Raw genomic sequence first — 70959 nt, 5'->3', positions numbered from 1 at the left:
GGAAGGAACTGAGCTCTGTTTCCTAGAGAGGCAGGATGTTGTCATGACAATGGGAGGGACGGAGGGAGAGAGACAAGAGTGAAGCAAGGAAGCAAACAGGCTTGATTGATTTCCGAGGAGGAGGAGGAAGGAGGCTGGATCGTGGCGAGGACGGAAGACCAAGAGAGAGGTGCAGCAGTGGGGGGGGGGCGAAAGGGTCAGGAGTTTGCCTTTGGGGGTGTAAAAAGGGGGAGATCCTCCCCCCACCTCTCCCCCGGAATCAGGGGCGTCACTATGGGGCTTCTTCGCACTCCCTCGAGCTAGATTTGCTCTCAATTGAGTGACAAATGCGAGAGCGAGCGGATCCTCCGGTGGAGGAAAAGGTCAACCGAACGCTAATGGTTAATGGGCCAAAGGGGTAGGGTGGTCCTTAGACTCCGGAACACTTCCGGTTCCCAAACGAGAGCAGCAATGCGGAAGGGTGCCAGTCCAAAGAAACACAAGGAGGGGGGATAAAGAGGTATGACGGCAATGAAACCAGTTCCAGCCTCCGAATGAGGACCGGAAGGCTGCATGTCTTCCTCCGCTTTTCTGAGTCTCTGGATGGTCGTTGCACTTCCCTGCTCCAGCCTGGTCAGTTTCCTTCGCAAAGAAGGTGGGGAAAGCGGGGACGGAGGAGGGGGGAATAAACTCCCAGGCTCCACCCCTTTGAAGAACCTGAGGGCTTCTCCATGCAATCAACTCCAATCCAAAGTCATGCAAAAAGAGCCCAAACTCCACTGCTTCCATTGCCTGGTTTTCTTGCAACCTCCAGATTTTTTGGAGGGGGGAGCTGTACTGGTGTAGAGTAAGATGCATTGCATGCGGAGGGTGGGTACAGCGGCTACACTTTGGGATGTCAAAGAGGGTTGGACTTGATGGCCTTATAGGTCCCTTCCAACTCTACTATTCGACGATTCTATGCCCGCCAACTTGGATGGCTTTCAAAGCGGGTTGCACACGTTTCTAGAGGCTCAATGGCTGCTGACCACGATGGCTCTGTTGCTCCCTCCGCTGTCAGAGGCAGGAAATGTCTCTGAATAGTAGTTGCTGGGAATGTCATTTGGGGGTGAGTGTTGCTGTTGCCTTCGAGGCCTGCTTTCAGGCTTCCCAGTGGGGCCTCTGTTTGGCCACTGAGGGCACGATGCTGGGCTCTTGGCCTGACCCAGCAGCCAGGCTCCTCTGATGTTATGAGAGGGGTTGGTCTAGGGCTGGCAACAGACTTTTGGGGGGCTGGGAGCCCAGGGCCAGTAATGGGCCCCACGAACACCTGCCTCCAACAAGGCCAAGGTCTGCCCTTTCTCTGCCCCTGCTTTGACATCGAGGCTGCTCACCACCTTCCACCCCCTGGATACACTTCAGCAGCGGACAGGTGGTGGCTCTTTTGAGTGGGGGCTCACCATTTGGGAACGAAACGAAGCTCATTAGAAGAGAACCTCCTTGGATGCAGAAGGGCCCAGGTTCGATCGCCGACATTTCTGGGAAAGAGCCCCTGCCTGGAATCTTGGAGAGCTGCTGCCAATCAGGGCAGACAATACTGAACTAGATGAACCAATGATCCCCAGTCTAAAGCAGCTTCCTGTGTTTCAAGGTTTCTGTTGTTATGTGCCTTCAAGTCGATTATGACTTATGTCAACCCTATGAATAAAGAGCATCCAGTAGCATCTGTTGTAAACCGCCCTGTTCAGACCTTGTAAGTTCAGGTCTGCGACTTCCTTTATGGAATCAATCCACCTCTTGCTTGTTCTTCCTCTTTTTCTACTCCCTTCTGTTTTTCCCAGCATTATTGTCTTTTCTAGTGAATCATGTCTTCTCATGATGTGTCCAAAGTATGACAGCCTCAGTTTCATCATTTTAGCTTCTGGTGATAGTTCTGGTTTAATTTGTTCTAACACCCAATTATTTGTCTTTTTCACAGTCCATGGTATGCGCAAAGTTCTCCAACATCACATTTCAAATAAGCTGATTTTTCTCTTATCCATTTTTTTCACTGTTCAACTTTCACATCCATGCATAGAGATGGGGAATACCATGGTCTGAATGATCCTGACTTTAGTCTTCAGTGATACAGATTTGCATGTGAGTTCTCCAATAGCTGCCCTCCCCAGTGCTAGCCTAATTTCTTGACTATTGTCTCCATTTTGGTTAATGACTGTGCCAAGGTATTGATAATCCTTGACAAGTTCAGTGTCCTCATTGTCAACTTTAAAGTAGGGAAGGGCTAAGCTGGGGTTGAGGGAGGGGGGATTTGCTGCTCCCCCCACCTTGCAATCCTGTGCATGTTTACTCAGAAGTAAATCCCACCCTGTTGAATGGGGTTTACCCACTAGGACTGGCATCAGTTTTGCTGAGACGGCACCTCGCATTGCACCTGCACCCTTTGCCCACTCACTTCTCCCTGCCTCCCATCACATCTATGGTTCCCACTGGCCCTCAGAATTCTCCCCAGGCCAGCAGAACAGTGAGTGCTTTTCTACCCTATATCTCAGTGGTGGGCTGAGCATGTGCTTTGCGTGCAGAAGGTCCTGGGTTCAATCTTTTGCATGTCCTTGTGAAAGGGAAAAATGTTCTAGGTTGTTTGTGTGACGATCCTACAGCTGCAGCGGTTCCATTGCATGATCCTCTTTGAAGCTCCCTCTCACCCAGGATTGGGGGTGTGAAGAGACGCCCTGGTGCAGAGGAGACACTTGGGTGTCGGGGCTAAGAAAGCCGGCCTACCTTGCTGGGCTGCTGTGTGAGGACAAAAGGGGAGCAAGGGCCGGTGTCCCCCTCCCCAAACGCCTTGGCCAAGAAAGCAGACCAAAAAGTAAGCAATATTTTCCCCACGTACAAGTGGGGCCTGTTTTATTGTTCGTTCTGTCCACAGTGTGTTTCTGTGAGTCCGTTTCTGCACTGCTGTAGTTCCTGGGAGGAAACATGCTTTTTGTAGAATCATAGAGTTGGGAGGGGCCTGTAAGACCATCCAGTCGAACCCCCAGCTCAGTGCTTACCCTCTCCCCCAAATGCACTTGGCCTCTTCTTCTGGTCTCCTCAATCCTCCCCCCCATTGTAGATTCTCTCCCTCCCCCCCCCCCCTCTCTCTCTCAATCAATCAATCACTCTCTCTCTCTCTCTCTCTCACACACACACACACACACACGTTAGGACTATCATCTCCTTGCCTTCCTGACCTTACAACATCATTGCTGCTGCTGAAGGTTGGGGACTGGGAAATCAGCCTCCATTTCCCACTCTGTGGCCTTCGGAGGATGGTCTGAATAAAGATGTGTGGCCAGCAAATAAACTCATCTCAGTCGTCCAAACTGTAGCCCTGCAAGGTAGGCAAGAGTGGTGTCAGCCTCCCGCTTTGCACCCCAGCTGCTCACTTTAGAGAAGAGGCCAGTTTCATTTCTTTCATTATAAATTAATGATCAGGAAGTCGTTTACTTGAGGAACTGGGAAGAGTGGCCATGGATGATATTATAGAAAATTGCCTGCATTTGTGTGAGCTTCGTGGAAACATAGGAAGGTGCCTTATATTGACTTGGTCCACCTAGCTCAGTATTGTCTGCACTAGTGCTGTCCTGGGTTTCAAGCAGGGAGCCCTTCCCAGTCCTGCCTGGAGATGCTGCTGAGATTTGAACCCAGTTCTTTTTGCAGGCAAGGCAGATGCCCTTCACCTAAATGGCCGTGTTGAGAAGTTCTGGATTGGATCCTAAACTTTTGCTCTTTTGGGGAATGGGCCAAGGTAGATGCCCTTTCTGCTTATGGCATTCACAGCCCTCCAGTTTCAAAACCAGCCGTGGGAACCCTTTCTGGCTTTGCGGGCCAGATCCCTACTGGACCCTTGCCTCAGGATCCAACTCTGACAGGTGGGCAGAGCCCTTTCAAGCTGGAGGGAATGGTCAGTGTGGAAGAGGCCATCTCATGAGTAGACGGCATTTTCTTCTTTCAGGGTCCGGTGACCTTTGAGGAGGAGGAGGAGGCAGTAGCTGTGCATTTCACGGAGGAGGAGTGGGTCTCCTGGATCCGGGCCGAAGTGTTCCGCACAGGGAAGCCATGGAGGAGAATTATGAGATTGGAGCCTCTTTCAGTAAGGAAACACGTTTTCATGACTGATAGATGTTGAAGACCATTTGTGCCAATGATGCGTTTAGTGGAAAGTCAGTTTCTCACTAGGGTTTCTGGGAGCTATAGTCCAAACTCTACAGTGGGAATTGGTGCTCCGTTGGCGCTTGGGAGCGTCTTCCCCTCTCTCCCCCATCCTTCTTTCATCCAGTTTATGCCTTTGGGGCCTAGGAAGCGGCGGAGGTGGCAGCTTGCAGAATCAAGGTGGGCACCCCTGTGCTTGCACCAGTCTGTGAGCAGGACTGGTATCTGCCTGGATCCTGCCCTCATGCATTGGAGTTGAAGTCCTTGCCAGTTCTCAAGACAGCCCTAGTGCAGTTTCTGCAAGAATGTTCCTGCATTCCACATATTGTTGTGCCTTTCGGTTGAGGAAGATTCTCTGGAGAAGCTCTCCAAATAGATGCCATTGAAGAAGACTTGTTTCAAGTCGAAACGTGTTTGGCAAATTATTTGAGATATGTTGTGCATTTTATCTTTGCATTTTATATTTCTGTATTAGCACACCTCTGCCGTTTATTGCTGTGTTGTCATTGGGAGTGTATGTACATCTCATATACAAAGCTAGTAGTTCACATCACACTCTGTGTGGTAAATTGCAGGTGCATTAGAAATTGGACATTATTGTGTACTCAGCCATAGAATATATTTTCCATCATTCATTTCTACATATATTTTTCAGAATCATACTATGACTTAGACCTTCACTTTATGTGCTTTTGCCTATTTTGTCTAATTCACCATTTGCATGGTTGTTACCAGAGATGGATTATAGGGAGAAGGGGGTGGGGGGAGAAACACTCTCTCTGACAAATTTCTCACTCCCCCACCCACCACTCCTATTGCTGGAGCCCTTTCGATATGCAAATTATACCTGAATCATAAACTGGAAGTTAAAATTAAGCTGCCATCCCGAACTGCTCGCGTCAAAGTTGACTCCATCAAAATCAATAGGACGTTTTTCAGAGGAAATGCATTTAGGAAGGGAGCATTTATTTATACGCAACACACCATCATTTCCCTTTCAGAGATCCAAACCATATACTCTGGCCCTTTTCTGTCTCTTCCCGATGCCAGCATTGATATTTGCATATACATTCTCAAGCTACGACACTGAAAAGCTTATGGGAGCATTTCTGGCGACACGAATATCTTGCGGTGGCTTCACTCTTAATCTCCACGGAGAAAGGTTTCCTCGGAAGTGTAAATGTGATGTGCAGCCCTGCTCCCTTTTGGAGGAGGAGGAGGGTGAAGCTCTCAGGGCTGGTTTTCACTCTCTTTGTGACGAGATGATGTCCAAATGAAAACAGCTGGGTTGGCTGAGTTCCACTGTGCCCTCCCCAACAGGCAGTTCAGGTTGAGTGTCATATGCAGTGAGCGCATGTTCCCAAGTGCCAGGCTGACCCTGCTGGGGCCACACGGCCCTGTCCTCTTCAGGGGGTGCAGGAGTTAAAGTGTTCCAAACAATCCCTCCTGTTAACTACAAATGGCTTGACTTGGAATGGCTGAATATCTTGTGGTCAAAAGTAACAAGTCTTGTCTGTTTCCTTGGAAGAATTAGACCTCAATTCCTGTTTGGAAGATGGAGAGGATCTTCTTATGCAGGTTCCCAAAGAGGAGGAGACCTCAGCAGGTTGGTGCTTAGCTGTGCTGTGGGGGCCCTTTTGGTCTGGGAATTGAAGCATTTTTCCGTTCCTGAGTAATATCATCCAGGGGAGAGTCGCCCATCAGGCTGTGAGTTCTCCTGGTGGACATCTGAGATGGTTTTAAAAGGGGCTAGAAAAATAGCTTCATGCCCAGTCTGTGTCTGTTGGAATTACTTTTTAAGATCTTTTTGTTTTAATATATTTTAAACCCTGTTTTTAATGATGTGTTTGAGAGTGTTCTTAGTGTTTTTGTTTGCCACCCTGGGCTCCTACCGGGAGGAAGGGTGGGCTATAAGTCTAAATGAATAAATAAATGCATGGAAGAGAAGGCTCTCAAGGGCCATCAGTCCTGATGTTTATGGGCCACCTCCGGAATCGGGGACAGCAGCAGGAGATGAGCTCTTGCCTTTCTTAGCTTTGAGGTTGTAGCAATTGTTTGACATGGAATCCCTGACTTTTTATGTTGTGGTTAAAAGTAACTCCTCTTGTCTGTTTCCTTGAAAGAACGAGACCTCGCTTCCTGTAAGGAAGAAGGAGAAAGTCTGTTTATCCAGGTCATCAAAGAAGAGGAGGAGACCTCAGCAGGTTGGTGCTTAGCTGTGTTATGGAGCCCCTTTTGGTCTGGGAATGGAAGCATTTTTCCATTCCTGAGTAATGTCATCCAGGGGAGAGTCGCCCATCAGGTGGTGGACATCCTGGATGGCTTAAAAAAGGGAGCTGGAGAAATGCATGGAAGAGAAGACACTCAAGGGCCACCAGTCCTGATGTTTATGGGCCACCTCCGGAATTGGGGGAAGAGAAGCAGGAGATGTGCTCTTTCTCTTTGGCTTGAAGGCCTCCCATGTGTGTCTTGTTGGCCCCTGTGGGCCAGGCTGGCTCCAGGCTTTTTTTGGGGGGGGAGTCTTGAGAACAGGATATCAATGAGGCCCTTATTTCCTCTCTTTCCTCCTCAGACCTCCTCCCTCTTGGCCTCAGCCCTTTAATATAAAATAATTTGGTGACCCCCTAAAAAGAGGAGGGGAAACTTTGGCCCTTCAGATGTTGGTGAACTGCAAATTCCATCAGCTCCTGCAAGGATGGCCAATGATTAGGGGTGATGGGAGTTCAACAACATCTGGCGGGCCACAGGGTCCCCACACCTGCTATAATTTAATCTGCAAACCCAGGGAGAGTGTCCCATTGGACTCGGTGGGGCTTACTTCTGAATGGGTGTGGCATTTATTGGGGTTATTTACATCCACAGTGGCAATGCATCTGATCCCTTTACCTTGATTCTAAATGGAGTGCAAGCCCACTTCTCCCTGTCCCGTTCCCAGAATTAAAAATCAAAATGTTCCAACTCAAAATTATTCCTCCTCTTAGCTTCGAGGTCATAGAAATGGCTTGATATGGAATGCCTATGTTGTGGTTAAAAGTAATTTCTCTTGACTGTTTCCTTGAAAGAACGAGACCTCGCTTCCTGTAAGGAAGAAGGAGCAAGTCTGTTTATCCAGGTCCCCAAAGAAGAGGAGGAGACCTCAGCAGGTTGGTGCTTAGCTGTGCTGTGGAGTCTCTTTTGGTCTGGGGATGGAAGCATTTTTCTGTTCCTGAGTAATGTCATCCAGGGGAGAGTCGCCCATCAGGCAGTGAGTTCTCCTGGTGGACATCTTGGATGGCTTGAATGGGAGCTGGAGAAATGCATGGAAGAGAAGGCTGTCAAGGGCTAAATGTCTTGATGGTTGTGGCCTTCTGTCCTCCTTGTTTTTTTAAGATGTTTTGTTTTAAAAGTGATTTTGGTCCTTCATCATTTATTTGCCCCCCTGGATTCCCTTTGGAAGGAAGCGCAGGATATAAATTGTATTAGTATTATTAGGACTGATTGTGGGATTCCCATACACATCGATTCAGGCCAAGTGGAGATGCTGGACTAGATAGGCCTGATTTCCTTTTTTTTAAAGAGCCAGACCTCATTTCCTGTTGGGAAGAAGGAGAAGATCCGGTGATGCAGGAACCCAAAGAAGAGGAGGAGACCTCAGCAGGTAGATTTACTTATTTATTATTTAATTTACATCCCACCCTTCCTCCCAGCAGGAGCCCACATGCTTAGCTGTGTGTTGGGGCCCTTTGAGGAGCTGAAGCTTCGCTCCCCTCGCCCGCCCCGTTCCTGTGTAATGTCATCCGGAACAGACGGACCCATCAGGGCACAATTTCCTTCCCTTCATCCAACATCTCACAATATTCCCTCCTCGGAAAATAGCTCAGGTTTTGCACAGGTTTTTATATGAACCCTTTTTTAACCCAAGACTCATTCTACAGCATATTTACTGGTTTATTAAAAAAAATATAGCTCCCTTTTCGAGGAGCTTTTTCCCAGAACAACTTACCATTTCCAATAAAAGCCAAACTTCACTGGAAAAATAAAATATATATATAAAAAATATATAACTGAATTATAAACCAGCAGTTATATGTATAAAAAAACAATATAAGACCTAAAAAGGATCATAAAAACAGTAATTAAGAATTCTTTGTTGAGGGGGGGACAAAAACCTTTCAACAAACTTGGAAAGCGTAATAATGTCTGGGGTTGTTTCACTTCAAAGGGAAGAAAACTCCACAGAACTGGCTCCACAGCGCTCAAAGCACGTTTAATAGAGAGGCTCTTCTTTCAATGCCTTCATTCTGCCAGCCCTCCCCAGTTCCCTATTCTGTTAGTGACGACCTCGCCTCAGTTGTTCATGCTCTGGTAACTTCTAGACTGGACTACTGCAATGCGCTCTACGTTGGGCTGCCCTTGAAGACTGTTCGGAAACTACAACTAGTCCAGAATGCAGCGGCCAGATTGTTGACGCAGACCAGAAGGTCCGCTCATATAACACCTGTTCTGGCCCATCTGCACTGGCTTCCTGTTTGTTTCCGGGCTAGATTCAAAGTGCTGGTTTTGACCTATAAAGCCCTACACGGCATGGGACCGCAATACCTGGTGGACTGCCTCTCCCAATATGAACCTACCCGGACACTGCGCTCAACATCTAAGGCCCTCCTCCGAGTGCCATCCCATCGAGAAGCTCGGAGGGTGCTGACTAGAACCAGGGCCTTTTCTGTGGTGGCCCCCAAACTGTGGAACAGCCTTCCTGATGAGGTGCGCCTGGCGCCGACGCTACTATCTTTTCGGCACCAGGTGAAAACCTTTTTATACTCCCAGGCATTTTAATGTGTGTTTTAATGGTATTTTCATCATTATTTGTATTTTTGGATGTTGTTTGGTTCTTTTATTGTTTGTTTGTTTTGTTTTCTTGATTTATTGTATTTATTGTATTTATATATTGCTTGTTTTTTATCTTTTTGTACACCGCCCAGAGAGCCTTCGGGGTTAGGGCGGTATATAAATAAAATAAAATAAATAAATAAATAAGGTCACCGTTTAATTCAGGAAAGCCGAAACGTGGCCCTCCCCTTCTTGTTTTAGGGTAGCCTGGCAGACAAACTGTCTAGCGAGTGATGTGTCTCCTGCAACGGGTGCAAATTGGTGGGAGCTACTTCCACTCCCTCTTCGTACACCAGGTTTAAGTTCCCTGCTAAATCAGAGGGTATCATCCAGCTTCTCCACACCACACACCTTTATGGCACATCCACAGTGTACATTGAAAGCATGTGGCTTCCTCCAAAGAGTCCTGGGAGTTGTAGTTTATGAAGGGTGCTGGGAATGTAGCGCAGAGAGGAAAAACTATTCTCCAGGATTTGTTGGGGGAAGCCGTGTGCTTTAGATTTGTGCTGAGTGTGCTTTAAAGGTCTGGTGTGATCATAGACTTCTATCATGTCTCCTCTTTCCTTTTTTTCTATGAGAAAAATCCCCAAATGTTGCGACCCTTGATCATTTTGATTGCTCATTTCTCTACCGCTTCCGCAACTCGAATGCTATTTTTGCGGTCAGGCAACCAGAACTGAAGACAGCATTCCAAGTAGGATCACATCTTAAATATGTATAATAGCGTTATGATACTGGCAGTTTTATTTTCACTCTGTGTCTTAATGATCCCTCACATGCAAATCACCAATAACATCAGTACCTTAATTGGGGCATCTGCTATGACCTCAAGGTCTCTCTCCTGTCAGTCACCACCAGTTCAGTTAGGATTTTTCACTTCTGTGCATCACTTTACGCTTGCTTACATTTAATTGCATTTTCTCTTTAATACCCAAGCCTGCTTGGAGAGTTCCTTTTGGAGTCCCTCACAATCGCTCTTTATTTTAATCACCCTGACAGGTCCTGATCCTGATGACTGGGGGGCACTTCTTACATCCCTCAATTAGGAGAACTCTTCATTTATTCCTGCTTTCTCCTTCCTGATCTTGAAACACTTACTGATGCATGAGAGCGCATTTCCTCATATCCCATGATTGCTATATTCCACTCCATGTTTAGTAATTCTGTATTTCATAATATTTTCCACTACTTTTCCCGGAACAGGTAATAGGCCTCGGATTTCCCGGATACCTTCTGTGTCCTTTTGACTTGCATCTTGTAATACATTTGCCAGTCCATATGGTAGCAAGTCTTTGGGAGAAGGTACATATTTTTCTTAGAAGATCAGCAATGTCACATTTGGGTTCTTTTAAGACCTCTCAGGTAGATGCCATCTGGACTTGGCATGATTTGTGAAAGATCCCGCTTGTCCCATCTCTCTTCAGAGTGTGAGTGGAGGGCAGATGATGTCCACTCCTTGCCTGGGAGTATTAATGTGGAAGGCAATGGTTTCTTCTTCCAGGGACTGGTGACCTTTAAGGAAGGGTCCTTGCACTTCACCCAGGAGGAACGGGCTCAGCTGGATCCAGCCTAGAGAGCTCTGTACAAGGAGATCATGCAGGAGATTCCTGAGATGGTGACCTGTTCTGTTAGAATTAGGAGAGGTTAAGGATAGCCTTCTTACTCCCTTCCTGGCACCCCTGCTTCGCAAACCTGACCCACTATGCATTTCAGATTATCCGGTAGAGCTGCCATCATTTCCTACACCCCCTTTTCCCAAACAGGAGGACTCTGGGGGGGCCAATTTAGTACTGATAATTCTGGGATCCTAGGACAGCACCCCCTCCGCTTCCCAGCCAGAGCCCTCTTTAACTTCCTGTAAGGCCTACAACCAACACTCTCCCTCTGTTGCTGCCACCAGTCTGAAGAGTCAGCTTTTCCTTTGCACCTCAAAATCCTTTTACTCGGAAGTGGGGAACCCAAGTTTTAGCTCAAGTATCTACCTGATCCTAAGTCACTACTTACCTCCAGGATATTGGTCCTGTCAGGTGTAAAGCTGTTTGGCTGGTCCACTGCAGGCTTTTTCCTGATGGTGGATGAGGCACAAAGGCTGCATATCTCAGCCCACCTTTGAAGGATATTTCCAAATAGCTTTGTGGGGCACTGGGCTCTCTTGGATCAATTAAAACGGAACTCACATAGTGCAGGTGTGTGTGTGTTATGTGTCTTCTTGTCGACTACGACTTATGGCGACCCTCAGAATCAGTGACCTCCAAGAGCATATGTTGTAAACCACCCTGTTCAGATCTTTTAAGTTCAGGTCTGTGGCTTCCTTTATGGAATCAGTTGATCTCTTTTTTGACCTTCCTCTTTTTCTACTCCCTTCTGTTTTTCCCAGCATTATTGTCTTTTCTAATGAATCCTGTCTTCTCATGATGTCTCCAAAGTATGAGAACCTCAGTTTCATCATTTTAGGTTCTAGTGATAGTTCTGGTTTAATTTGTTCCAACACCCAAGTATTTGTCTTTTTCGCAGTCCATGGTATGCACAAAGCTCTCCTCCAACACCACATTTCAAAGGAGTTGATCTTTCTCTTTTCTCCTTTTTCACTGTCCAACTTTTACATCCATACATAGAGATTGGGAATAGCATTTTCTGAAAGATCTTGACTTTGGTGTTCGGTGATCCATCTTTGCATTTGAGGATCTTTTCTCATAGCTGCCCACCCCAGTCCTAGCCTTCTTCTGATTTCCTGACTATTGTTTCCAGTTTGGTTAATGATTGTGCCAAAGTATTGATAATCCTTGACAAGTTCAGTGTCCTTGTTGCCAAATTTAAAATTACATAACTCTTCTGTTGTCATTACTTTAGTCTTGTTAGCATTAAGCTGTAGTCCTGCTTTTGTGCTTTCCTCTTTAACTGTCCTGTCCAGAGTTGATACCAGGAGACTGAGACACTGGTGCAAGTAAATCTCATTTTATTAGAGTAATGGATACATCAAAAGCAATCCCTAACTACACTCTAGACGTGCTCTGCGACGTAAGAAGAAAGTTGACTCAACACTCTCACTCCTTCGCACACCCGCCCTCTGCCCGGTACGCTTTTCCCACCGTCGAGAGTGAGGTGAGGGGGGGTGAGCCTCCATGGGCTCATCAGACGAACAGGGTCCTTATCAACAGACAAGGAAGTAGAGGGCTGAGAAGCATCAGGCATCTCTAAGTTTCTGCGGGATGAAGGGGGGTTAGTGCTAATTCATGGCTCGGTGAAGGAGGAGTTGCTGCTCTTTCGGAATCCTCCCCTAACTGATCCGTTGGGAGGGTTGAAGGCTGAGCCCTGTCCCCAAGGGGGGCTGGGCCACCTGTGGGAATTGGCGGAGCATCTCCCACACTCCTTTCCCCAATGTCTGGAATAGACACAACAACAGCTGGATCTTCCGTGCCTTCTGGCAGTTGAGGCGTCTGCAACTCATGCCTTTCCTCTCCCTGGCCTTCGAGAGAGAGCTGGGGCTCGACATGAACTTTCATCAGCATTTGTTTTAAGTGATTACTGGTTTCTGCTAGTAGTATGATATCATCTGCGTATCTTCAATGATTGATATTTCTCCCTCAGGTCTCACACCTCCTTCATCTTGCTCCAATCCCACGTTTTGTATGATATGTTCTATGTATAAATTAAGTAAGTGGGTGATAAAATATAGCCCTAGAGCCGCATTATGACTTTTGTGGGCCCTAGGCACTTTTGCCTTCGTGGGCCCCTTCCTCCATAATAATATCAATATGAAAAATTATTTTTGATATAACTTTAAATACTTCGAAATTTTATTTTTTTTCTGTTCTCGGCTAAATTCAATAGATTTTTGTGGGCCCTAAAAGTTTCATTTTTTTCTGATGTGAGAAAAAAATTAAAACATTTTCTTTGATCCTACAAATTCATTTTTTCCTTCTGATTTTAAAAGAAATTAAAACATTTTCATGGGCCCCTAAAAGTATTGTGGGCCCTGGCACTGTGCCATAAGTCGGCCCTGCTAACACCCCCTTATCCGTAGAAGCCGGGCTCCATCAAGGTCATGAAGTGTGGGAAGTTTTCGGGAGGATGTTCCATTTGGCCACTGATTGGTGAGCCCTTATTCCATGAAGAAATTCCCTGATTGGTTAATTGGATCCGGCCTGTTGCTAGGCAGTTTGCCATAAGTCGGCCCTGCTAACACCCCCTTATCCGTAGAAGCCAGGCTCCATCATCAGCAGATTTGGGTTTCAGTGTCACCAATACGTGGATGACACTCAGCTCTATCTCTCGTTTAAGTCCTCACCAGAGCTGGCTGTGGATACCATTTCCAAGTGCCTGAAGTCCGTAAGTGAATGGATGGGAGGAAATGGGCTGAAGCTGAACCCCGACAAGACCGAGGTGCTGCTCGTGGGAGACAAGAGAAGGTTGGGAAATATAGACCTGGTGCTTAATGGGGTAAGATTGCCCCTGAAGGACCAGGTCCGCAGCCTCTGGGTCATTCTTGACTCCCAGCTGTCCATGGAGGCTCAGGTTTTGGCAGTGAGCTGGGCAGCTTGGTATCAATTGCATCTAATACAGAGGCTGCGACCCTACCTTCCTGTCCATCTGCTCCCATGGGTGGTACATGCCCTGGTCTCCTCTCGCTTAGAATACTGTAATGCGCTCTACGTGGGGTTACCTTTGAAAACGGTCTGGAAATTGCAGCTGGTACAAAATGTGGCGGCACGCCTGATAAAGCAGAGCCGTTGCTGGGATCATATCACCCCAGTGTTGATTGATCGAGCTTTGACAGTTAAACTCTGATATCAACAGAGCTCCCAAAAATACATTTTCAAAATACAAATCATAATATATTCACAGGAATTCTCCACAGCATTTTATCTCCTTTCTTTTTCATTCCCTCAGGATACATCTGGGGGGTGAAAGCTGACAGAGAAGTATCTGAAGTATCACTGGAAAAAGCTGAGGAGCACATGCAGGAGCATAAACTGAGGAGTCAAGATGGAGCAAAGAGACAAGAGGAAAGACAAACTCACACAGGGGAGAAACCTTATAAATGCTTGGAGTGTGGAAAGAGCTTCAGTCAGAGTAGCAGCCTTACTTTGCACCAAAGAACTCACACAGGAGACAAACCTTATAAATGCTTTCAGTGTGGAAAGAGCTTCAGTCAGAGTGGCCACCTTACTTCGCATCACAGAACTCACACAGGAGACAAACCTTATAAATGCTTGGAGTGTGGAAAAAGCTTCAGTCAGAGTGGCCACCTTACTTCGCATCACAAAACTCATACAGGGAACAAACCTTATCAATGCTTTGAGTGTGGAAAAAGCTTCAGTTGGAGTAGCAACCTTACTTCGCATCAAAGAACTCACACAGGAGACAAACCTTATAAATGTTTGGAGTGTGGAAAGAGCTTCAGGTGGAATAGCCACCTTACTTCGCATCACAAAACTCATACAGGGAACAAACCTTATCAATGCTTGGAGTGTGGAAAAAGCTTCAGTTGGAGTAGCGCCCTTAATTTGCATCACAGAACTCACACAGGGGACAAACCTTATAAATGCTTGGAGTGTGGAAAGTGCTTCAGTTGGAGTAGTGCCCTTACTTTGCATCACAGAACTCACACAGGGGACAAACCTTATCAATGCTTGGAGTGTGGAAAGAGCTTCAGTCAGAGTGACAAACTTAGTATACATGAAAGAACTCACACAGGGGACAAACCTTATCAATGTTTGGAGTGTGGAAAGAGCTTCAGTCAGAGTGTTAACCTTACTTCGCATCACAAAACTCATACAGGGAACAAACCTTATAAATGCTTGGAGTGTGGAAAGAGCTTCATTAGGAGTAGAGCCTTGAGTTCTCATCAAAGAACTCACACTGGGGACAAACCTTATAAATGCTTGGAGTGTGGAAAGAGCTTCAGTCAGAGTAGCAACCTTACTTCGCATCACAAAACTCATACAGGGAACAAACCTTATCAATGCTTTGAGTGTGGAAAAAGCTTCAGTTGGAGTAGCAACCTTACTTCGCATCAAAGAACTCACACAGGAGACAAACCTTATAAATGTTTGGAGTGTGCAAAGAGCTTCAGGTGGAATAGCCACCTTACTTCGCATCAGAAAACTCATACAGGGAACAAACCTTATCAATGCTTGGAGTGTGGAAAAAGCTTCAGTTGGAGTAGCGCCCTTAATTTGCATCACAGAATTCACACAGGGGACAAACCTTATAAATGCTTGGCGTGTGGAAAAAGCTTCAGTTGTAGTAGCCACCTTACTTTGCATCACAGAACTCACACAGGGGACAAACCTTATAAATGCTTGGAGTGTGGAAAGACCTTCAGTCAGAGTAGCCACCTTACTTTGCATCACAGAACTCACACAGGGGACAAACCTTATAAATGCCTGGAGTGTGGAAAGAGCTTCAGGTGGAGTGGCCAACTTATTTCGCATCACAAAACTCATACAGGGAACAAACCTTATCAATGCTTGGAGTGTGGAAAGAGCTTCAGGTGGAGTAGCCACCTTACTTCGCATCACAAAACTCATACAGGGAACAACCCTTATCAATGCTTGGAGTGTGGAAAGTGTTTCAGTCGGAGTGACACCCTTAGTAAACATGAAAGAACTCACAGGAGACAAACCTTATAAATGCTTGGAGTGTGGAAAGAGCTTTAGTTCTCTAAATCCCTAACCAATCCCTAGGTCTCGACAGGCTCCTATGAAGTTGGTCCCACAGTTGGACCTCAACTGCTTGGTTGGGCCTCGTATGGCAAGGAACCTATGGAGGGCATTTATGAAACTCAAAGTGTCCATGGACTCGATCACTTCGATGTGAATGCTGAAGCAGGTAAAGGCTTTACTACCTGAGGCTGCCTTTGAAGACGGTTCAGAAACTGCAGGTTGTGCAAAATGCAACGCCCTGATTGGTAACAGGGACCAGATGGTTCAAACGTATAAAACCAATTCTGGCCCACTTGCATTGGCTGCCTCTATGTTTCCGAGCTCAATTCAAGGTGCTGGATTTGACCTATTATACAGCCACAAGAGTGTCTGTATAGTATAGCCAGCGGGGATTTTTCACATTCCGCCATGTTAAATTGAAAATACCCCCCATGCCATTCTGATGCTTCCCATAAGCTCATTTCAAAACAAAAGCTTCCATAACTTATAGTCCTGAACTCAGAAACACTTGCTTAACAGCCCTGTCAATCTTCATGGCGATACACAAAACAGTCAGAGAGAATAGACAGTTCAAAGTGTAAAAAGAGAGAGAAACCTCAGAACCCTTTTGGACTTTTTTCTCTGAGAGTTATAATCTGTTGAGATTAATTAAAAATCAGCCATGTTCACAGAGTACCTGTAATCCTAATACTGACCTTGCCCCATACTCTGACCTTCATCTGCTGCAGTTTAAAAGTTTAAAAAATGCCGGGCTGATTTTTAATTAATTTAATAAATTTTGGTTGGGACCCAATGATAGCGCGAAGCATGCTCAGTAAGGACCAACTGTCAGAGTTCTAAAAGCCAGACTCACAGCTGCTGGGCTTGGCTAATCAGAGGGCCACACCTACACCAGACTTGATTTCACTTGAGACAATCATGGCTTCTCTCAAAGAATCCTGGGAAGTGTAGTTTGTGAAGGGTGCTAAGAGACTCCTATTCCCCTGAGAGAATGGTTTAACAGCCAGCCACTCTGATTGAAGGACTGTGAGGGGAACAGGGCGTCTCCTAGCAACTCTCAGCACCCTTCACTAACTACACTTCCCAGGATTCTTTGAGAGAAGCCATGACTGGCCAATGGGAAATAAAGGGCTGGTGTGGATGTGGCCAGGGACAGCTTTGGTTTAAATTTGGGTGGGAGGCTACATGTGTCTGCTGTAGAATAAAAAGGTGGGGGAAAGGCTGAAAAAGAATGATTCTGTTTACAATGTTTTCCTTTTGGAAAGGAAAATGTGTTCCCTTCTGCCCAGTGCCCACCCACCCAATCTCCTCCCCTCCCACTCCCTGCCCCTTCCCTGGGTCAGTGTTGGACTATGACCTGGGAGACCAGGGTTCGAATCCCCACACAGCCATGAAGCTCACTGGATGACCTGGGGCCAGTCACAGCCTCTTGGCCTCAGAGGAAGACAATGGTGAAATCACCTCTGAATACCGTTTACCATGAAAACCCTATTCAAAGGGTCGCAATAGGTGGGGATTGACTTGAAGGCAGTCTATTTTCATTTTCAAACATGATTGCATAGAAATAGATCCCACTTGGATTTGGAGGGCCATAACCTGAAGTCGGGATGGCATGGATATCTATGGTATGACAAAGTAAAAGTTAATGTGGACTTTAATAATCATTTTATAAGACGTCCTTTGTTGAAAATATGGAATAGATATAAACCAAGGTTTTGTTCTAAAATACCATTATGTGTCTCAAGTCAAGAAGCGTTCTATAGAAGAGAAATGGCTGGAAAAGAGAAATGGTTAACTTATCAAGAACTATTAGAAAATGTGCATGGAGAATATATAATGAAAGAGAGAGAACAACTAATAATGGAAGGATATAGTTCTCAATGGTTTGCCTATTTACAATTGTTAGAAAGATATAAAATGGATAAGAAAATGTATGGGTTTGAAATAAATAAATCTGATTTTGAAATATGTCTGTACAAATGATGAATGTATACTCGCGAAAATGTATAAACTTTTATTAAAAATGGAAATGGAAGAAGAACAAGTAAAAGAGTGTATGGTAAAATGGGCAAAAATTTTGGTTATAACATACAAATGGATCAATGGGAAAATATGTGGAAAAAAGGATTGAAATTTACACTGTGTTATAATCTTAAAGAAAATTTCTATAAAATGATGTATCATTGGTACATGACTCCAGAAAAGTTGTCAAAAATGTATAACAATGTTTCTAATGTTTGTTGGAAATGTAAACACCAAGAAGGATCATTTTATCATATGTGGTGGCTGTGTAAACAAGCGAAATCATTTTGGGCACAGATAGGTAGGATGATGCAAAAATTTTTAAAGATAAATATTCAATTAAAGCCAGAATTTTTTTTATTGGGTTTTTATGGATAAACAAATAGAAAAGAAATATGGAAGAATAATATTATATATGATTACGGCAGCAAGATTATTATATGCACAAAAGTGGAAAATGGAATCAACACCAACAACGGAAGAATGGCTATTGAAATTAATGGACTTAGTTGAGATGGACAAATTGACATGCCTTCTCAGAGAAAAAACGACAGATACATTTCTTAAGGAATGGAAGCCTCTTTTGGACTTTTTGTTGAAAGAAAAAAATGAAATGATGATAATGGGATTTGACGATTAATTAAGATAGACTTTGGAAAAAAGTGAATTTCGTATGTTTTAGGGGACAGGTTTGATATATATTATATACTTATAGCTGATCTGCGACAAATCGGAAGTCAAGATTTTTATTGTATTATTATTATGTTTTTGTTCTTTGATTTTGTTTTGTTTTGTTTTCTGAAATTTTGAATAAAAATTATTTTTAAAAAAAGAAATAGATCCCACTGAACTCAAAAAATATGCAAATGATCAAACCCACCCTCCCTTCTCCTTATTCCTATCCCCTCCTCTTGCCCCTTCCCTCCCCCTTCCTTTGCCCCTCACTCCCCATCCCCTTCCAATCTCCCCTTCTCCTTCCCCTTCCCCCTCCTCCCCTTCCTCCTCCCCATGGTCAGTTTTACCTATCCTAAGCATGATTGCATGGGAGCAAATCACACCGAATTTAATAAACATGCAAATGATCAAGCCTGTCCTTCTCCTCCCCTCCCCATCCTGCCTGCTCCCTTCCCAGTCCTCCCCTCTGCATTTCCTCCCCTCCCTCTTCCTCCTCCTCCCCTTCCCATCATCTGTGGTCAGTTTCACCTATCTTAAGCATGATTGCAGGGGAGTAAATCCCATTGAACTCAATAAGCATGCAAATGATGGATCCATTCTCAGCAAACTTGGACAGAATCCCATTTCTTACCTCCCAGATTAAAAAGCAAGGAAATTCAGTAATAGGCAAAAAACCTTGCGGTTTAAGAACATACCTATAGCCCACAGCTATTCTATCAAACTTTAAAAAGCAGGGAAATTGGGCAGCTATAGTGAATGCACCAGGGGAGCAGGAGACCTGAACTCCTCTCTGAGATATTGGACTGCCCTACGAATTGATCAAAATGCAAACACCATTTGGGTTGGTCTTTCACAGTCCAATCCACTTCCTGTGTAGCTTGGAAGAATTTGGTAAAATGTGCCTCTGAGCATATGGTGAGTGGTGGCAACACCTGCAATCAGCCCAAAGAATAGAAAGAAGACATGTGCTGTGGTGATCTTGTTTTAGCCGGGAGGAAGCAACATTATTAAGACAGTTGACATAGTTCAGATGGTCACTTTGAATATGTCTGATTTCCTTTGCAATTTTAGTGAAGTTTCCTATAGGAAATCATTTTCTTTTGTTTCTATTTCTGTGAATATGTGAAGTACAGCAACTCTTTGCAAAATTTATACTAAAAAACTCCAAACATAATTGTGGAATAATGGCACTGACTTCCGCCCCGGCTGCACTGGAAGAATAGGACCTACTTGGGGAGGAGGACGACGAAACATTTCGACCTTGAAGAGGAGAGGGACTCATTGGACATACTGGAAGGGCGACGAAGGCCAGAAGCCTTGCTGGAGGCCCAGGAGCGACAGGAAACTAGCGGCCTATTGGCTTCAAACGAGCTGACTGCAGCAAGAAAGGCATCAACAACTTTACGCGGACTTGTTGGGGGTGGGGGGACCTGCTTAAGTGTTAGGCGGAGAGGGGGACATGTGTAGATCGGAGAGGGTTACGGTGGGGAGGGTGGGAAGCCACGATATTAAGAGGCTAGGCGGCAGATGCTGGAGAGGTGCGGGTGGCAGGCCATGCCAGTTTAGGGGAACAAGGGATAGATGCATAATATCCATTCCTTGTTCCGGGCCTGTTCATAGCCAGAAGACAACTGGGGGATGCATGACTCCATCCAACCTTTGACTGCTGTTGTGTAATGCCAGGTCTGTGGTACAGAAAACATAACTCATCCATGACATCATCGTGGATGAGAACGCAGACCTGATGTGCATCACGGAAACCTGGCTGCATGAGGCCTCAGCCCCTGTGCTTGAGGCCATGTGTCCAGCCGGTTTCCAGTACGCACAGCAGCCGAGGGTTGGTAGGCAGGGAGTGGGAGTGGCAGTCATCTATCGGGAGTCTTTGATCTTTGCCAGACCCCCTCTCCACGAGACCAAGTTTGTTGACTGCATGTACTGGAGGTTGGGCCCAAAGTGCAGTTTAGGGATTTTGCTTGTGTACCGCCCACCCCGCTGCACAGCAGACTTTCTGACCCAGGTGCTCGAGATTGTCTCAGGCATGCAGGTCCTTTCCCCCAACCTATTGGTTTTGGGGGACTTTAACCTGCACGCCGAGGCAGCTCTCATAGGAGCGCCTTGGGATTTCATGGAAACCATGACTTCCTGGGAACTGCACCTTAGTAATACTGAGCCCACCCATGTAGCCGGTCATGCTCTTGACCTTGTGTTTGTCTCGGGAGGGGGAGGAATTGCTCTGAAAATGGGGGCTATTTTTTCTAACCCCGTGTCATGGTCAGATCACTATCTGGTAAATGTAAACTTCTCAATGCCACACACCCTCCGCAGGGGACAGGGACCGATTAGGATGGTCTGCCCCAGGCACCTGATGGAGCCTACGGGATTCCTGAATGCGCTGGGAGATTTGGAGCTGTCTGAAGTTCGCCCGGTCGAAACCCTGGTGATGGAGTGGAATTGGGAGATCTCCGGGGCAATAGACTGGGTGGCTCCAAAACGTCCTCTCCCCCTGAATAGAACTCAAGACTGCACCCTGGTATACACCACGGTTGCGGGGTCTGAGACAGGAGGTGAGACGACTAGAGCGCCGGTGGCAGAAATCTCGCTCCGAAGACGATCGGACACTGGTTAGAGCAGCAATAGCTGCCTACCAAGTGGCGACAAAGGCAACAAAGAGAAATTTCTTTGCTGCCTCTATTGCGTCCACAGAGTGTTGTCCCAGGAGGTTGTTCCAAGTGGTCCGTAGTCTGGTTGGTCCAGCTGCGCAGGAACCCATGGAACTTTCTAAAGCCTCTTGTGACATATTTGCCAAACACTTTGCTGATAAAATTGAGAGCCTGAAGAGCACGATTCCGTACGCTGTGAATACAGGAAGTGGGCCAGAGTTGGCCAGTTGCATTCCGATCAAAAAAAGAGAGGGGATGTCCCCAGAATGTCAAGGAGGGAAGTTCCAAACTGTATAGATTTATTTGTTTATTTTCTTTAAAAGAGAAAAAAATCTTCTTAAAATACCCAACGCGTTTCAGCCTTATAACTAGGCTTTCATCAGGGGCTACAAATCAAATATAAAGAACATCATTTTGACAGACATATGTAGGTATAAATTTCCGTTAAATTATCTTGGAAAAACATTCTTCATTTGATACACTTATAATCTTTATATATGCACAAATAATTTTTTTGTTGTTATAAACAACTCCTTAAAAATATCATTTTGTTTACCTATAGACTATATATATATCTAGGTGCACAAATCCATATAAGATACCTTATCTTTCTATACAGTATCTAAAAGATTTTATATTATCAGAAACACTTACATTTATGTTGTTGAAATGCTTTATTCAATAGAGTACTTCTCACTTTCACTATGGATGGCTTCAATATCTTTATGACTATTTCAAATCAGTGAAAACCCTTTAAATCTTTTTTTCATTGAACTACCATATGACCAGAAGGATAATTTTCTTAACCTTTTAGAAGTATAATAGAAAACACCTGTAGAATACTTATGAGTAAAAAAAATTTTTGGACTTGAGAAAACCTTTACAACAAAGGAAGAAATGAACATTCTTCATTTAGACCATTAGGTGTCACTGTCTTGAGTCTTAAGATCCATCCTATTTCTTTTTTGTATAAAAGAGAACTGGGAAATGATCCTTCTATTTGTTGTAAAACAGTTGCACTCCGGTCTGGTGGGATCGGTTTCAGCCTCTTCCCTCTGAGGAAGTGGACAAGGTGCTCTCTACTGTGAGGCTGACCACCTGTCTGTTTGATCCTTGCCCCACGTGGCTCATTATGGGCTGCAAAGAGAGACTGAGCGAAGGGATCAAGGTAGTGGTGAATGCTTCCTTGGAAGAAGGTGCAATGCCATCAGCCCTCAAGGAGGCGGTAATAAAGCCTTTTCTGAAAAAGCCCTCCTTGGATCCCCAAGAGTTGAACAACTTTCACCCTTCTCTAATTTACCATTCTTGGGCAAGGTGATTGAGCGAGTGGTGGCCAAACAGTTACAGACACACTTGGATGAAGCAGATTATTTAGATCCGTTCCAGTCAGGCTTCAGGACTGGACATGGAACTGAAACAGCCTTGGTCACTCTGGTGGATGATTTAAGGAGGGCGTTGGATAGGGGAGAATATGCTTTCCACATCCTCCTGGATCTCTCAGCGGCTTTCGATACTGTCGACCACGGTATCCTTTTAGATTGCCTGGAGGGAATGGGAATAGGGGGCACTGTTTTACGGTGGTTCCGTTCCTATCTCTCAGACAGGCATCAACGGGTAGCATTGGGATATGAGGTTTCAGACTCTTGGCCTCTCAATTGTGGTGTGCCACAGGGTTCTATCCTCTCTCCCATGCTATTTAACATCTATGTAAAGCCGCTGGGAGCCATCATCAGGAGATTTGGGCTGCAGTGTCATCAATATGCGGATGACACTCAGCTCTATCTCTCATTTAAGTCCTCACCAGAGTTGGCTGTGCATACCATTTCCAAGTGCCTGGAGTCCGTAAGTGAATGGATGGGAGGCAATAGGCTAAAACTCAACCCCGACAAGACCGAGGTGCTGCTCGTGGGAGACAAGAGAAGGTTAGGAGATATAGACCTGGTGTTTAATGGGGTAAGATTGCCCCTGAAGGACCAGGTCCGCAGCCTCGGGGTCATTCTTGACTCCCAGCTGTCCATGGAGGCTCAGGTCTTGGCAGTGAGCCGGGCAGCTTGGTATCAATTACATCTGATACAGAGGCTGCGACCCTACCTTCCTGTCCATCTGCTCCCACAGGTGGTACATTCCCTGGTCTCCTCTCGCTTAGACTACTGTAATGCGCTCTACGTTGAGTTACCCTTGAAAACGGTCTGGAAATTACAGCTGGTACAGAATGCGGCGGCACGTTTAATTAAGAACAGCCGTCGCGTGATCACATCACTCCGGTGTTAGAAGACCTACACTGGTTACCAGTTGTCTACCGGGCCCAATTCAAGGTGTTGGTATTAACCTTTAAAGCCCTATACGTTTTTGGCCCAGTTTATCTGAAGGAGCGCCTCCAGCATCACCAAATATGCCGCCTGACGAGATCAGCCACACAAGACCTTCTCTCGGTCCCACCAGTTAGAACAGCGAGACTGGTGCGGACCAGAGAGAGGGCATTTACGATTGTGGCCCCCACCCTCTGGAATTCCCTGCCCTATGACCTTCACCATGCCCCCTCCCTGCCAAGTTTCCGCCGAGCCTTGAAAATCTGGCTATTTAGGTGGGCATACAAGCTTCCTGGGTGGACTAGTCTTATCTTGTTACAGTTGCGGGTGGTTTTTTTTTTTTTACAATAATTTTTATTCAAATTTTCATAAAACATACAAAACAAAATCATAAAACATTCAAAGACAAAAAACAAAACAAAACAAAAATGATTAAACAAAAAAATAAAATGTTGACTTCCCATTTGTCACAGATCAAAACAGTTATAGGTCTACAATATATAACAATCCTGTCCTGTCTCTTAAATTATATTATAAAATCACTTTCCTCCAGTAGTTATCTTAATTAATCATCAAATCTCATAAACATTACTTTATTCTTTCCACAAAAAGTCAAAGAGAGGTTTCAATTCTTTAAGAAATATATCTATCAATTTTCCTCCAAATAAATAAACATGTCGATTAATCCATCTCGTTAATAATTATAATAATCTTATTGTCATAACCATAGTCCAAATAAACATTTCGATTAATCCATCTCATCAAAATCTGTTAGGTCCAATAATTTCAATAGCCATTATTCCATTATCCCTATTAGTTCCATCTTCCATCTTCAGTAGTCCTGTTAAGTCCAGTAATTTCAGTGTCCAATCTTCCATTATCAGTATTCCATAATAATCTTGCTGTCGTAGCCATATATATTTTTATATATATGTATTTTTTTTTGTATTGTATTAGTTATTGATTTGTGTTGTTTTCTTTTTGTATTATTTTGGTTTTGAAAATTAGAATAAAAATTAATTGGAAAAAAAAATAATCTTGCTGTCGTAGCCATAGTCATATAATAAGAGTCTGATGGGAATTTCCTCTATCCCAAATATTTTCTTGCCATCCATTCTGAATAAGTTGCTGAAATACTGTTGTAAAGTCATATCTGTGTTCTTCTTTTTTACAAAATGCACTGGCTCATCTCTTGAGAGTTTTTCCATTGTCACATGGCTGCAGTTAATTCCATAGATTTTCTCTATATCAAACTCCATCACGTCATTCCAGTCCAGAAGATTATCCAAGCCATTGATAACTTTATCTCTAATATCTTCATTAATTTCTTCAGAGATAACGTTAAATTCCAAACAGTAGATTTTATTTCTAATATCCATAAACTCCAGATCTTTTTCCAATTCCACATTTGTTCCAATCTCCAGAGCTTGTATCTTCCCTTTATTTTTTCTTTTCTTCTCATCTCTGTTCTCATTCTCCTCTCTCACAGGATCCCCTATTTCTTTAAGCTCCTGCGTCATTTTGCTCAGTTCAATTTTCAGCTCCTTACTACCGTGTCGCAGGGTTTGTTTCGTTATCTCAATCTCATCCATTATTTTCTGAAACATAATTACTTCCAGATTCTCAGCCACTTTCTTGATTGCCATTTTTAAAACCACGAAAACAAAGCAAAACAAAAATAAAGAAGAACCACTTATTTCAGCAACAATTGGGTTAATATTCCAGGCTTGATGACATCACAGTATAAACAGAGCAGCCTGCCTTATCTCTCTATGTTCAAGAATACAAAACAAATTTAGTTCCCAGCATCAAAACAGTTAATGGCGTCGTGAAGAAGCAGATTCATCAAAATAAAATAGACCAAAAAGAGAATAGTCCCAGACAATATAATGTTCCTCGGAATAGAAATCCCTCTTCTGTTTATATCTTTAGAATGCACTTCCAGGACAGCTTTTTGCAACAAAAACAGAGATAAGCTGTTAATTTCGTGAATAACAGAGAAGAGTTATAGCTCACCCAGAAGTTCTCCAAAGCCGATCAATCTGACAAATCTCCTTTTGCTGCAACAATTTAAACCAAGTAAAAAAAATAATGGAAAGAAGGGTGCTTGCCTGTTAGTCTGTTTTCTCTTTGAAGAAAAGATAAACGTATCGCATTAAACAGATAGAGCTTGTTCGGAAGTCCGTCCGGCATTGCTGGCAGGACCTTTTCTCATAAATTAATGAAATCCAGTCCTCCCAACAAAAACAGGCTTTTGAGGTTGATCTCTACGTTTCTCCCTGCCCGGGAGAAATTTCATCAGTCAAAAAAAAAAATGTTCTGACTGATTTATATCTGAATAAGCTTCTTTTGAGGCGGGAGCCCGTCTCAAAAGCAGGCACAAGTGAAGTCACCCTTCCCGGAAGTGGGTTGTGGGTGGTTTTAGCTCATTATAGTTGAGGTTTTCGGGTTATCTGTTGGTATTTTATATGTTGTATTTTATCCTATTATGTACGTCGCCTAGAGTGGCCGTTAACCTGGCCAGATAGGCGACTCAGAAATAAAATTTTATTTATTATTTATTATAGTCTCCAGTGGACCTCAGCAGTGTCTCAATTTGCACAAGATAAAACAGTGGGAGGTGAAATATATTCTAGAAAAATGCTAGGTGTCCTCTATGTTTTTAGTTGACTGTGCCCACCTTGCCTTAAATGAAGTGGTTTAAACATAGCAGGCTGAAAATATGCATCCTCTTTTTTCCAACAGCTAGAGTCATTGCTGAAGTAGCAACATATTGGAATCAGTCTGATTTTTCATCAAACTGCAGGTCCAAATTCCACTGTTAATGCGCCCAAGATAGAAATAGAACATAACCTCCAATTTTAAACACAAAAGGCTGTCTTCACCATCATAGGACACTGACCAATAAAAAGGCTTTCAAATTAATAAAAATAAATTTGACACAGATTTCTGGGATAAATAATGAGGGAAATAAAATTTTCTAGTTCAGATTCTCTGTAGAAACATTAATAACAGAGGAAAGAAGCAAAGTAAGAAGAACACCAGCAAACATACAAAAATATAATTATCTTTGGAGATGGCAAGTGTTGCCACCACTCACCTTATGCTCAGAGGCGCATGTTACCAAATTCTTCCAAGCTACACAGGAAGTGGATTGGACTGTGAAAGACCAACCCAAATGGTGTTTGCATTTTGACCAATTTGTAGGGTGGTCCAATATCTCAGGGAGGAGTTCAGGTCTCCTGCTCCGCTGGTGCATTCACTAGAGCTGCCCAATTTCCCAGCTTATTAAAGTTTGATAGAATAGCTGTGGGCTATAGGTATGTTCTTAAACCACAAGGTTTTTTTTCTATTAGTGAATAAAGCCTTACATGGCTTGGGACCACAATGCCTGATGGAACACCTCTCCCAACACGAAACCCCCCGTAAACTAGGCTCAACATCCAAGGCCCTCCTCCAGGTGCCTCCTCCGAGGGATGGTGGGAGTCTGGCAACAAGGGAGAGGGCTTTCTCAGTGGTGGCCCCCCAAATTATGGAATGATTCCCTGGATGAGGTGTGCCTGGCACAAACACTGTTATCTTTTCGGTGCCAGGTTAAGACTTTCCTCTTCTCCCAGGCATTTTAGCATGTGTTTTTAAATTGTTTTTAAAATATGTGTTTGAATATGTATATTTGTTTTTAATGTTTTAATTGTTGTAAAGTGCCCAGAGAGCAATAAATGAGCAAATAAACAAATAACTCTCCTTCCCACCCCAAAAAGCCCAAGCTACTGTTTCAGACTGGGGGAGGACACTGCCCCCCTCCACCCCTTCCTGCCCCAGCAGAAGTCCCCTTTGCTGCTGCCCTATGGATATTTGGGGTGGGTCTGGAAGGACTTTCCTCTTACTCCCTCCCCCAATGTGGAATCTCTGCTCACCTGGAAGCTCCTCCACACCCAGCCCTTCTGGAGGGGAGACCAACACTGCCATGATCCCCAGGAGGACCCCCAAGTCCAATGCAGAGGAGGCCCCTGTGATGTTCCTATATTAATGTATATATGGTAAGTGTTGCTGTTTAGAAGATACATGGTAAGTGGAGTGAAAGAGGAGGGGGAGTGAATGGGCAGTAGAATGCTAGATGATTGGCTGAGTGTTTAAAATGGCTGAACGTATAAAAGGAAGAGTGAGAGTGGAATCAGGGGGGTGAAGAGAACTGAGTGGGTTGCTTGGTGTGGTTTAGAGAGTTGTTTGACAGGAGAGAGTGGAGAAGGAGGGAGGTGGAGTTCGGATTAGTATTGAGTAAAACCATATGCTTATGTGCTTTAAGAAGAAATCTTGTTAATCTTGTTAGCTTTGTTATCTTTAATAAATACTTAATTTAGTTTACCAAAGGCCTGATCCTTGACTGGGGTTTCACAGACCAGAACGGAGGGTAAGGTAATGACCAAGGCTGAAGGGGAACTGTAACAAATGGTGGCAGCGGTGAAGAGAATAACAATACCAGTATTCAGAGTCTCTGGGAATACTAGTATTAGGACGTGACTGGTGGTTGCCTAGCAGGGGGATCTGTTGAGATCTGTGCTAGAGCGGGGAGATAAACAATAAAACAAAGGACAGTCCGGACTGGTGGAGTCCCTGGTGGTGCCTAGAGACAGGCAGTAACCACAAGCAGGTAGGAACCTGACAGGGAGAGCTAGGGAAGGGCGGCAGAGGTGGTGGCAGTAGCGGTGGGATACGAACAACAGAGAATCCAGATACGAATACTAGAGAATCCCTAACAGTGGTGTGGCAAACAGAAATAACAAAACAAGATTACTTGTGAGAGTGACTGGCAAAGAGTGTGTGGCAAAGAGTGAGTGAACTCAAACACCATGGCTGAATATATAAAAATGAAAAGAGAGGAGCTGGTGGAGAAGTGCGTAAGAACATAAGAACATAAGAAGAGCCTGCTGGTATGACAGAACAGCCAGGGAACGTGTGTATGATGTGGGAGATATGGTTATGGCGTTCATACCCAGGAAACATGACAAATTACAGGCTAACTGGGAAGGACCATATATCATCAGAGAAAGGCTTGACACAGTGACGTATGTAATTACCACAGACCAATTAAACAAAAGCAAAGTGGTTCATGTAAACATGTTGAAGCCTTACCATACCAGGGATGCACAGGTGTTGCAAGTTACCTTATTCCCTGAGGGAAGTGGGCCTGAACTTCCAGATTTGGTACAGGAAAGCAAAGACAAAGGAGGGGTAGATCAAGTGGAATGGTCAGAGGAGGTGAAGGAGGAAGTAAAAGAAGAGATTCTGAGAGTTTTGAAAACCTATAGGAATCTCTTTAGCAACAAAGCTGGCCGAACCAGTATAGTTATACATTCCATTGATACTGGAGATCATGCCCCAATCAGATCTGTTCCGTACCGTGTGAATGGGAAAGTTTTGAATGAGATCAAAAAGGAGGTGGAAGAGATGCTGGAATTAGGAGTGATCAGGGAATCCATCAGTCCCTGGGCCTCAAGTATTGTCCTGGTTCCGAAAAAAGATGGAACGACCAGGTTTTGCATTGATTATCGGCTAATCAATAAAATTACTGTCCCAGATGTGTATCCTATGCCTAGGGTAGACGCTATGTTAGAGTTATTGGGGGCAGCAACCATTATCTCTACACTAGATCTCTGTAAAGGATTTTGGCAAATGGAACTAGACAAGCAATCCAGAGCCAAAACTGCCTTCAGTACACCAGATGGGTTATATGAGTTTGTGACCTTACCCATGGGACTAAGGAACTCACCAAGTTCATTTCAGAAGCTAATCAATACTGTGTTGCGAGGCATGTCAGATTTTGCAGTGGCCTATATCGATGACGTGGCCATTTTTAGCAAGTCGGTGCCTGAGCATGTCCAACACCTGACAACAGTATTGGAGGCCTTAAGAAAAGCAGGCCTCACAATAAAAGCTAAGAAATGACAGTTTGGACTAAAGGAAGTAATCTATTTAGGACATAAGGTGGGGAGTGGGAAAATCACCCCCTTATGGAGCAAGGTGGAGGCAATACAAGCGTGGCCGATCCCCTTAACCAAAAAACAAGTAAGGGCATTTCTGGGTGTGGCTGGATTTTATAGGAAGTTTGTGAGAAATTTTGGGGAAATAGCAACCCCCTTGCATGAATTAACAAAGAAGAAGTGTTCTGAGCGTGTGGTATGGACGGATGAATGTCAGAAGGCTTTTGATCTACTGAAGCAAGCCTTGTGCCAAGGACCCATATTAATAGCACCAGACTATGAGCAACCATTCATCGTGGCTACAGATGCGTCGGACCTGGCGCTGGGAGTCGTCTTGCTGCAGGAGAGAGAAGGCACCAGACATCCAGTGGCGTACCTGAGTCGCAAGCTGATGCCGAGGGAGAAAAACTATTCGTCGGTCCAGAAGGAGTGCCTAGCGGTCGTGTGGGGACTGAACAAGTTGCGCCCATACGTGTGGGGACGAAGATTCACAGTGACTACGGATCATCGGGCCTTGTTATGGTTGCAGACTATGAAAAACCATAACACTATGCTGCAGAGGTGGTCCTGGGCCCTACAGGACTATCAAGTGGACTTCCAGTTCATAAAAGGCAAGGACAATGTACTGGCCGATGGACTTTCCAGGCTAGTGGCTGGGACTGCAGTGATGTGACCAGACGGAGGAACAAAGAAAGACATTTTCCCTATAGAGACTTTTATTTGTTAACGTGACGTATAAATCCTGGAACAGGAATAATACTCTGCCGTTGTTTTAAGGGGGGGGATGTGATGTTCCTATATTAATGTATATATGGTAAGTGTTGGTTGTTTAGAAGATATATGGTAAGTAGTGAAAGAGGAGGGGGAGTGAATGGGCAGTAGAATGCTAGATGATTGGCTGAGTGTTTAAAATGGCTGAACGTATAAAAGGAAGAGTGAGAGTGGAATCAGGGGGGAAGAAGAGAACTGAGTGGGTTGCTTGGTGGGTTTGAGAGAGTTGTTTGACAGGAGAGAGTGGAGAAGGAGGGAGGTGGAGTTCGGATTAGTATTGAGTAAAACCATATGCTTATGTGCCTTAAGAAGAAATCTTGTTAATCTTGTTAGCTTTGTTATCTGTAATAAATACTTAATTTGGTTTACCAAAGGCCTGATCCTTGACTGGGGTTTCACAGACCAGAAGGGAGGGTAAGGTAATGACCAAGGCTGAAGGGGAACTGTAACAAATGGTGGCAGCGGTGAAGAGAATAACAATACCAGTATTCAGAGTCTCTGGGAATACTAGTATTAGGACGTGACTGGTGGTTGCCTAGCAGGGGGATCTGTTGAGATCTGTGCTAGAGCGGGGAGAGAAAAAATAAAATAAAGGACAGTCCGGACTGGTGGAGTCCCTGGTGGTGCCTTGAGACAGGCAGTAACCACGAGCAGGTAGGAACCTGACAGGGAGAGCCAGGGAAGGATGCCTCACAGCCCCCATCCTCTCTCCCCCTCCTCTGCCCCGCAGCCGACTCCGGAGTGGGACTTACTCTGTTCAGCCCTGGGAGAACACCTTCCCAAGCCCCAACCCTTCACCCTGGGGATTGGGCAGGAACCAATGGGGTTCCGATCCAAGGTGGCGTCATCGGTCGCCAGGCAGGAGAGTCCAGAGAATGTCCTGTTCAGGCACTTGTCAGATAAAGGGGCAAAATTGAGATCTATCTCTTATCTCTCTGCCCCTCCCACATTTACAGGGGGGATCATGGCTTCTTCTGATGTACTTTTATTGCGTGTTGATAAATATGTTGCTGCCAGCCACCTGGCAACCTGATATAAATCTTAAGATCCGTAAAGGGTAAGGGTGTTTGGGGGAGAGGTCATTACGCTCCATGCTAAGCAACTGGGGGTTCCTGTTGGAGTCAGTAGGGAGCAGCTCTCTGGCTGCCACAGGGGTGCTGCACCCCAGAGAAGAGCATCCCCACAGACACTCACACAAGCCTGCCCCCAGGGACCCTTCTCCAATTCTCCCAACCGGGGACCTTCGACTCACATTGCCTGCATCCGCCTTCCTCTGCTGTGTCTTAGAAAAAGAACATTGTGGGGGGTCTCACTGGGGTGACCCCATAAGGGTCTGTCATGTCCCCCCATGGCAAACCTCAGACCTGGTACACCTTCAGGGACAGCCCCTCCACAAGCAGGAGGGGACCCCCCCACTGTGTCACTGGGCATTGAAAGAGGATGTTGAACAGCACCAGACCCAGGAGCAATCCCTGGGAAGCCACACTTGTTGCATGATATGGATACTGGACGTAGACCTTGCTGGTACCCATTAACCCCCACCTCAGTTAGCACAGTGAGGTGAGAGCCTGGCTGGGAGTCCAGAGTCTGTGAGTTCAAATCCCTGCTCGTGTCTCCTCAGCGTCAAGAGCCAGCTAAAGATCACCCCCACAGGGAGTGGCTCAGGGGTGACGTGCCCTACCACCTGTGCAGCTGTGGGCCAGCGGCACAGTCCGAAGGAGCCCAGTTGCCCCCCAGCTGGCAGTTGCAGTGAAGGAAGGGGCTGGCTTGTGCAGCCGTGGCAAGCTGAGGAGGCCCTAGCCAGCTGGGGAGGACTAGCCCTAGAGGGAGGCAGTTGTAAACCCCCTCGGAATACTGCTTACCATGAACACCTCATTTGTAGGGTTGCCATAAGTCGGGATAGACTTGAAGGCAGCCCATTTCCATTTTCAGTTTCACACCCATTCTCTTCCCCCCCAATTGACTCAGATTGGCCCAAATGTTCTTGCTTTGTCATGTGTGATATGAGTCCAATCTGGAAACCTCCATTTGCTTCAGGACCTTGCATGGTTTGCAAAGCTGGCTTTCTTCCTGAATGTGTCGTACTGGATATGAAGGGCATCACCACCCTTGCCATGGGATTGACTTCTCAGGAAAGGGCTCTCATGTTCTAGGATTGTTCCCTTCATTCACCATTGATGAATACTCTGTGGAGAGTGGAGTGGAGTCTGCGGGGAGCATCTTTTGCAGGGGGAGGAGGGATGGGCATGCTTGATCAGGCTCTGGGCTTCTAGGGGAGCCTGGACTACTCAGTTTACTTTCCACATTGTTATCAGACAATGTTTTTAATCATCTAACATAATACGACTTCTGTGTGGTTTTTGGATTTGTTTGTCTTTGCAGGGAATAGAACTGGATGGCCCATGATCCTTTGGATTAGTAGCTCAAGTCAACAGCTGACTTGGGAGCCCCTAAGTTTCATTTATTTTATAACTGTTCAATATTATACAGCCACAAGAGTACCAACCGATGCCATTCTGATGCTTCCCATAAGCTCATTTCAAAACAGAAAACTTTACAAAACTTATGGTCCTGAACTCAGAAACACTCGCTTAACAACCCTGTAAATTTTCATGGCTATACACAGAACAGTCAGAAAGAATAGAGTGTTCAAAGTGTAAAAGAGTGAGAGAAACCCCAGAGCCCTTTTGGAGTTCTTTCTGTGAGAGAACAGATGTTGAAATTCATTTAAAAAATCAACCATATTCACAAAGTACCTGTAATCCTATTACTGAACTTGCCCCATACTCTGACGTTCATCTTCTGCAGTTTAAAAGTTAAAAAAAATGCCTGGATTATTTTTAATTAATTTAAGAAATGTTGCATTGAACTGAATGATAGTTTAGGGCATGCTCAGTAAGAACCAATTGTCAAGAGTTCTAAAAGCCAGACTCACAGCTGCTGGGCTTGCCTAATCAGGGGGCCACACCCACACCAGGCTTCAATTTCACGTGAGACAGTCATGGCTTCCCCCAGAGAATCCTGGGAAGTGCAGTTTGTGAAGGGTGCTGAGATGAGACTGCTATTCCCCTGACAGAGCTCCAGTGGCCAGAGCCTCTCGGATTGAAGGTCTGTGAGGGGAACAGGGCTTCTCCTAGCAACTCTCAGCACCCCTACACTTTAATGTATATCCCGCCCTTTCTCCCAGCAGAAGTCCAGGGCAGGAAACAAAGTGCTAAAATCACTTTAAAACATCATAAAAACAGATCTTAAAATACATTAAAATGAAACAGCGTTAAAAACATTGTTTAAAAAACAAATTTAAAAAAGGGTTAAAAACATTACTAAAAAACATATTAAGCAATTCTGACACAGATGCAGACTGGGATAGGTTTCAACCTTAAAGGCTTGTTGGAAGAGGAGTCTTCAAAGGTGCCGAAAAGGTAGCAGAGATGTCTCCTGCCTAATATTCAAGGGGAGGGAGTTCCACAGGGCAGGTGCTGCCACACTAAAGGTCCATTTCCTATATTGTGCAGAATGAACCTCCTGATAAGATGGTATCTGCAGGGGGCCTCACCTGCAGAGCACAGTGATTGACTGGGTATATAAGGGGTAAGACGGTCTTTCAGGTATTCTGGTCCCGAGCTGTATAGGGCTTTTTACACCAAGATTAGAACCTTGAACTTGGCCCAATAGCAAATGGGCAGCCAGTGCAGTTTTCAGCAGTGGAGTCACATATTGGCGATACCCTGACCCAGTGAGCAGTCTCACCTCCGCATTTTGCACAAGCTGCAGCTTCTGGACCAATCTCTAGGGCAGCCCCACACAGAGTGCATTATAATATAATAAATAAAATTTTATTTGTTAGTTGCCTATCTGTCTGAATTAACGGACACTCTAGGCAACTTACAGCAGCATAATAAAATACAATACACAATACAATAAAAAACAATACACAATACAATAAAATACAACCACATTCATCAATTAAAACTAACATCAAAAACATCAGTTAATACATCACAAACTAATCTAGCTCGAAGTTCCTGTAGGCCTGCCTGAATAGCCAGGTCTTTAAAGCTCGGCAAAAACTCATCAGGGAGGAGGCATGTCGAAGATCGTAGGGGAGAGAATTCCAGAGGGTGGGAGCCACTACCGAGAACGCCCTCTCTCTGGTCTGCACCAGCCGAGCTGTTTTGGCCGGTGGGACCAAGAGGAGATCCTGCGTGGCTGATCTTGTGAGGCGGCTTAATTGGTGATACTGGAGGCGGTCCTTTAGATAAACCGGGCCGAAACTGTATAGGGTTTTAAAGGTCAATACCAACACCTTGAATTGGGCCCAGTAAACCACTGGTAGCCAGTGAAGATCTATCAGCACCAGGGTGATATGTTCCCGGCGACTGCTATGTGTAATCAAGCATGCCGCCACATTCTGTACCAGCTGGAGTTACTGGAACGTCTTCAAGGGTAACCCCACATAGAGCACATTACAATAGTCTAAGCGAGAGGAGACCAGGGCATGTATCACTCGTGGGAGTAGGTATACAGGAAGGTAGGGTCGCAGCCTCTGTATCAGATGTAACTGATACCAAGCTGCCCAGCTCACTGCCGAAACTTGAGTCTCCATGAACAACTGGGAGTCAAGAATGACCCCTAGACTGCGGACCTGGTCCTTCAGGGGTAGTCTCACCCCGTTAAACACCAAGTCGATGTCTCCCAACCTTCTCTTATCACCCACGAGTAACACCTCGGTCTTATCGGGATTTAGCTTCAGCCTGTTCTCGCCCATCCATCCACTAACGGACTCCAGGCACTTGGACATGGTCTCCACAGCTAACTCTGGTGAGGACTTAAATGAGAGATAGAGCTGAGTGTCATCCGCATATTGGTGACACTGCAGCCCAAAACTCCTGATGATGGCTCCCAGCGGCTTCACAGATGTTAAATAGCATGGGGGAGAGGATAGAACCCTGTGGCACTCCACAAGTAAGAGGCCAAGGGTCTGAAACCTCATCCCCCAATGCTACCCGTTGGTACCTGCCTGAGAGATAGGAGTGGAACCACCGTAAAACAGTGCCCCCCATCCCCAATCCCTCTAGGCGGTTTAACGAGATACCGTGGTCAACGGTATCAAAAGCCGCTGAGAGATCCAGGAGGGCGAGGAAGGTATCTTCTCCCCTATCCAACGCCCTCCTCATATCATCTACCAGGGCGACCAAGGCTGTTTCCGTTCCATGTCCAGCCCTGGAATCCAGCCTGGAAGTTACCAGTGCGTGGACAACAGTGGTCAGGCTATCCCGGTCCAGAAATGGCTGTAGCTATCTCACCAGCTGAAGCTGGTAAAAGGCACTCCTACGCACAGAGGTCACCTGGGCCTTTAGCGACAAAGATGGATCCAGGAGCACCCCCAGACTATGGACCTGCTCTTTCAGAGGGAGTACGACCCCATCCAAAGCAGGCAACTAACCAATTATCCGAATTCAGGAACCACCAACCCACAGCACCTCCACCTTGCTAGGATTTAGACTCAGTTTATTGGCCCTCATCCAGCCCACCACCGAATCCAGGCAGCGGTCCAGGGCTTGCACGGCAGCCTCTCCCGATTCAGATGTTACAGAAAAATAGAGCTGGGTATCGTCAGCATACTGCTGACACCTTGCCCCAAATCTCCTGATGACTGGCTGATTCCCATAACCAGGCCTGAACCCAGACTGGGATGGGTCAAGATAATCTGTTTCATCCAAGAGTACTTGCAACTGGTGCGCCACAACCCTCTCAATCACCTCCCCTGAAAGGGGAGATTTAGATTTTACACATGGGCAGTTTGATTTCCTATTTATTTTACTGACATGTTTGTTTCCAGTTTAATAACTGGCATCTTATTTCGGTCTATTAACTACACTTCCCAGGATTCTTTTGAGAGAAGCCATGACTGTCCAAAGTGGAATAAAGGCCTGGTGTGGATGTGGCCAGGGACAGATTTGGTTTAAATTTGGGTGGGAGGCTACATGTGCCTGCTGTAGAATAAAAAGGTGGGGGAAACGCAGAAAAGCAATGATACTGTTCACAATGTTTCCCTTTTGCTCTCTGCTATCTTTTTGGTGCCTTTTCAAGATTTTTCCTCTTAACATGCCTTTTGTTGTGACCTATCCCAGTCTGCATCTGTGTTAGCATTGCTTTTAATATGTTTTCTTTAATAATGTTTTTAACCCTTTTTAAAAAAAGATGTTTTTAAACCTTTTTAAAACATGTTTTTAATGTTGTTTTGTTTTAATGTATTCACTAATAGGCAAAAAACCTTGCGGTTTAAGAATGTACCTATAGCCCACAGCAATTTCTATCAAATGTTAAAAAGCAGGGAAATTGATATTTTGATGACTTTAAAATTTTATGATGTTTTAATGGTTTTACTTTACCTTGATGTTTTGTATCATTTGGAAGTTTATAATTATTCCAATAAAATATACTTCATTTAAAAAATGCAGCCAATCCCCAATAAATTAGCAGCAAAAGCTTCAGCAGCAACAAATCATCAAGGTCAGCCACCAACAAACAGCAATATGAAACATGAAAAGAAGCTACTCCAGCTCACAGCTCTTCCATGCACAAATGGAAATTCCCAAGCAAATGCGCGTTTACTCCCTCGAAGCAAACCAAAACCAACCCAGATCCTGTGGAAAGATCCCCAGGGCAGGGCGAAAGACAAATCTCTTTCAGAGTAAACATGCCAGGGAGTGAGTGAGTTGCCTTCACGTCCCTTGCCTTAACTTACAGCTAAGCAGCGTCTTGTTCCTTTAATTGCCGCCCGAGCGGATTCTAATCACTGCAGGAGGGGTGAAGGTCAGCGTGGGCTGGGAACCAGTGCACGCTGCATGGGGTGGGGCTCGCTGAGCTTCGATAGCTGGTTAAGGGCTAGAAAAGGCCACCCGGGGCTCCCGTTTGAGATCCATTTGCAGAAACTTTCATGTGCGGGCTGGATGTTCAGCTAGGAGCACTCTACCTCTACCCAGGAAGGCACTGCCCAGTTTGGGCACCCGAATACTGGGAGCGGCAGATCAGCACAGCAATATCTGCTGCTCCACCCTACCCGACCCACGCTGGCCTTTTGGAGTCCAAAAGTCTAGCCGCCCAGCCCTGCTCACCAGAATCACGGCGCTGCCTGCCCGCCTGCTCGCTCTGGGGCCTCCCTCCACCTGTTGCGCAAGAGCTGATCTTGTTGCCTCTCTGAGGGAAGGCCAGGAGGGGCCCACAGAGGCTGGAGCTGGAGGTAAACAAGCACCACTGTCTCTCGCCTGGTCAAAGTTCCGGGGCTCTTTACATCCCGCCGCCCTGGCACCTTTCCTTGCCAATCCAAGCCCGGGCTAACGAGCTGGTGCAGTTTGGCCATTTTAGGGGCGGCTCTGAGTGTCACTCCCCTCTCGGTGTCACCCGGGTGTGGTCCACACTCCCCGCACGTGCCTAGTGATGCCCCTGCACTGGGTGACCTTGGGCCAGTCACTGCCTCTCAGCCTCAGAGGAAGGCAATGGTGAACCACCTCTGAATATCACTTACCATTAAAACCTATTCATGGGAATCGACTTGTGAAGGCAGTATATTTGCATTTTTACCAGAGCACAGAAATACACGAAGATGATCTTGGTAGCTCCACCGAAAATATCTGGATTAAAATTAATGGGGCAAGTAATAAAAGGAAAGTGGTGCTTGGAGTCTATTACCGACCACCCGATCAAGGAGAAGACGAGAGAGTAACTTTTGAAAAGCAAATTGCCAATGCTTCGAGGAGGCGTGATGTACTAGTAATGGGGGACTTCAATTATCCCGATATCCGTTGGGAGATAAATTCTGCCAAACACGGCCCCTCCAAGAAATTTCTGCCTGGTGATGGAGATAACTTCGTCCTACAGAAAGTGGAGGAAGCAACCAGAAGATTATTTATTTATTTTTTATTTATTGAATTTCTTAGTCGCCCATCTGGCTGGCTATCCAGCCACTCTGGGCGACGTACAAAATAGGCATACAAATATAACAGACATTAAAAATCTGAAAACAATAATGATAAAATACAGATAAATAACGATACAGATAACAATTTAACATAATGTTCATAAAATACCCCAAAGTAGACAAGCCGTGAAAACAAAAGCAACGAAGTCTGAGTCCCTCTGAAACATGACGAAGTTTCCATCTGGGAGATCTGCTCAAATTCAGCCATCAGTTAGCAGGCTTGACACCCAATACAGCCTTGAAGATCTTCACAAAGGACCCTCATCCACAGAAGTGCTGGGCCACATTCCCTGACGCTATGCATTTCAGCAACCTCTCACACACCTCTAACACACAGCCTCTGCACTTATTTAAGAGACTATCTACTATCCTGGACTTGATTCTAACCAATAGAGATGATTTGGTGGATGAAGTGGCTGTTACTGGAACTCTGGGGGAAAGTGACCACACCATACTTGAATTCTTGATTTTAACAGAAGAGAAAGCTGAGTAGCCATACGTACACCCTCGATTTCAGGAAAGCTGATTTTAATAAACTCAGAACAATTGTAAGTACGGTTCCATGGCAAGCCACCCTAATGAGAAAAGGAGTCGAAGATGGTTGGGAGTTTCTAAAAAAGGAAATTCTAAAAGCGCAATGGCAAGCAATTCCAACAAGGAAAAAAAGGGGGGGAAACAGCAGAAGAAGCCAGTGTGACTTCATAAAAAGCTTAGAGATGACCTGAAAGCAAAAAAGGACACATACAGGAAGTGGAAAGAAGTCCAGGCCACAAAGGAAGAGTACAGGCAGATATCACAGAATTGCAGGGATGGTGTCAGGAAGGCTAAAGCAGAGAATGAGCTGAGGCTAGCGAGGGATGCTAAAAGCAACAAAAAAAGCTTTCTTCAGGTATGTCCATAGTAAAAGACAGAGAAAATAAATGGTGGCACAGCTACTCAGTGAGGATGGCAAAATGATAACAGATGACAAAGGCAGAATTGCTCAATTCCTACTTTGGCTCAGTCTTCTCCCAAAACAGGGTCTATGACCCTCCTGGGAAACATGAAGTAGAAGGGGCAGGATTGGAGCTTGAGCTTGACAAATGGTCAAAGAATACCTAATCACTTTGAACGAGTTTAAATCGGCAGAGCCCGACAAACTGCATCTTAGAGTATTGAAGGAACTGACTGAAGAACTCTCAGAACCGCTGTCTATTATCTTGGAGGACTGGTGAAGTGCCAGAGAGCTAATATTGTCCCTATGTTCAAAAAGGGCAAGAAGGAGGAACCGGGGAACTACAGACCACTCAGCCTAACATCAATATCTGGAAAAATTCTGGAGCAGATTATAAAGCAGTCAGTCTGTAAGCACCTTGAAAACAATGCAGTGATTACTAGGAGCCAACATGGATTTATGAAGAACAAATCCTGCCAAACTAATCTCATCTCATTTTTTGATCGGGTAACTCCCTTGTAGACTGTGGGAATGCTGTGGACATAATATATCTCGACGTCAGCAAAGCTTTTGACAAAGTGCCCCATGATATTCTGATTAGCAAGCTAGCTAAATGTGGTCTGGATGAAACAACTATCAGGTGGATTCACAGTTAGCTCCAGAATCGTACTCAAAGAGTGCTTTTCAATGGTTCCTTCTCAAACTGGGTGGAAGTAACAAGTGGGGTACCATAGGGCTCAGTCCTGGGCCCAGTGCTCTTTAACATTTTTATTAATGACTTGGGTGGAGGTACAAAGCATGCTTATCAAATTTGCAGATGATACAAAGTTGGGGGACATAGCAAATACCGTGGAAGACAGAAACAAAATTCAAAGGGACCTTGATATGCTGGAGCATTGCGCTGAAAACGACAGAATGAAATTCAACAGGGATAAATGCAAACTTCTACACTTAGGGAAAAAAACACCCGGCTTCCATATATGGATCCTTTGATGCACAGAAAGAGTTGAACTCTGCTTAAAGCTTTTTCCACATTCAAAGCATTTATGCATCTCTTCCCTTAAAAGGATCCTTTGATGTGCCTGAAGGTAGCCATTCTGATGAAAGGTCTTTCAACACTCCAAGCATTTATAAGGTTTGTCCCCTGTGTGACATCTTTGATGCAAAGAAAGGTTGTTACTCCGACTGAACCTCTTTCCACACTCCAAGCATTTATAAGGTTTTTCTCCTGTGTGACATTCTTGATGTTTACTAAGGGTGCTACTCTGACTGAAGCACTTTCCACACTCCAAGCATTGATAAGGTTTGTCCCCTGTGTGAGTTCTTTGATGCGAAGTAAGGTGGCTACTCTGTCTGAAGCTCTTTCCACACTCCAAGCACTGATAAGGTTTGTCTCCTGTGTGAGTTCTGTGATGAGAAATAAGGTGACTACTCCAAATGAAGCTCTTTCCACACTCCAAGCACTGATAACATTTGTCCCCTGTGTGAGTTCTTTGATGCTGAGAAAAGTCACTACTCCACCTGTAGCTTTTTCCACACTCAAAGCATTTATAAGGTTTGTCCCCTGTGTGAATTATTTGATGCGAAGAAAGGTTTCTACTCTGACTAAAGCTCTTTCCACATTCCAAGCATTTATAAGGTGTGTCCCCTGTGTGAGTTCTTTGGTGCAAAGTAAGGGTGCTACTCCGACTGAAGCTCTTTCCACATTCCAAGCATTTATAAGGTTTGTCCCCTGTGTGAGTTCTTTGATGTGAAGTAAGGTGGGCACTCTGACGGAAGCTCTTTCCACACTCCAAGCATTTATAAGGTTTGTCCCCTGTGTGAGTTCTTTGATGCGAAGTAAGGGTGCTATTCTGACTGAAGCTCTTTCCACACTCCAAGCATTTATAAGGTTTGTCCCCTGTGTGAGTTCTTTGATGCAAAGTAAGGGTGTTACGCTCACTGAAGCTCTTTCCACACTCCAAGCATTTATAAGGTTTGTCCCCTGTGTGAGTTCTTTGATGCAAAGTAAGGGAGCTACTGTGACTGAATGTCTTTCCACACTCCAAGCATTTATAAGGTTTGTCTCCTGTGTGAGTTCTTTGATGTTGAGTAAGGGTACTACTCCACCCGAAGCTCTTTCCGCACTCAAAGCATTTATAAGGTTTGTCTCCTGTGTGAGTTCTTTGATGTTGAGTAAGGGTGCTACTCCATCTGAAGCTCTTTCCACACTCAAAGCATTTATGAGGTTTGTCCCCTGTGTGAATTCTTTGATGTTGAGTAAGGGTGCTACTCCACCTGAAGCTCTTTCCACACTCAAAGCATTTATAAGGTTTGTCCCCTGGGTGAGTCTGTCTTTCCTCTTGTCTCTTTGCTCCATCTTGACTCCTCAGTTTCTGCTCCTGCATCTGCTCCTCAGCTTTTTCCAGTGATACTTCAGATACTTCTCCGTCAGCTTTGACCCCCCAGATGTATCCTGATAGAATGAAAAGAAAAGGTGATAAAATGATGTGGAGACATCCTGTGAATATATTACAATTAGTACTTTGAAAACATATTTCTGGGAGCTCTGTTGGTATCAGAGTTTAGCTGTCAAAGTTTGAGGCCTTGTACGGAGTAATTTTAGCAGTAGGTGCTTGGTAACAGGTTGTGAAAGAGTCACAGGGAGAGACAATTTTAACAAAAATCTGCTCTGTTCTTCCTCCATTTAAGTTGGATAGCCTAGTACTTATGCACAGCTAGAATTTACAAGCCTAGGATGGATCCTGTCTGACAGGAACATGGCCCTTTTCACTCCCCAGAGGGCAGCTGGCATCCCCTCCCTCCAAAATGTTAGCCCCCTGTTACCTGCAACATGAGAAAGTGCTGGAAGATGAGACCCCCAGGGCAGAAGGCACTCACCGAGCTACTGGGGAAGAACAAAGGACAAGTACGAGTAGCGCTATGACACAGCTGGGTCAAAGCCAAAAGGAAGCCCAGTGGCTGATGCGCAAAGATGCAAAAGAAGTGTCTGGAGTTGTGCAACGTACACAATAGGAACATGGAATGTGAGAAGCATGAACCAGGGAAAGTTAGGAATTGTTAAGCAAGAAATGGAACGCATTAACATTACAATAGTTGGCATGAGTGAATTAAAATGGATAGGAATGGGCCATTTTCAGGCAACTACAAAATATATTAAAGAGGAAATGTTAAATTAAGAAGAAACAGGGTTGCTCTAATATTTATTTATTTATTTCATTTGTATACCACCCCATAGCTGAAATTCTCTGGGTGGTTCACAATAATTAAAAACATTAAAAACAAATATACAAATTTAAAAACACATTTTTAAAAAGCAATTTAAAAATGCATGCTAAAATGTTCAAGCACCTTGTCAATGTCCTCAAACTGTACTAAATGAAACTCATCCAAGAAATCAGGACAAGGCTGTGCTCTGAATTTCCTGCTTGATTCACCTGCTACAACACTGGAGTCTAAGTCCTGGCAGATGCTAAGGATTTTATTCTGGAAGTGCCCAGCAAATTCATTACAGCAGGCCTCAGATGGTCCTACCATGTCCCTGGGGCCAGAGTGTAATAGCCCCCGGACAATTCTGAAGAGCTACGCTGGGCAGCAGAGTGATGATTTGATAGTGGCAGTAAAATATTGTTTTTTGCTGCCCGCACTGCCCCTAAATACAGCTGACCAGTGTGTAATCGCATCCACCAGGAGTTTGTCTCCATCTGCACTCAAGTCGTCTCCTATATTGTTTCATCGCTCTCAGCTCTGGGGTATATCATGGAGCCATACGAGCTCTGCACAGGAGAGGGCACTCAGGAGAAATCATGTCAACCGCCTGGGTCATTTCTGTATTCCAAAATTCAACAAGGGTTCCGGAAGGAGCACCAGCCCTATCAGCCGGAAAACTCCTCAGAGCCCTTTGGAAACCATCCGGATCCATTAGTTTCTGGGGCGGACCAACTAATAGTAAGAGGTGATGTAGCAAAAGCAATTAGGAGCTATAAGGCAAAGCCTGAGTGATTCTATGCTCCAACAGCAAAAATGGAAGAAGAGGAAATTAAGAGATTTTACACAGAAGTACAGGAAGAAATTAAAAGGAAATTTAGACAGAGGGATGTTGAATAATCAACAGGGGAACACACTGATTGATTGAGGTAAAATAAAGGGAGGATGGAAGCAATATACTGAAGAATTCTCTAAAAGAGATGCAAGGATGACAGATTCATTGACGGAGGAAACATATGATAAAGAACCAGCAATTGTAGAATGTGAGGAGAAAGCTGCTCTTAAAACAATCACCAGGAACAGATGGCATACCAATAGAGCTGCTACAAGCTACTGAGACTGAATCTGTCCAAATCTTCACAAAACTTTGTCAACAAATATGCAGGGAATGCAGTAATTTTTGAACTATTGCCTTAATATCCCATTCAAATAAAGTAAAGGCTCTTACCGTATATGAAGCGAGAAGTGCCAGATGTCCAAGCTGGATTTAGAAAGGGAAGCGGTACCACAAGTCGTATCGCAAACATAAGTTAGATAATGGAACGGACGAAGGAATTTCAGAACGAAATCACCCTGTGCTTTATAGATTATAGTAAAGCCTTTGACTCTGTAGATTATGAAAAATGATGGAATGCTTTAAAAGTAATGGAGATGCCACAGCATCTGATTGTCCTGATGCGCAACCTATACTGTCCACAAGAGGCTATTGTAAGGACAGAATATGGAGAAACCAATTGGTTCCCCATCGGAAAGGGTGTGAGACAGGGGTGTATTTTATCACCCTATTTATGTAATCTATATGCAGAACATATCATATGGAAAGTGGGATTGGACCAAGATGAAAGAGGTGTGAAATTTGGAGGGAGAAATATCAGTAATTTAAGATATGGAGATGATACCATACTCCTAGCAGAAACCAGTAATGCTTTAAAACGAATGCTGATGAAAGTTAAAGAGGAAAAAGCACAAAAGCAGGACTACAGCTGAACATCAAAAAGACTAATGACAACATGACATTGAACTTGTCAAGGATTACAATACCTTGGCACAGTCATTAACCAAAATGGAGACAATAGTCAAGAAATCAGAAAGCAGCTAGGACTGGGGAGGGTAGATATGAGAAAAGCTCCTCAAATGCAAAGATGTATCACTGAACACCAAAGTCAAGATCTTTCAGATACCAAGTAGAAGGATTTTGAGGTGCAAAGAAAAACTGACTCTTCAGATTGAGGGAGAGTGTTGTTTGTAGACCTTACAGTAAGTTAAAGAGGGCTCTGGCTGGGAAGCGCAGGGTGTGCTATCCTGCGTTCCTAGAATTATCAGTACTAAATTGGCCCCCCAGAGTCTTCCTGTTTGGGAAAACAGGTTACAGTAAATGATGGCAGCTCTACCGGATAATCTGAAATGCATAGTGGGTCAGGTTTGCGAAGCAGGGGTGCCAGGAAGGGAGTAAGAAGGCTATCCTTAACCTCTCCTAATTCTAACAGAACAGGTCGCCATCTCAGGAATCTCCTGCATGATCTCCTTGTACCGAGCTCTCTAGTCTGGATCCAGCTGAGCCCGTTCCTCCTGGGTGAAGTGCAAGGACACCTCCTCAAATATGTACCTTCTCCCAAAGACTTGCTACCATATGGACTGGCAAATGTATTACAATTTGAAAGCCAAAAGGACACAGAAGGTAACCGGGAAATCAGAGGGCTATTAGCTGTTCCTCGAAAAGTAGTGGGAAATATTATTAAAGACAGAATTACCAAACATGGAGTGCAACAAAACAATTATGGGATACGAGGGAAGGAGAAAGCAGGAATAAATGAATAGTTCTCCCAATGGAGGGATGTAAGAAGTGCCCTCCTGCCAATCATCAGGATTAGGACCTGTGCTTTTAAACTTGTTTCTAAATGACATGGATTTGGGGTGAGAAGTGAGGTAACTAACTTTACTGTTGATATCAAGTTCAGGGTGATTGAAATAAAGAGGGATTGTGAGGAACTCCAAAAGGAACTCTCCAAGCAGGCTTGGGTATTAAAGAGCAAATGCAATTAAATTTAAGGAAGTGTAAAGTGATGCACAGAAGTGAAAAATCCGAACTGAACTGGTGGTGACTGACAGGAGAGAGACCTTGAGGTCATAGCGGATGCCTCAATTAAGATACTGACGTTATTGCTATGAAATTGGTGAATTCCATGTGAGGGATCATTAAGACACAGATTGAAAATAAAACTGCCAATATCTTAATGCCATTATAAACATCTAAGATGTGATCCCACTTGGAATGCTGTCTGCAGTGCTGGTTGCCTGACTGCAAAAATAGCATTCTAGGGGTGGAAGAGGTAGAGAAATGGGAAACCAGAATGCTCAAGGGTCACAACATTTGGGGATTTTTGCTGTAGAAAAAAGGCTTAGAGGACACACGATAGAAGTGTATGATCACACCAGACATTTAAAGCACATTCAACACAAATGTAAAGCACATGGCTTCCCCCAATGAATCCTGGATAATAGTTTTTCCTCAGTGCGCTACATTCCCAGCACCCTTCATAAACTACAACTCCCAGGACTCTTGGGAGGAAGCCACATGCTTTCAATGTACACTGTGGATGTGCCATAAAGGTGTGTGGTGTGGAGAAACTGGGTAACACCCTCCGATTTAGCAGGGAACTTACACCTGGCGTGTAGGAAGAGGGAGTGGGAAGTAGCTCCCACCAATTTGCACCAGTTTCAGGAAAAACATCACTCGCTAAACAGTTTGTCTGTGAGGCTACCCTAAAACAAGGAGGGCAGAGCCATGTTTCGGCTTCCCTAAATTAAACGGCGACCTTAATTCTAACAGACTAGGAAACTGGGGAGGACTGGCAGGGTTGGAAGTGGGGCAAGAGCAACTCCTGTTTTGCTCTTTTGTTTAAGCTCCAGAAGGAAGATAGAGCTAGGGTCCTCCAGATGGAGAGGCTTGTTTACCTTTACCTGTGATGCTCTGACTGACTTCCTTCTGTTGCTAGACTGTGATGTCTTTAGGGAAGCTTACCTGCCCCTCTTCCTTCCACCCTTTCCACTCCTTTGTCCTCTGACTGTCCGGGAGAGATGAGACATCCCTTTGTCTCTGCTCTCCCCAAGCCATGAGGCTAACCCCTACACCTGGGCGTTATGCCTCCAACTTAGCTAGTTAGTTAGAACTTGGTTTGCTTTTCTATCTACTATGTATTTCTACAAATAAAGTAGCTTTTCTTATCTTACTAAGTCTCCAGTCTCAGTGATGTTGATGCAGGGTAAAAGCCTGCTTTCTTAGGCAAACACACGCACACGCTGGCACACTTGCATTTCAACATCTGCTCCTACTCTGCTGCTGTTGTGTTGCTTTAAATGAAACTAAGGACACACAAATACACACAGCGCAACTAGGGTTACGGGCCCAGCAAACTAAGTTGAATGCAAGTTGTAGCTGAAGCTAAAAGTGCTTGTGTGTAACTTACAAGGGAGACTTTAAGTTAGAAAGAAAAGCAGAACAGAAATAGAAAGGATGACTGAAGTTTCTTTGCTCGAGAGACGCGTTCCAAGGCTTGAAAAAGATAACTTCGGACTATGGGATTTAAAATTTAGAGCCCTCCTGGAACGAGAAGAGTTGGAAGGAATACTGACTGAGAGAGAACCCTCGGCTGATGATGAAGACGCAACTGCTTCATGGAGAAGTAAGCATGCAAAAGTAAAATCTCTGCTTATTTCTGCTCTATCAGATGAACCACTGAATCTGTGTACAAGTTGCAACAGTGTAAAGGTAATTTATGAAAAGCTGCAGGGAGTCTATAACAAGAAAACAAAGAGCCATATCTTATATCTTTACAAAGAGTTATTTTCCCTGAAAGAGACTATTGAAAGAGGTAGTCTGAATAAATATATAGAAAAGTTTTCAGAACTTATAGCTAGATTGAAAAGATGTGGCAGATTTTTGGATCAAGAATTAAAGAAAGGATTGCTTTTAAGCTCTCTTAATCAGGATCATAAATTAATTTCCTACGTATTAGAGAATTCTGAACAAGACCTGTATCAGCTTAAATCATATTTAAGAGATCAGGACTTTAGTGGAAAGCGGGAAATGCAGGCTGTGTCAGAGCAACAGGCAAACCTTGCTAGAGGCAGAAATGAAAGGGACAAAGGAATGAGTCATCACCCCAATCCACACAAGAGCCAAGACAGATGGGATTTGTGTTTTGAGAGGAAAACCAAAAAGCCTCTAGAGTTAATTCACACTGATCTTTGTGGGCCAATGAAAGTGCCATCCCAAGGTGGAAACTTGTACATGCTGACTTTTATAGATGACTACTCCAGATATACTGTACTATAAAGTATTTAATAAAGGAGAAAAGTCAAGTACTTCAAAAACTGAAGGACCATGTTACGATTGTCCAATAAATTTGCAGAGAGCCACAGATCATAAGATCTGATAATGAGGCTAGGGCTATGCAAGCCTTTCTCCATGAGGAAAGCACAGAGCACCAGACTACAGTTGTGTACAACCCAGAGCAGAATGGGGTCTCAGAGAGAATGAACAGGACCCTTGAACAAATGGTTTGTTACTTGTTAGATGATGCACAGTTACCAAAGGAGTACTGGGGAGAAGCTGCGGTTACTGCCACTTACCTGCAGAACCGACTTCCTGCATCTGCAACCAATAAAACACCATTTTAACTATGGCGTGATAGGACACCAAGTGTGTCTCACCTTCATGCATTTGGGTGCAAGGCCTTTGTGCACATCCCAAAGCAAAAGAGATCCAAACTTCACAACACTGCCAGGGAAGTGATATTTATTGGATATTCTCCAACGCAGAAGGGATACAGAGTAATAGATCCCAAAACTGGCAAAGTTGAAGTATGCAGAGCTGTCTATTTTGATGAAAGAAAGAGCGCACACCGACCAGAAGGGGTGCCACACCAAACAGATGACAGCGACATGGAAGAAGAAGCTGAGTTATTCTTCCACCACAGAAGGTATAACAATATACCTGCAGAGGAAGGGGAGGAGTCTGAGCCAGAAGAGGCAACTGAGCCAGAAGAGGCATCAGAGCCAGAAGGGGCAGCTGCAGCGCCAGCACCCAGACGCTCTGAACGCACCAACAGAGGTGTACCACCAGACAGTTAGCTTGTAAGAGATGAACTTCCAGAACCAGAGACCCGGAAAGAGGTTGATTCCTTACCCAAAGCCGAAGCTGAGAGCTGGAGGCAGCCAGCCAAGCAAGACCTGGAATCTGTACACCAAAGTAAAATTTGGACACCAACCAAGCTTCCTCAAGGAAGGAAAGCTGCAGGCTACAAGAGGAAATTCAAGAAGAAGCCAAATGCTAAAGAAAACCTTCATGTGACTACTGTTACCAAGCCAGTTGTGGTGGTAGCCGTGGGATACCTGTGCTGAAGAACCAGCTCGCCATCCAAAAGGGACTGGGAAGCAAGCAAGGATGCAACAGACTCTTGGAGTCAGAAGGGGTGAGTTCACGCACCAAGTACATAGACGTGAAGCACCATTTCATTAGAGATACCTACCGCAGAGGACTACAGAAGATGGAGTATTGTCCAACAGAAGGCATGACTGCAGACGCTCTCACGAAGGCATTGGGCAAAGTCAGACATTGCAAGCTGCGAGAGAAGTTGAATCTTGTGGACTGAACCAAACACTCATTGAGAAGGGGTGCTGGAAGTCGGGCAAGAGCAACTCCTGGTCTGTTCTTTCGTTTGTGCTCCAGAAGGAAGACAGAGCTAGGGTCCTTCAGATGGATAGGCTTGTTTACCTTTACCTGTGATGCTCTGACTGACCTCCTTCCGTCGCTAGACTGTGACGCCTTTAGGGAAGCTTACCTGCCCCTCCGCCTTCCGCCCTTTCCATTCCTTTCTCCTCCGACTGTCCGTGAGAGAGGAAACATCCCTTTGTCTCTGCTCTCCCCAAGCCATGAGGCTAACCCCTACACCTGGGCATTATGCTCCAACTTAATTAGTTAGTTCGAACTAGGTTTGCCTTTCTATCTACTATGTATTTCTACAAATAAGGTAGCTTTTCTTATTTTACCAAGTCTCCAGTCTCAGTGATGCTGATGCAGGGTAAAAGCCTCTCTTTTCTGGCTGGTGACCCTTTTCCACATTAAAAATAAACATGGCATGCACATTTTTAAAAAAAGGTTTTGAGGCAACAGATTAGGTTAGCCTAAACCCTGTTTCCTTTACCTGTTAGATTTGTCTTTTAATTTCTATTTTTATAATGCATATTTTAAATTGTTCTTTGTGAACCACTTAGAGGCTTTCTGTTGAGTAAGCAGTATATAGATTTTGTTAAATAAATAAATACAGGTTGCATTTCAACCTGCCAGATTCTCTTTCTCTAGAGCAGTAACTCTGGCTAAACTTGCGTGTCCCATCCTTCTATGCCAAGTATGTAAGCATTGAGAATCATTGGTTTCCTTGACCACATTTGCATGCATAGGTTCCAAGCAATCAAGAACTAAAAGTCCATTTTCCACCTTTGCAGTGCAACTTATTACTCCTTTACTTAGAACATGACAAAATTCTCCATTTATATGGAGTTCAGCTCCAAATCGTAACATCCTAGTAACACTGATTAGATTGTCCCTAAAACTTGGAACAAATAAACATTCCTTCAGTTCCACCGATGTTTGTCCATTTGGCACTTTACACAATAATTTCACTGTCCCTTTTCCTTCAGAGAAAATTTCCTCTCCAGACGCTGTCATTATCTTTTGCTTATGATTTTCAAAACTTTTAAACAGACTTCTATCATTTATTACATGTGAGGTCGATCCTGAGTCCATTAAAAATCTGCCTTTAGGATCACTCTTCCCTTCGTGAGGCACATAGAAGCTAAAATCCTCTTTTTCCGCCTTTCTCTGCCTTTGTTTAAAGGTTTGCCTGGAGGCATCTCTCACTTCAGCTGGCCTCTGTTTAAAGTCAGGCCTTTCTCTCGTCTGCCCCCTATCGCAATTTCTTTGAAAATGGTTTTGAGAGCCACACTTGAAGCACAGACCCCGTCTGTCTTGGCTCTTTTGTGGATTGGGTTGATGACCCATGCGGCTTCCTTTTGTTTGCTTGTCTCTCCCCACAGTAAGGTTTGCTTGCTCAGAGACAGCCTGCATTTCCTTCTTTTCCCTCAAGTCCTGATCCTTTAAATACGACATGATCTGATTCAGGCTTTGTTCAGAATTCTCTAGTACACAGCAAATTAATTTATGATCCTCATTAAGAGAGCTTAAAAGCAATCCTTTCTTTAATTCTTCATCAAGTACTCTGCCACATCTTTCCAATCTTGCTAAACGTTCTGAAAACTTTTCTATGTATTTACTCAGGCTTCCTCTTTCATTAGTTTCTTTCAGAGAAAACAACTCTTTGTACAAATATAAAATATGGCTCTTTTTTCTTGTTATAAACTTCTTCCAGCCTTCCATACATTTGTCTAACATTGCTACAATCTGTACAGATATTCAGAGCTTCATTTGATAGCGCGGAAATAAGCAGAGACTTTACTTTTGCGTGCTTACGTGTCCATGCAGCCCTTGCGTTTGCATCCTCAGCCGAGGGTTCTCTCTCAGTCAGGATTCCTTCCAGCTCTTCTCCTTCCAGGAGCGCTTTGAACCTTAAATCCCTTAGTTCGAAGTTATCCTTTTCAAGCCTTGGAACACGTCTCTCCAGCAAAGTTACTTCAGCCATCTTTTCAATCTCTGTTCTGCTTTTCTTTCTAACTCAAAGTCTCCCTTGTAAATTACACGCAGCACTGTCAGCTTCAGCTACAACTTGCATGCAACTTAGTAGGCTGGGCCCATAACCCTTGTAGCGCTGTGTGTAGTTGTGTTGCTTAATTTCGTTTAAAAGCAGCACCACAGCAGCAGAGAGTAACAGCAGATGTTGAAATGCGAGTGTGCCAGTGTGTGCGTGCGTTTGCCTAAGAAAGCAGGCTTTTACCCTGCAACAGCATCACTGAGACTTAGTCAAATAAGAAAAACTACTTTATTTAGAGAAATACATAGTAGATAGAAAGGCATACCTAGTTCTCACTAACTAGCTAAGTTGGAGGCATAACTCCCAGGTGCAGGAGTCAGCCCCATGCTTAGAGAGAGAGCAGAGACAAAGGGATGTCTCCTCTCTCCTGGTCAGCCAGAGAAGAAAGGAATGGGAAAGGGCAGAAGGAGGAGGGACAGGTAAGCTTCCCTAAAGGCGTCACAGTCTAGCGACAGAAGGAAGTCAGTCAGAGCATCACAGGTAAAAGGTAAACAAGCCAATCCATCTGGAGGACCCTAACTCTATCTCCCTTCTGGAGCATAAACAAAAGAACAAAACAGGAGTTGTTCTTGCCCCACTTCCAACACTTAGTGACATGATACTTGGACCTGAAATGAATTCATTTTGCTGTATGAGACTGTAGAATATTCAGACAACCTTGGTTGCAGGAAAAGGGGAGAATTGTGGAGATGCAGATATTGAGAAACAGCTAATTGGGCTCGATCCGTGCTGAGATCCTTTGTTTTTGCCTTGGAATGCCAATGTTATTTTTTGTCTTCCTCCTCCCCCTCAGCAGATGATGGACAGAAGAGTGAGAATTATAGGCAACCACCCATGGTGTCATCGGTAACGGCCAGGTGTGAAGCACAAAAAGAGATGCTTGGAAATCATGTGGGCACGAAAACATCTAAAAAAAGCCAGTCAACGAATGGGAGAAAGAAATCTTCTACTTCTCAGAGTTTGTCTCGCAAAACGCACAGAGGGAAGAAATCATTTAAATGCATGGAATGTGGAAAGAGCTTCTCTGTAAGCAGTAAACTTACGGTACATAAAAGAACACACATAAAGGAGAAACCATTTGAATGTATAGAGTGTGGAAAGAGCTTCAGGCAAGGCACTAGCCTTTCTTTACATCTTAGAACACACACAGGGAAGAAACCATTTAAATGCATGGAGTGTGGAAAAAGCTTTCATTTGAACGCTCAACTTATTAGTCATAAAAGAGTCCACACAGGGGAGAAGCCATTTAAATGCATGGAGTGTGGAAAGTGCTTCAGTAGAAGCAGTAACCTTAATACTCATCAAAAATGCACACAGGGGAGAAACCATTTAAATGCATGGAGTGTGGAAAGAGCTTTAGTTTGAACGCTCACCTTATTTGTCAAAAAAGAGTCCACACAGGGGAGAAGCCATTTAAATGTATGGAGTGTGGAAAAAGCTTTAGTTTGAATGCTCACCTTATTCGTCATAAAAGAGTCCACACAGGGGAGGAGCCATTTGAATGCATGGAATGTGGAAAGTGTTTCAACGAGAACCATACCCTTACTGCACATCAAAGAGTCCACACAGGGGAGAAGCCATTTACATGCATGGAGTGTGGAAAAAGCTTTCGTTTTAACGCTAACCTTATTCATCATAAAAGAGTCCACACAGGGGAGAAGCCATTTAAATGCATGGAGTGTGGAAAGACCTTCAGGCAAGGCACTAGCCTTTCATTACATCTTAGAACACACACAGGGGAGAAGCCATTTAAATGCATTGAGTGTGGAAAAAGCTTCAGTTTGAACGCTGACCTTATTCGTCATAAAAGAACCCACACAGGGGAGAAGCCATTTACATGCATGGAGTGTGGAAAGAGCTTCCGCCAGAGCAATCACCTTAATGTACATCAAAGTACACACACAAAGGAGAAACCCTTCTAATGCAGTGAGTGTGGGAACAGTTTTAGTGTAAGGAGTAACCTTACTATTCCTCAAAGAATACACACATTTAAAGGAATGGAATGTACAACAAACTTCCGTGTGAGCCTTGCTGTACATCTTTAAACCAGAGGACTGATGGAATTTAGGTAGGCTAAGATAGTATTTAGCAATATTAAGTTTGTAGTTAACTTTAATTTGGGGGCTACAAATATTTAAAGCCCTACATAGCTTGGACCAGGATACCCAAAATATTATCTCACCTGATATATACCAAACTAGTCACTTAGGTCTGCAGCAGAGGGCTTCTTGGCTTATACCATCTCATCAGTAGGTCCATTCTGAATGATGAAGGAACCCAGTATTTAGTGTGGTGGCACCTCCCCTTTGGAACTCTCTGCTGTTACATATCAGACAGGCAGAGTCTATTTTTCTTTTTGATGCCTCTTGCAGACCTTCCTGTTTCCACAAACCTTTTCAGGGGAGATCTTTATCGCAATCTGTATCTGTATTGGATTTAAAAAATATTTTAATTGTTTTGTGTGAAACGTCAAATTGTTTTTATTAGTGGCACTTTTGATATACAGTATTTTATGGGAAGCTCTTAATAATTATATATAAAGAATTAAAAAAGCTAATCCTTCTATGTTCTGTCCTTCCACTTTACCAGGTGCTTTCATATAGTTTTGCATACTTTTTCAATGTTTTTATTTTCAATTTTAAAATTTGTTTTCAAATGATTTTATTTACAGTTTTAATATGTTATTTGGTTTGTAAATCTCTTCAGTACTATACAAATTTTGTTAAATAAATAACTAAATAAAGTTTGTTTCAGTTTATTTGCTCATCTAATCATTGTTTCGCAATACTTTTTATAATGTGGTTTTGATTTTGCTTTATATTTTTATGTGGACTATGCTAACATATTTAATAAAGTGTGTTATTCACTTGTCTTCTGCTGATGTATTTTAAGTTTATTTTTCAAACTGATTTCACTCTTCGATCATCTGGTCACAGCCCTCTTGCCCAGAGGGGCAAACGAAGTATTTTAAGAGTAATTGGTTTTAACATCTTAATAGTTTAATCCTGTTTTAATGCTGATTTTATATCTTTATAGGTTTTATATTTTTATAGGTTCTTAATGATATGTACATTTTTATCTGGAAGCCGCCTTGAGTTCCAGTCTGGAAAACGGGTGGGGTATAAATAAAGATATTATTATTAATAATAATAATAATAATAGTAATAATAGTAATAATAATAATAATGAAGGACCTCACATTCATCTGGTTCTCATACCAGGAAGGGAGTGAGAATTGGCAGGCAAGGCTCAGCTGCAAACCTGGGTGCAGTCCAGGGGTCTGTTTTGGTTTGTTTGCAGCCCTTGAAAGCAAAGGCATCAGGCAGAAAGGCCTCTTAGGCAGAAAGGACCCCGGAAGGGGAAGAGCTGGAAAGGCCAGGCGGTCTGGCCCAGTGGTTTCCCTGACTGCCGAATTCTGGGGGAAAGAGGCCTTGGTGCAGAGGAAGAAGCCCTATGGGGGGCACCTCCTGGGGGGGCAGTGCTAAAGACCTGGAAGAGGGACACATTTTGATCCCGAGAAATGAGGGAGGTGTTAAATTGGGGGGAGAGGGATAGACAGGCACTGGGGGAGGGAAAGCGGCCTAGTGAGATTCCTTGGCAATGAAAAGCACCCAAAGGTGGGGCAGATTGCAAAAAGCAAGAATGTGCTTTTTGGGGGGAGAGAAGAGCCCCCCCATCTTTCTCCTCTTGGAATCCACAGATAATGGGCTGATTTAGTGGGGTTGCCTTGGCAAAAATGCAGCCTTATGGGTGGGTAATATCTGGGGGAGAACGGGGGAAGGTGACTTGATGCCTCTGTGCCCCAGAGCTGGCAGAAAGAGCATAAGGGGTGGAGGGCATTCATCCTGACCAGGCCCTTCGTGGCCTCAAAAGTCTCCAGGCAGAGGCTGGAGGGAAGGAAGGAAGGAATGCCCCCTCCCTGGCTGGACTTGGGGGGTGGGAGGGCCTTCGCAGCCAGGATGGAAGCAGATGGGTCTTGTCTTCTGCTGATGTATTTTAAGTATATTTTCCAAACTGATTTCACCATCTGATCATCTGGTCACAGCCCTCTTGCCCAGAGGGGCAAATGAAGGACCTCACCTTCATCTGGTTCTCATAGCAGGAAGGGAGTGAGAATAGGGTTTTGTCTACAGTCTATCAGTGGTCTGATTAACTAGAAGGCAAATTCAGACATGCAGAATTTTCAGGAGTAACTGATCCATATTGTGAGATTGTTAATTATATTTTCTAATTATACTGGCCTTTCTGGGCAAGATTCTTTAGAGGGTGGTGGCCAGCCAGATCCAGGTACTCTGGGAGGAGATAGATGTTCTAGAGCCATCTGTTGGGAATGCTTTGATTTAGATTTCTGCATTGAGCAGGGGGTTGGACTTGATGGCCTTATAAGCCCCTTCCAACTCTACTATGATTCTATGATCCATTTCAGTTGGGATTCACACCTCTCTTTGGTACAGAAACATAAGAACATAAGAGCCAGCTGGATCAGGCCAGTGGCCCATCTAGTCCAGCATTCTGCTCTCGCAGTGGCCAACTGGATGCCCCAAAGGGAAGCCGGCAAGCAGGACCTGAGTGCAGGAGCACTCTCCCCTCCTGCGGCTTCCAGCAACTGATTTGCCTTAGCTTCCATGAATTTGTAAATGAGATTCTAAGGGGCGAACAGGAGGGCAGCCTTTGGGAGCGATACCACATTCAGACCATACATTTATTCCACCATTATTCCACTTTAAACAGTCATGGCTTCCCCAAAAGGATCCTGGGCACTGTAATTTGTGAAGGGTGCTGAGACCTCTACTCCCCACACAGAGATATAATTTGCAGAAATCTCTGGGAAGAGGTGTTGATTGTTAAAGCGCTTTGAGAATTGTTTCTCTGTGAAAGGGTCTGCTCTCTGCACTTTTCATGAACTACACAGTTCATTTGCCCAATTGGGAGCAGTCACCATAGTGAGTTTGAACTAGAAAAGGTCCTCAAATGCAAAGATGTATTACTGAACATGGACCGCGAAAAAAACAAATAATTGGGTGTTAGAACAAATTAAACCAGAACTGTCACTAGAAGCTAAAATGATGAAGCTGAGGTTATCATACTTTGGACACATCATGAGAAGACCTGATTCACTAGAAAAGACAATAATGCTGGGAAAAACAGAAGGGAGTAGAAAAAAAGGAAGGCCAAACACGAGATGGATTGATTACAAGATCTGAACAGGGTGGTTCATGACAGATGCTCTTGGAGGTCGCTGATTCATAGGGTCGCCATAAGTCATAATTGACTTGAAGGCACATAACAACAACAACAATGCTTATGTTCTTATACAAATTCATAGAGGACAGGGCTATCAATGGCTACTAGCCGTGATGGCTGTGCTCTGCCACCCTAGTCAGAGGCAGCATGCTCTGAAAACCACTTGCCGGAAGCCTCAGGAGGGGAGAGTGTTCTTGCACTCGGGTCCTGCTTGCGGGCTTCCCCCAGGCACCTGGTTGGCCACTGTGAGAAGAGGATGCTGGACTAGATGGGCCACTGGCCTGATCCAGCAGGCTCTTCTTATGTGTAGCTTCCTGATTGGGATACGCTAATGCCTTTGTCCTATAATGTATGAAATACCCTGGCAAGCAGTGGCATGTTGCAGAGCTCCACCAACATCAAGGGAGTCTAACTAAAGAAAGGCCTATCTTTGCTGCAAGCCTGTATCTTCAACTTTCTCAAGGACCCCCGGGCCAGTGGATCTGGCCCTGCAGCCGCGCTCTTTGTAACTGCTTTGCGCGGATCAGAGGCGGGAAGCCAAAATGCATTTCTTTGAAACTCATCAGCAGGAGACCAGGGGAGCCTTTCAGTCCCTCGGAGGCGGGAGAGAGGAGGGGACCCTCCCCGAGAGCAAATCCTCTCCCCCCCCATTGCAGCTCTTTTGGGCGCCACTGCCACCCCCAATTCAATTTCTGTCTCTCCTCCTTTTCATGGCAACTTCCTGCCGGGGGGAGAAAGGCATCTCAGTCCTGCAGAGGGCCAGTGAATTGCGCTCTGGATCCCAGACAGGTAGGACGTTTTAATCACAAAGGGAGGGGGGGATACAGTACTGAATGGGGGAGGAGGGGGGCAGCCTCCCTCCCTCCCTCCGGGAAGAGAAGCCCGCCTTGGGGCGCAGGAGGCTGACGGCTGCAGAGGACCACGAGGTGCAGCAAGCGGAGCGAACAGCCTTATTTCCTGGGGGGGGCACTTCCTGGTCTGTGTGGGGTTTGTGCCCCAGAGTCGGAGCGGTCCCGAGGGAGGGAGGAGATCGTAACTCTCCGCTCCGAGCAGGAAGGGAGAAGTCAGAAAACGCGCGTCAGTCCCGCTTCGTGCTTTCTCTTCCGCTCTCTGCCCTCCGCAAGCATCCGTGGCGGGCTCTTGCCATCTCCCACCATGCTCCATTTCTCCCACAATGCTCCATTTCATTCCCTCCCATGCCATCCATATGCAGAAGACAGTCCTTGTTCAACAAGTGCTCCATTTTGCAAGTTGGATTCCTGCATGACTACTCAGAAGGAATAACCTTGTGGAACTTACCCCTAAGTTAATTATACATAGGATTGCAATTGTAGAATCAAAATGTATTGTTGGGAATCGCAGGCAGTCAGCTTTTTAAAATCATTGGAATATACAGTAGGGCCCCACTCATATGGCAGGTTAGGTTCCAGACCCCTGCCAGAAAGCGAAAACCGCCGAAAAGTGGATCAGGTGTAGCGTGGGGGTCTGGAACCTAACCCGCTGATAGCACCAGAAGAGGAGATCAGATCGTCCCCTTCTCTGGCAAGATCAGCTGGGGTGCGGGGAGTTCCAGCCCCCCTCCAGCTGATCACCCCGCTGGTGCCGTATTAATGGAACACTAAAAAGCAGGGCCCTACTGTAGTGGATTTCTCCTATCCACCCCCTTTGAAACAGAGATCCTTTATTCTGTATTTCCTTTTTTAAATAAACTTTTTGGGCTCATGGGTGTGTTAAATTCTGGCAATCAATGTAAACACCTTTGGCAGCTGGCCAATTTTCTCACTAGGCCCTTAAAGAGCAAAAGAGATTCCATTTCTCACAGAGGCTTTTGAAGGAGAAACAAATCCCCGTCCTCTGAACGAAGGACCTGCCGCTCCTGCCAAGAGTTTGGTTTCCATCGTGCAATCCGATTAAAAATAAAGAAGTCCCCTTTTGCTTTTCGGAACCCCAAGGACAGACAGCTAGAGTGATCTGACCCATAACAGTGCCTCAAGTCCACCCTCCTGCCCCACATCCTGGGGCGTGGGGGTGGGGACCATTTCAGCCTTCACAACCAAAGGTCTGCTGCTGTAGAGGAACTCCAAGGAGGGAAATTCTTAATTACTGTTTTTATGATCCTTTTTAGGTCTTATATTCTGTTTTTTTATACATATAACTGCTGGTTTATAATTCAGTTATATTTTTTTTATATATATATTTTATTTTTCCAGTGAACTTTGGCTTTTATTGGAAATGGTAAGTTGTTCTGAGGAGAAAGCTCCTCGAAAAGGGAGCTATAATTGTTTTAATAAACCAGTAAATATGCTGTCGATTGAGTCTTGGGTTAAAAAAGGGTTCACATAAAAACCTGTGCAAAACCTGAGCTATTTTCCGAGGAGGGAATATTGTGAGATGTTGGATGAAGGGAAGGAAATTGTGCCCTGATGGGTCCGTCTGTTCCAGATGATATTACACAGGAATGGGGCGGGCGAGGGGGGAGAAGTTTCAGCTCCTCAAAGGGCCCCAACACACAGCTAAGCATGTGGGCTCCTGCTGGAAGGGCGGGATATACATTAAATAATAAATAAGTAAATCTACCTGCTGAGGTCTCCTCTTCTTTGGGTTCCTGCATCACCGGATCTTCTCCTTCTTCCCAACAAGAAATGAGGTCTGGTTCTTTTTAAAAAAAGGAAATCAGGCAAGATTAGTTACTTTTGACCACAAAGTATTTGGGCATTCCAAACCAAATCTGAACGCTCAAAACATTTTGAACGAGAGCAAAGGGGTGAAGCCTTGCCAACAGCACATGACTCGGGCCACATGCTTTCAGCGCTGTGGAGCCAGTTCTTTGGAGTTCTCTTCCCTTTCAAGAGAAACAAGCCCAGATGTTGTTACGCTTTCCAAGTTTGTTGAAAGGTTTTTGTCTTCCCCCAAAGAATTCTTAATTACTGTTTTTATGATCCTTATTAGGTCTTATATTCTGTTTTTTATACATATATATTGTTTTTCCGGTGAAGTTTGGCTTTCATTGGAAATGGTAAGCTGCTGTGTGGAAGAAGTTCCTCGAAAAGAAAATGGCAATGGACTGCTTTCAACTCGATCCCGACTTATGGCGACCCTATGAATAGGGTTTTCCTGGTAAGCAGTATTCAGAGGTGGTTTACCATTGCCTTCCTTGAAAAGTGAGGCACAAATTTTAAAATAAACCAATAAATATGCTATAGAATGTGTCTTGGGTTTTAAAAGAGTTCATATAAAAACCTGTGCAAAACCTGAGCTGTGTGGCTTTGCCAGATAATATCTGTGCTGAGAAGCTTCTAGCTCCATTTGATGAAGGGCTTAATGAGAAGCAAGACCCGCTTTTGTTCAGAGGGGCTCATTTTTACAACTAATGCTGAATTTGGCTTCAGGCAGGTGCAGCCTGGCAAGATCTCAGCTGCATGACTGCGAGACGGGGACCCTCTTGCAGAGCATGCATAGCCTCGCTTTTACTTTGGGCTTCAAGGAAATAAAATCCAAGAGCTGGAAAAGGAGGTATGAAGAAGCCCTCTTCGACTGTCTGCCCCCTTTCTTAAAGGAAGGACCAGCCATCAAGTAGTCTGCACGATCCACAACCAGAAAAAGGAGTCTGTGGTACAAATAGTCCCTGACAACGAAAGCAAGTAACCCAAAGTACACACACCACAGAGAATGGGAAGAATCCGGGGCTGCTGCAACTATTACCTATTCAAATTTTAATAGTCTTTAACTTGGAAATTAAGTGCCAGATATACAAGTTTGGGACAGAAGCTTTAGGTTTGAATGTTTGGGGCTCCTGCGTTCCAAAATTTACCACTGCGCCTCTTCTTAAGATCAATGGTCCACAGTCCTGCCCAGAATCCTGGGTGAGATGGGACCATTTCATCCTTCGCAACCCAAGGTCTGTGGAGGAAGAGAAACTCCGAGGAATGAGATGTTGTGAGATTTTTAGGTGCAGAGGAATGGAGAGGGCAAAACCATGAGAAGAGCTCGTAGCCTAATGGTCAGTCTGCCCTGGATGACATTATTCAGGAACAAGAGGGGTGGGTGGGGAATCTTCAGTTCCACAAAGAGCCCCACAACACTACCTGCTGATGTCTCCGCCTCCTCTTCTTTGTGACCCTGGACAAGTGGATCTTCTTCTCTTCCTTCCGAAAAGGAAATGAGGCCTAGCTCTTTCAAGGAAACACACAAGTTACTTTCGGTACAAAACTACCTGGGTCTCCTTCAGACTGTCAGGATCTGGAAGCCAAGCCAGATATTTTAATTTGGGGAATCTCTCAGTGGATGGAAGGAGAACTTCCACCTGATGGCCAACCTTCCTCTTTATAGCATGAGATGAACTTGATCAAACCAAATGCCTGTCTAGTCCAGCATCTCCACAGGGCCTGAATCAATGTGCATGGGAATCCCACAATCAGTCCTAATAATACTAATAAAATTTATATCCTGTCCTTCCTTCCAAAGGGAATCCAGGGGGGCAAAAAAAGGATGAAGGACCAAAATCACCTTTAAAACAAAACATCTTTTTAAAAAAACAAGGACAGAAGGCTACAGCCATCATGACTTGTAGCCCTTGAGAGCCTTCTCTTCCATGCATTTCTCCAGCTCCCCTTCAAGCCATCCAAGATGTCCACCAGGAGAACTCACTGCCTGATGGACGACTCTCCACTGGATGACATTACTCAGGAACAGAAAAATGCTTCCATCCCCAAACCAAAAGAGACTCCACAGCACAGCTAAGCACCAACCTGCTGAGGTCTCCTCCTCTTCTTTGGGGACCTGGATAAACAGACTTTCTCCTTCTTCCTTACAGGAAGTGAGGTCTCGTTCTTTCAAGGAAACAGACAAGATGACTTAAATTTAACAACATAAAAAGTCAGTGATTCCATATCAAACCATTTCTACAACCTCGAAGCTAAGAGGAGGAAGAATTTTGATTTTTAATTCTGGGAGCGGGACAGGAAGAACCCCATTTAGAATCGAGGTAAAAGGATGAGATCCCTTGCCGCTGTGGATGTACATTACCCCAATAAATGTTGCACCCATTCAGAAGTCAGCCCCAATGAGTCCAATGGGACACCCTCCCTGGTAAATGCAGATTAAATTATACCAGGTGTGGGGATCCTGTGGCCCTCCAGATGTTGCTGAACTCCCATCACCCCTAATCATTGGCCATCCTTGCAGGAGCTGATGGAATTTGCAGTTCACCAACGTCTGGAGGGCCAAAGGTTCCCCTCCACTTTTTAGGGGGTCACCATATTATTTTATATTAAAGGGCTGGGGCCAAGGGGAAAGAGGAGTGCAGTCTGAGGAAGAAAGGGAGGGAATAAGGGCCTCATTGATACCCTGTCCCCAAGACCCCCCAAAAAAGCCTGGAGCCAGCCCGGCCCATAGGGGCCAACTAGACACACATGGGAGGCCCTCAAGCCAGAGAGAAAGGCAAGAGTGCATCTCCTGCTGCTGTCCCCGATTCTGGAGGTGGCCCATAAACATCAGGACTGGTGGCCCTTGAGAGCCTTCTCTTCCATGCATTTATTTATTTATTTAGATTTATATCCCACCCTTCCTCCCAGTAGGAGCCCAGGCTGGCAAACAAAAACACTAAAAACACTCTCAAACACATCATTAAAAACGGGCTTTACAATATATTAAAACAAAAACATCTTATTTATTATTATTTATTTTATTTATTTATTGTACTTTTAGACCGCCCTTTAGCGACAACAGAATAAAACCACATTAAAATACAGGTGAGTGAGGGTACAATACAACAATAAAAACATTTTAAAAGCAAGGTGAAGACAAAGATTAAAATAAGATTACAATTAAAATTAAGATTAAAATTAAAATGCCTGGGCAAAGAGGTAGGTCTTTACCTGGCGCCGAAAAGATAACAAAGAAGGCGCCAGGCGTATCTCGTCAGGGAGGGCGTTCCATAATTCGGGGGCCACCACTGAGAAGGCCCTAGATCTAGTTATTGCTCTCTGGGCCTCCCTATGAGTTGGAACCCGGAGAAGGGCCTTCGACGTCGAGCGTAGCGAACGGTTAGGTACATAGCGGGAGAGGCGTTCCACCAGGTATTGCGGTCCGATGCCGTTAAGGGCTTTATAGGTAAGAAAGTAATTCCAACAGACACAGACTGGGCATGAAGCCATTTTTCTTAGCCCCTTTTAAAACCATCCAAGATGTCCACCAGGAGAACTCACCACCTGATGGGTGACTCTCCCCTGGATGATATTACTCAGGAACGGAAAAACGCTTTCATTCCCAGACCAAAAGAGGCTCCGCAGCACAGCTAAACACAGACCTGCTGAGGTCTCCTCCTCTTCTTTGGCGACTTGGATAAACAGACTTTCTCCTTCTTCCTCTCCGTCTTCCGAACAGGAATTGAGCTCCGATTCTTCCAAGGAAACAGACAGGACTAGTTACTTTTGACCACAAGATATTCAGCCATTCCAAGTCAAGCCATTTGCAGCTAAGAGGAGAGATTGTTTGTTAACTCCTGCACCCCTTGAAGAGGACAGGGCCCTGTGGTCCCAGCAGGGTCAGCCTGGCACTTGGGAACATGCGCTCACTGGATATGACACTCAACCTGAACTGCCTGTTGGGGAGGGCACAGTGGAACTCAGCCAACCCAGCTGTTTTCATTTGGACAACATCATCTCTTCACAAAGAAAGTGAAAACCAGCCCTGAGAGCCCCACCCTCCTCCTCCTCCTCCTCCAAGATGGAGCCAAGGCTGCATGTCACATTTACACTTCTGAGGAAACCTTTCTCCATGGAGATTAAGAGTGAAGCCACTGCAAGATATTCCTGTAGCCAGAAATGCTCCCATAAGCTTTTCAGTGTCATAGGTTGAGAATGTATATGCAAATATCAATGCTGTTGTCGGGAAGACACAGAAAAGGGCCAGAGTATATGGTTTGGATCTCTGAAAGGGAAATGATGGTGTGTTGCTTATAAATAAATGCTCCCTTCCTAAATGCATTTTCTCTGAAAAACGTCCTATTGATTTTGATGGAGTCAACTTTGACGCAGTGAGAAATTTGTCAGAGATAATTTTTCTCCCCCCACCCCCTACTCCCCATAATCCATCTCTGGTACCAACCATGCAAATGCTGAATTAGACAAAATAGGCAAACACACATAAAGTGAAGGTCTAAGTCATGGTATGATTCTGAAAAATATATGTAGAAATGAATGATGGAAAATATATTCTATGTCTGAGTATACAATAATGCCCAATTTATAATGCACCTGCAATTTACCGCACAGAGTGTGATGTGAACTGCTAGCTTTGTAGACAAGATGTGCATACACTCCCAATGACAACACAGCAATGAAAGGCAGAGGTGTGCTAATGCAGAAATATAAAATGCAAGGATAAAATGCACAACATATCTCAAATAATTTGCCAAACGCGTTTCGACTTAAGAACATAAGAACATAAGAAGAGCCTGCTGGATCAGGCCAGTGGCCCATCTAGTCCAGCATCCTGTTCTCACAGTGGCCAACCAGGTGCCTTCTTCTTCAGTGGCATCTATTTGGAGAGCTTCTCCAGAGAATCTTCCTCAACCGAAAGGCACAACAACATGCGGAATGCAGGAACGTTCTTGCAGAAACTGCACTAGGGCTGTCTTGAGAACTGGCAAGGATTTCAACTCCAATGCATGGGGGCAGGATCCAGGCAGGCACTAGCCCTGCTCACAGACTGGTGCAAGCACAGGGGTGCCTAGGCCCCAAAGGCTAACACTGGGCAGAGGGAGGGTGAGGGAGAGAGGACTCTCCCAAGCTCCAACAGAGCAGCAATTCCCACTGTGGAATTTGGACTACAGCTCCCAGAATCCCTAGTGAGAAACTGACTTTCCACTCCACGCATCATTGGCACAAATGCCCTTCAACATCTATCAGTTAAGAAAACGTGTCTCCTTACTGAAAGAGGCTCCAATCTCATAATTCTCCTCCATGGCTTCCCTGCGTGGAACACTTTGGCCCGGATCCAGGAGACCCACTCCTCCTCCGTGAAATGCACAGCTACTGCCTCCTCCTCCTCCTCAAAGGTCACCGAACCCTGGAAGAAGAAAATGCCCTCTGCTCAAGAGATGGCCTCTTCCACACAGACCATTGCATCCAACTGGAAAGGGGAAGGGGAACAGGGTGTGCTTGAATCATTCACAGCATTCAAAGAGCTCCTCCCACATGTCAAAGTTGGATCCTGAGGCGAGGGTCCAGTAAGGATCTGGCCCGCAGTGCCAGAAAGGGTTCCCACGGCTGGTTTTGAAACTGGAGGGCTGTGGATGCCGTAAGCAGAAAGGGCATTTACCTTGGCCCATTCCCCAAAAGAGCAAAAGTTTAGGATCAAATCCAGAACTTCTCAACACGGCCATTTAGGTGAAGGACATCTGCCTTGCCTGCAAAAAGTCCTGGGTTCAAATCTCAGCAACATCTCCAGGCAGGACTTGGAAAGGCTCCCTGCTTGAAACCCAGGACAGCACTAGTGTAGACAATAGTGAGGTAAGTGGACCAAGTCAACATAAGGTACCTTCCTATGTTTCCACGAAGCTCACAAAAATGCAGCCAATTTTCAATAATATCATTCCTGGCCACTCTTCCCAGTTCCTCAAGTAAATGACTTCCTGATCATTAATTTATAATGAAAGAAATAAAACTGGCCTCTTCTCTAAAGTGAGCAGCTGGGGTGCAAAGCGGGAGGCTGACACCACTCTTGCCTACCTTGCAGGGCTGCAGTTTGGACGATTGGGAGCAGTGACCACAGTGCTATTAAACTAAACATACATGTAACTGGCCAATTGCCAAGAAAATCCAACATGGTCACATTTGACTTCAAAAGAGGAAACTTCACAAAAATGAGGGGATTGGTAAAAAGAAAGCTGAAAAACAAAGTCCAGAGGGTCACATCACTCAAAAATGCTTGGAAGTTGTTTAAAAACACTATATTAGAAGCTCAACTGGAGTGCATACCGCAGATCAGAAAAGGTACCGCCAGGGCCAAGAAGATGCCAGCAGGGTTAACGAGCAAAGTCAAGGAAGCTCTTAGAGGCAAAAAGTCTTCCTTCAAAAAATGGAAGTCTTGTCCGAATGAAGAAAATAAAAAAGAACACAAACTCTGGCAAAAGAAATGCAAGAAGACAATAAGGGATGCTAAAAAAGAATTTGAGGAGCACATAGCTAAGAACATAAAAACCAACAACAAAAAATTCTATAAATACATTCAAAGCAGGAGACCATCTAGGGAGGCGATTGGACCCTTGGATGATAAGGGAGTCAAAGGTGTACTAAAGAACGATAAGGAGATTGCAGAGAAGCTAAATGAATTCTTTGCATCTGTCTTCACAGTGGAAGATATAGGGCAGATCCCTGAACCTGAACTAACATTTGCAGGAAGGGATTCTGAGGAACTGAGACAAATAGTGGTAACGAGAGAGGAAGTTCTAAGCTTAATGGACAATATAAAAACTGACAAATCACCGGGCCCGGATGGCATCCACCCGAGAGTTCTCAAAGAACTCAAAGGTGAAATTGCTGATCTGCTAACTAAAATATGTAACTTGTCCCTCGGGTCCTCCTCCGTGCCTGAGGACTGGAAAGTGGCCCATGTAACGCCAATCTTCAAAAAGGGATCCAGAGGGGATCCCGGAAATTACAGGCCAGTTAGCTTAACTTCTGTCCCTGGAAAACTGGTAGAAAGTATAATTAAAGCTAGATTAACTAAGCACATAGAAGAACAAGCCTTGCTGAAGCAGAGCCAGCATGGCTTCTGCAAGGGAAAGTCCTGTCTCAGTAACCTATTAGAATTCTTTGAGAGTGTCAACAAGCATATAGATAGAGGTGATCCAGTGGACATAGTGTACTTAGACTTTCAAAAAGCGTTTGACAAGGTACCTCACCAAACATCCTCTGATTTAGTAGGGAACTTACACCTGGAGTGTAGGAAGAGGGAGCAGAAAGTAGCTCCCACGAATTTGCACCCATTTCAGGAGAAACGTCACTCGCTAAGTAGTTAGTCTGCCAGGCTACCCCAGAACAAGGAGGGCAGGGCCACCTTTCTGCTTTCCTGAATTAAATGGCTTCTGAGGAAGCTTAGCAGTCATGGAATAAGAGGAGAGGTCTTCTTGTGGATAAGGAATTGGTTAAGAAGCAGAAAGCAGAGAGTAGGAATCAACGGACAGTTCTCCCAATGGAGGGCTGTAGAAAGTGGAGTCCCTCAAGGATCGGTATTGGGACCTGTACTTTTCAACTTGTTCATTAATGACCTAGAATTAGGAGTGAGCAGTGAAGTGGCCAAGTTTGCTGATGACACTAAATTGTTCAGGGTTGTTAAAACAAAAAGGGATTGCGAAGAGCTCCAAAAAGACCTCTCCAAACTGAGTGAATGGGCAGAAAAATGGCAAATGCAATTCAATATAAACAAGTGTAAAATTATGCATATTGGAGCAAAAAATCTGAATTTCACATATACGCTCATGGGGTCTGAACTGGCGGTGACCGACCAGGAGAGAGACCTCGGGGTTGTAGTGGACAGCACGATGAAAATGTCGACCCAGTGTGCGGCAGCTGTGAAAAAGGCAAATTCCATGCTAGCGATAATTAGGAAAGGTATTGAAAATAAAACAGCCGATATCATAATGCCGTTGTATAAATCTATGGTGCGGCCGCATTTGGAATACTGTGTGAAGTTCTGGTCGCCTCATCTCAAAAAGGATATTATAGAGTTGGAAAAGGTTCAGAAGAGGGCAACCAGAATGATCAAGGGGATAGATCAACTTCCTTACGAGGAAAGGTTGCAGCATTTGGGGCTTTTTAGTTTAGAGAAAAGGCGGGTCAGAGGAGACATGATAGAAGTGTATAAAATTATGCAAGGCATTGAGAAAGTGGATAGAGAAAAGTTCTTCTCCCTCTCTCAGAATACTAGAACTCGTGGACATTCAAAGAAGCTGAATGTTGGAAGATTCAGGACAGACAAAAGGAAGTACTTCTTTACTCAGCGCATAGTTAAACTATGGAATTTGCTCCCACAAGATGCAGTAATGGCCACCAGCTTGGATGGCTTTAAAAGAAGATTAGACAAATTCATGGAGGACAGGGCTATCAATGGCTACTAGCTGTGATGGCTGTGCTCTGCCACCCTAGTCAGAGGCAGCATGCTTCTGAAAACCAGTTGCTGGAAGCCTCAGGAGGGGAGAGTGTTCTTGCACTCGGGTCCTGCTTGCGGGCTTCCCCCAGGCACCTGGTTGGCCACTGTGAGAACAGGATGCTGGACTAGATGGGCCACTGGCCTGATCCAGCAGGCTCTTCTTATGTTCTTATGTTCTTATGACTGAGATGAGTTTATTTGCTGGCCACACATGTTTATTCAGACCTTTCTCCAAAGGCCACAGAGTGGGAAATGGAGACTGATTTCCTCGTCCCCAACCTTCAGCAGCAGCAACGATGTTGTAAGGTCAGGAAGGCAAGGAGATGATTGTCCTAACCTCTCTCTCTCTCTCTGTGTGTGTGTTGTGTGTGTGTGTGTGTGTGTGTGTGTGTGTGTGTGAGAGAGAGAGAGAGAGAGAGAGAGAGGGAGAGAGGGAGGGAGGGAGGGAGAGTCTACAATGGGGGGAAAGGTTTGAGGAGATCCCAAGAAGGGGCAAAGTGCATTTGGGGGAGAGGGTAAGCACTGAGCTGGGGGTTCGACTGGATGGTCTTACAGGCCCCTTACAACTCTATGATTCTACAAAAAGCGTGTTTCCTCCCAGGAACTACAGCAGTGCAGAAATGGGCTCACAGAAACACACTGTGGACAGAATGAACAATAAAACAGACCCCGTTTGTACGTGGGGAAAATAATGCTTACCTATTCGCTTGCTTACTCTTTTATTTTTGGTCTGCTTTCTTGTCCAAGGCTTTTAGGGAGGCTCACACAGCAGCCCAGTGAGGTAGGCCGGCTTTCTTAGCCCCGACACCCGGGGGTCTTTTCCCACTCTCACTCCTGGGGGAGAGGGCGCTTCAAAGAGGATCGTGCAATGGAAGCGCTGCAGCTGTTCGGCCCCCAATGTTGCCCCTAGGTTGCATGCATGCCACTCCCCCCCATAAATTCCCGGGGGAGATGTGGGGGGAGGATCTTCCCCTTTTTACACCCCACAAAGGCAAACTCCTGACCCTTTCGCCCCCCCACTGCTGCACCTCTCTCTTTGTCTTCCGTCCTCGCCACGATCCAGCCTCCAGCCTCCTTCCTCCTCCCTCCTCCTCCTCCTCCTCCTCGGAAATCAATCAATCCTCTTTGCTTCCTTACTTCACTCTTGTCTCCCTCCCTCCCATTGTCATGACAACATCCTGCCTCTCTAGGAAACAGAGCTCACTTCCTTTCCCCGCTGGAGGAATGAATCTCAGCTGCGCTCTGGGCAAACGTCTTGCAGGCTCTGCCCCTTGTGCAAATCCAGGGCGCAGGCGCGGAGGTTCCTGCTTCGCCCTGTCGCCAAAGCGCTTTTTGCAAACAGCGTTTCCATGGTTTCTCCCCTGCATGCATCCTTTGATGTGACCGGAGCAGGGAGAGGCGACTGAAGCTCTTTCCACACTTGGAACAGGATTACTTGTATATGTAAAACACACACACACACACACGAATGAGAGAGAGAGAGAAGGTGCCCTCCAACTTTTAAAGTACCTGCAGAGGGTAAATGAACATCTTGTAGTAATATACAGTGAAGTGAACGCTGTAAGTCATTTAAGTCAATTTAATTTATTTTTTCTTGATTTGTATTATGCACTTTTTTCACTGTCCAACTTTCACATCCACACATAGAGATTGGAAGTATCATGGTCTGAATGATCCTGACTTTAGGATTCAGTGATACATCTTTGCAATTGAGGACCTTTTCTAGTTCTCTCACAGCTGCCCTCCCCAGTCCTAGCCTTCTTCTGATTTCTTGACTATTGTCTCCTGTTTGGTTAATGACTGTGCCGAGGTAATTATAATCCTTGACAACTTCAATGTCCTCACTGTCAACTCTAAAGTTGCATAAATCTTCTGTTGTCATTACTTTAGTCTTTTTGACATTCAGCTGTAGTCCTGCTTTTGTGCTTTCCTCTTTAACTTTCATCAGCATTCATTTCAAATCATTACTGGTTTCTGCTAAGAGTATGGTATCATCTGCATATCTTAAATTATTGATATTTCTCCCTCCAGTTTCCACACCTCCTTCTTCTTGGCCCAATCCCCCTTTCCGTATGATATGTTCTGCGTATAGATTAAATCAATGGGGTGATAAAATACACTCCGGTCTCACACCCATTCTGATAGGGAACCAATCGGTTTCTCCATATTCTGTCCTTACAGTAGCCTCTTCTGCAGAGTATAGGTTGTGCATCAGGAAAATCAGATGCTGTGGCATCCCCATTACTTTTAAAGCATTCCATAGTTTTTCATGATCTACACAATCAAAGGCTTTGCTGTAATCTATAAAGCATAAGGTGATTTCCTTCTGAAATTCCTTTGTCCATTCCATTATCCAATGTATGTTTGCAATACAATCTGTGGTACCTCTTCCCTTCCTAAAACCAGCTTGGACATCTGGCATTTCTCTCTCAGTACAGGGCCAACTTATCCATTAGGCACAGGAGGCACAGTGCCTACAGCCCATGATAATTTTAGGGGCCCATGAAAATGTTTTAATTTCTTTTAAAATCACAAGAAAAAATAGACTTTTAGGGTTGAAGAAAATGTTTTACTTTTTTTCTCACATCCAAAAAAAAATGAAACTTTTAGGGCCCACGAAAATCTATTAAATTTTGCCTAAAACAGAAAAAATAAAATGTTGAAGTATTTAAAGTTATATAAAAATAATTTTTAATATTGATATTATTATGGTGGGAGGGGCCCACAAAAGGAAAAGTGCCTAGTGCTCACAAAAGTCATAATGCGGCCCTGGCTCCATATATGGTAAGAGCCTTTGTTGTAGAATCTTGAGCATTACTTTACTTGCATGGGATATTAAGGCAATAGTTTGATAATTACTGCATTCCCTGGGATCTCCTTTCTTTGGAATTGGGATATATATTGGACACTTCCAGTCTGTAGGCCATTGTTTTCTTTTCCATATTTGTTGACAGATTTTTGTCAAAATGTGGACAGATTCAGTCTGCTTGCTTGTAGCAACTCTATTGGCAACTCTATTTCTATGCAGTTTCTGTAGGAAAACATGCATGCATGGGTCACGTGACATGGTTGCTTAAAATACTAACAGGACATGGTCTCAGGGCAGCGGATTCAGCTGCCATGCTGGTGTTTAGCAAGCAATATAGGAAACTACCTTACTCAGTGCTGGCTACACCAGGGGTGTCTAGCCTGTGGCCCTTAGGCTGATGCGGCTGAGCTATGGCATCCATCATCCCTGACCATTGGTCAAGCTGACTGGAACTGGAGTCCTTTAACATCTGCAGGAACACAGGTTTGCCATTCCCTGCTCTGTACTGACCGGCAGTAACTTTCCAGGATTTCAGAAAGGGTCCAGCTTGGGACTTCATGGTCTCCATGATAACCATGGGGATGTCTCAGTACCCATTTGGATCCATTGAGATGGTCCGCCCTTATGGAATCTGATGGATTCCTCAATACCCTGGGCGATTTCCTGGCTGACATGGCAGGTGCTTCTCTCCAAGCTTTTCTCTCACTGTGGAACAGTGAGATGCATTGAGCCATTGACACGATTGCTTGTGAGTGCCCTCACCATCACTGTGGAGCACATAGGTTATCTTGGTACTCCAATAACATGTGTGTGATGAAACAGGAGGGTTGGTGGCTGGAGCTCAGGTGGCATAAATCTTGGTCTGAACCTGACTGAACACGATTAAGGTTGCACCATCATGCCTACCACATGGTAGATAATTCTAGATGTAAGTGAGGAAACATGGATGCTAAAATAACTCTTCTTCTCAGATGCAG

The 70959-nt window shown here is 44.7% G+C and overlaps 2 protein-coding genes and 1 pseudogene across 7 annotated transcripts; 2 read left to right on the top strand and 1 right to left on the bottom strand.

The window, feature by feature from the left end:
• The first annotated feature begins 77 nt into the window (after positions 1-77).
• LOC133381819 (zinc finger protein 420-like) lies at positions 78-18444 on the top strand. 3 transcript variants are annotated; one of them, XM_061621301.1, is made up of 7 exons: positions 78-169; positions 3953-4090; positions 5678-5755; positions 6273-6353; positions 7212-7292; positions 7706-7786; positions 13906-18444. In XM_061621301.1, exons 2-7 carry the CDS (start codon positions 4057-4059, stop codon positions 15648-15650), a joined length of 2100 nt encoding a protein of 699 aa, XP_061477285.1. In that variant the 5' UTR covers positions 78-169; positions 3953-4056; the 3' UTR covers positions 15651-18444. The 3 variants fall into 3 exon arrangements, with proteins under 3 accessions (XP_061477285.1, XP_061477287.1, XP_061477286.1); XM_061621303.1 differs by lacking the exons at positions 78-169; positions 3953-4090; positions 5678-5755; positions 7212-7292; positions 7706-7786 and adding an exon at positions 8351-8928 and having other exon boundaries at positions 6334-6353; XM_061621302.1 differs by lacking the exons at positions 78-169; positions 3953-4090; positions 5678-5755; positions 6273-6353; positions 7212-7292 and adding an exon at positions 8351-8928.
• A 19651-nt stretch (positions 18445-38095) lies between these two features.
• LOC133381838 (zinc finger protein 135-like) lies at positions 38096-68298 on the bottom strand. 4 transcript variants are annotated; one of them, XM_061621358.1, is made up of 7 exons: positions 67873-68298; positions 63952-64089; positions 62327-62419; positions 60768-60848; positions 60105-60191; positions 58597-58674; positions 38096-41474 (listed from the first exon to the last, which is right to left on the bottom strand). In XM_061621358.1, exons 2-7 carry the CDS (start codon positions 63983-63985, stop codon positions 40132-40134), a joined length of 1716 nt encoding a protein of 571 aa, XP_061477342.1. In that variant the 5' UTR covers positions 63986-64089; positions 67873-68298; the 3' UTR covers positions 38096-40131. The 4 variants fall into 4 exon arrangements, with proteins under 4 accessions (XP_061477342.1, XP_061477343.1, XP_061477344.1 ...); XM_061621359.1 differs by lacking the exon at positions 60105-60191; XM_061621360.1 differs by lacking the exons at positions 60768-60848; positions 62327-62419; positions 63952-64089; positions 67873-68298 and adding an exon at positions 52958-53200 and having other exon boundaries at positions 58597-60722.
• Positions 52030-55280, top strand: LOC133381988 (zinc finger protein 79-like; annotated as a pseudogene).
• Positions 68299-70959: the final 2661 nt, after the last annotated feature.

This window comes from Rhineura floridana, chromosome 3 (genome assembly GCF_030035675.1).
Source record: "Rhineura floridana isolate rRhiFlo1 chromosome 3, rRhiFlo1.hap2, whole genome shotgun sequence".
Classification (NCBI taxonomy): domain Eukaryota; kingdom Metazoa; phylum Chordata; class Lepidosauria; order Squamata; family Rhineuridae; genus Rhineura; species Rhineura floridana.
This window is presented reverse-complemented; position numbering and strand designations above follow the sequence as displayed.

Bases quoted from the DNA above. Each gene is read 5' to 3' on its own strand.
- LOC133381819 (XM_061621301.1), top strand. From the start codon at position 4,057: ATGGAGGAGAATTATGAGATTGGAGCCTCTTTCA. The intron at 5,756-6,272 runs GTTGGTGCTTAG...TTTCCTTGAAAG, and splicing joins AGAGGAGGAGACCTCAGCAG to AACGAGACCTCGCTTCCTGT. The intron at 6,354-7,211 runs GTTGGTGCTTAG...TTTCCTTGAAAG, and splicing joins AGAGGAGGAGACCTCAGCAG to AACGAGACCTCGCTTCCTGT.
- LOC133381838 (XM_061621358.1), bottom strand. From the start codon at position 63,985: ATGGAGGAGAATTATGAGATTGGAGCCTCTTTCA. The intron at 62,420-63,951 runs GTAAGGAGACAC...TTTCCTTGGAAG, and splicing joins TGAGATTGGAGCCTCTTTCA to AATCGGAGCTCAATTCCTGT. The intron at 58,675-60,104 runs GTAGTGTTGTGG...TTTTTTAAAAAG, and splicing joins GGAGGCGGAGACATCAGCAG to AACCAGACCTCATTTCTTGT.